The 70,012-nt window shown below is 51.2% G+C and overlaps 1 protein-coding gene and 2 long non-coding RNA genes across 4 annotated transcripts in view; 2 read left to right on the forward strand and 1 right to left on the reverse strand.

The window, feature by feature from the left end:
• Positions 1-3,007, forward strand: part of LOC121010884 (uncharacterized) — a 12,932-nt gene extending 9,925 nt beyond the window's left edge. Inside the window, exon 4 of the long non-coding RNA XR_005781402.1 lies at positions 2,769-3,007. This is a non-coding gene — a long non-coding RNA (uncharacterized LOC121010884). The remainder of the gene's footprint in view (positions 1-2,768) is intronic.
• An 18,015-nt stretch (positions 3,008-21,022) lies between these two features.
• On the forward strand, positions 21,023-54,108 carry TGFBI (transforming growth factor beta induced). Of its 2 annotated transcripts, XM_040444537.1 has the most exons (17): positions 21,024-21,202; positions 26,115-26,213; positions 36,243-36,307; positions 37,559-37,719; positions 38,056-38,220; positions 38,478-38,624; positions 40,662-40,803; positions 43,367-43,579; positions 44,426-44,563; positions 45,160-45,305; positions 46,281-46,417; positions 47,206-47,336; positions 49,769-49,893; positions 51,169-51,271; positions 51,851-51,930; positions 53,000-53,024; positions 53,449-54,108. In XM_040444537.1, the coding sequence occupies exons 1-17, from the start codon at positions 21,069-21,071 to the stop codon at positions 53,487-53,489; spliced, it is 2,052 nt and encodes a 683-aa protein (XP_040300471.1). In that variant the 5' UTR covers positions 21,024-21,068; the 3' UTR covers positions 53,490-54,108. The 2 variants fall into 2 exon arrangements, 1 of the variants encoding a protein (XP_040300471.1); XR_005781349.1 differs by lacking the exons at positions 53,000-53,024; positions 53,449-54,108 and having other exon boundaries at positions 21,023-21,202; positions 49,769-49,897.
• On the reverse strand, positions 35,644-39,851 carry LOC121010737 (uncharacterized). Its single transcript, XR_005781350.1, has 2 exons — positions 38,786-39,851; positions 35,644-37,313 (listed from the first exon to the last, which is right to left on the reverse strand). It is a non-coding gene; the product is annotated as an uncharacterized LOC121010737 (long non-coding RNA).
• Positions 54,109-70,012: the final 15,904 nt, after the last annotated feature.

A 70,012-nucleotide genomic window follows, 5' to 3' on the forward strand; every position in this document is an offset into this window, starting at 1 on the left:
ATTTCTCCACAACCACAATGTGCTATTACAATTGATATTCTCTCTTGCAACAGATTGATTTTTGTGCCCTCCTGGGTTGGTTGTGACGCATGCCAGATAAGGGACAGGCCTTCTTTGTGCAGATGGAGATAATAATATAGCTCTGACCTCTGCCCTCAACCACCTGCATCTTTTCATTTACCTCCCTTCCACGTATGATTGGCTAGGAAACCTTTATAAAGCCAGGACCAAGTGGCACAGTTTCAAGAAACACAGACCATCTATCTAAATTAATTTCAAAATAGCTCAAGTATTTTTATTCTTTACTCTTTGAAAATTCTGAAGGGAATCTAAGTACATGCTTCACAGCAATTCTCTACATTTTTACCTGACAGTTCACAGCTTCTCCAGCACAGATTTCTTCAAAATTCATACCCTTCCTGGGCACCTGGGTGGCTCAGTCAGTTGGGCATCTGACTCCTGATTTCAGCTCAGGTCATGATCCAAGGGTTATGGGATTGAGCCCCCTGTTGGGCCTCTCACTGAGTGTCAAGCCTGCTTAAGATTCTCTCTCTCTTTCTCTCTCCCCCCACCTTCTGCCCCTCTCCCCTGCTCGTGCTCTCTAAAAAAAAAGAAAAAGAAAAAAAATTCTTGCCCTTGCCAAAACACCTAACCCCACAGCCCGTGTGGCCTTTCTTCTTCATTTCTACTCTTCCTCTTAGTATTTAATTACCTAGATCTGTGCTGTCCAGAGTATGGTGGCCACTAGCCACGTATGGCTGTTAAGCACTTTAAGTGTGGCTGATCTGAAAGGAGATGTGCACTAAGTGCAAAAAACACACTGTATTTTGAAGGCTTGATATGAAATTTAAAAAGGAAATTTAAAATAACTGACTGATTTTTTATATTCATTCCAAGTTGAAATGATAATGTTTTAATATATTGAGTTAAATGAAATATGTAATTAAATTAACTTTACCTATTTCTTCTTGCTTTTTCTAAAATATATGTATATAATATATATATACATGTACATATATATGTATATATATATGGGATATATGTATATATACATGTATATATACATTTTTTTTTTTGAGAGAGAGAGAGAGAGCACGCAGGGGGAGGGCAGAGAGAAGGAGACATAGGACCCAAACCGGGCTCTGCGCTGACAACAGCGAGTCCAATGTGGGGCTCAAACTCACAAACCACAAGATCATGACCTGAGCCGAAGTGGGACCCTCAACTGACTGAGCCACCCAGGTGCCCCTCCTTTTGCTTTTTTAGTATGGCTAGTAGAAAATTTTAAGTGGCATATGTTGCTCATGTTATATTTCTTTTGCACAGTGCTGAGTCAGATCAATGAAGACTTCCCAGTTTTTTCCTTTTCCTCCTGCTTCTTCCTCTTTCCTTCCTGGTTCTGTCTTCCTTGACCTGATGTCTTGGTTTGAAAATACAAAAGTCCCACTAAGTGGTCTGGCAGAAAAGAAGCTCTCCCAGATGGGGGCATCAAAGGGCAAGGGCTCTAGATATAAATACATCAATCATTTGTTTTAAAATTTTTTAATGTTTATTTATTTTTTTTTTGAGAGAGAGACAGCATGAGTGGGGGAGGAGCAGAGAGAGAGACACACAGAATCCAAAGCAGGCTCCAGGCTCTGAGCTGTCAGCACGGGAGCCTGACGCAGGGATTGAGCTCATGAACCTCAAGATCGTGACATGAGCTGAAGTCAGACACTTAACCACCTGAGCCACCCAGCCACCCGATACATCAATCATTTTTGTCTCATCCCACGTATGTTAAATAGTATTTGCTTTACTTGAGGAAAGAAAGGACTTCACTATTGAAATCACCATCATAAAATTTACTACACAGAAAACATCAGATGGAGGAAAAACAGTAATTCTTTTTTCCTGAAACACTTACAAAGTCCACATCTTAATCTAGAGTTTAAATTATTTCATTCATGATTTAACTCCTCGCAAATGTCTGTTGTGTCTAGGCTCTGCCACGATTCTATACTTCTCAGTAGACACATTCATATTAAGACCATTAGCTCTTTTTTATTTAAAATTGGTAGGCAACACTTTCCTATTTTGTGTTTCTTCACTTGGATAAATGTCTAGTTCCCAGTCCATCATCACCAATAACTTAAGAACCATTTTATTCTTCACTCCAGGAGGCTGTCCCTAACCAGGAAAGCCAGGCTGCTGTGACTCACGCCTCGCATAAAATATGTCTGTTTGGGAAAACAGCCAGAACTATTGCTTGACCTTATGATAAGAGATAAAAAGTAGTTGTGAATACAACAGGAGGATTTGTTCTAAACTTTTAAATATTTTTATTTGATGATCTTTTAAATCTTTTTTTATTGAAATGCAGTGCACAATGACAGCTATCAAGAGACGTATTCCCACGTCTAAGTGTTCACATATGTGAAAAATAATTGGATGTGGGCTGAATAGATGCATTTGAAACAAATCATGGGTGAAGAACAAGAGACGATCTTTTACTTGATGATTATTCTCCCTGTGTTAATAAGAGAGTAATTTACCCTGGGTGGTTGCAGCCAAAGATTGGAAAGCTAACCAGTTAATGCTATCAGCCTGTGGTTTTGTTAAGTCAGGAATCGAACTTGGAAAATGGTTTCTTGGAATCTCCAGGGAACAGGGTGGGGCTGGAAAGCCGGAATCGCATGTCTTTGCCCATGAAGAGCACACATATATAATTTTAGGATTTATTAGTTAGTATTTACTAATACTTTGGTTTTGTACACTTAAAATTTCAGACAATTGCTTGTTCATGTTCACTGAGGAAGAGGAAGTCGAGTATTGTGTAATTAAACGGAATCAGGAGAATTTACGCTGATATTTGGTAAGCCATTTCCTCTTCTTACTACAAGTGTCTGATACATGCTTTTCCCGATAAGTAGCAGAACTGCTGTTCTCATCAGAAATTTCGGAGCTGAAATAGAAATCTCTGAGGGGCTGTTTGACTTTGAGGTGGCGTTTTTGTAAGGATTTTTTGGAAACAAGGGGCAGTTGCGAATTTAGATCTTTGAGGACTGTGCTATTACCTCTGACGAGATGAATGTTCAGGCATGTGCAAACAAGTCTCTTGGTGTTTGGCCCAGAAAGCTCGATTGTTTCCCCCTCTGGCCTGCACTTTCTGTGTGAGAGTGGACCCTTGCAGTAGAGCGGGAGTAGGACAGTGATCTGGAGATCTACACGCTTACCCAAAAGCCCAGCCAGCTTCTCCTGAGTCAGGATGAGGCCGACTGCACTCCTCAAGAAGTCCCAACGTAGAAGCAGCTTTCACAGGTCCCTTTCCCCACCCCTCCCCCTCTCTGCGGTGCTTGCCCTCAGCCAAATGCATGGCTGTGTGCTCCTAAGATCTCAGGACACCTCCCAGCAGCTTTTGCAACCTGTCCCAAGCCTAACACTAGAGCAAATCTTCTAAATGTGTAATATAAATTTGCCCTGGTCTAATCTGGGGACCCCGTGGGGGTGCTGCCTTAATACCACATGTCCAGGTGAGGTATGGAGAGACAGACTGATTTCTATCTCTGTTAAATATGCTCCCTCTTAATTGATGTGACTAAGGAAGGAACACCTTCTCAAATTTCTCTGGAGGCCTATGGTTTGGTGCTAAGAAGATACGGAGGCAGAAATTTGCGGCTCTTTACTAAATCCTGCCATACACCTGCAGCCTTGTCAGTATAAATTCTGATCTCAGAGGAAAAATGAACTTCAAATGTGACCCACACGGATGCATATCAGAACCCTGTCTAATAGATAGGCTGGCAGAGCCATAGAAGAAGTGGGTACCAAATCACCAAGTCAAAAAGATGACTACACCCCAGTGTTCATTACGGTATTATTTATAATAAATATGGAATATATAACAGATAGATATGGAAGCAGCCCAGGTGCCACTGATGGATGAGTGGCTAAAGGAAAGGGGAGGTGCACACACACACACACACACACACACACGGATGGAATATTATTCAGAAAGAAAGAAGGCACTGTTGCCGTTTGTGAGAACATGGATGGCCCTTAAGTACAGTATGCAAAGTGAAGTAAGTCAGACAGAGAAAGACAAACTACTGTTTGATATCATTTATATGTGGAATCAAGAGAGAACAGACTGGTGGTTGCCCGACTGGGCGGTAGGGGACAGGGGCAGGGGACAAAATGGGTGAAGGGGGTGGAAAGGTACAAACTTCCCATCATAAAGTCCCGAGGGTGTAATGTACAACATGGTGACGATAGTTAATAATACTGAATGGCAAATTTGAAAGTTGCTCAGAGAGTAGATCTTAAAAGTTCTCATCACAAGAAAAAATAATTATATATATGTATGGTGATGGATGTTGACTAGACTTACTAGGGTGATCATTTTTGCGAGATGCATCAAATCATTATGTTGGAGAAATAAAACTAATACAAGGTTATATGTAAATTATCCCTCCATTTAAAAAAAGGTGTGGGTGGGTGCCTGGTAAGGGCAGGAGGTGAAGGTGAAGAAGACCTCCCAACACTAAAGAAGCACCAGCTGGGGCCCCGGGTCCCTGGGGAGGAAGACACAGGTCTGCCCTGCTTAGAGGCACGTGGAGCAGTGATGGTGGGTGGAGCCCTCCTCCCGGCATCCTGTTTCTAGACATTAAATATCTGGTTCACTGCCTGAGCAAATCTCTGAATGCTTTTCATAGCGTGAAGGGAAAACAGAGGAGGAGTCCAAACCTAAATGCTAATGCAAGTCTCTGCATTAAAGAAACATTTATTATGGGTTTGAACCAAGGCCAGGCTCAGGCTGCCAGAGAGAGCTGGAAGGAGAGATTGGAGAGTGCTTCCTTTGAAGCTGGTGGTCAGATCTCTGCTGGCTGTGGTAGCGAACCTATCTTATCCCACCAAAGAGGAAGGCTATTATTTAGGAGGGAGGGGGCCCGCATTTGAAGTTCTGTATTAACATTATTACAAATGATAGAAAACTTTTTTTTTCCAGACAGCTTTTACATTGCAGAGACCAAAACAACTTGCCTAATGTGGGTTTTGCCCACTCCCCTTAGAGTAGTAATTTTAAAAGAGCTTTAATTTAATGAAACAAATTGCCATGCCAAATAGTCCCCAGTGGGGGTGGAGATGGTCTGCAGTGCTGAAGGGCTGTCAGCCCTGCCTGAAATTTCCAGGCTGTGGAGTTGTCCTGGGCCTGCCCGCCGCCTAGGGGTGCAGCTCTTCACGAGTAGCTCTGAGTGCCAAGCCAAAAGCCAGGATGAACAAGGATGAGCCGACCTTACTCTGCCCTCATGGCCGCTCTGAGCCTGAGGGGGCCAGGTGGGATGGGGAGAGAGGGCATCCAATGTGAATCCAAAGCAGAAAGTATGAAGGGCCATGTGAAAGTCTGATAGAATATTGCAGGGAGATCACCACCAGGCAGGGGGCATCAGGTGGAGAAGGCATATTTAGGATGCACTTCAAAAGATGGTCAGGATTTGGACAAGAAACAGAGTAGAAGACAGATGAAAAGAGGGCACATGGGGAAGTTGGAAGCATGCCTGGGGAAGGAGGAGAGTTTGGAGAAGAGGCTGAGAAGGGTAATCAGGGCCAGGTTGTGGAGGGTCTGGTGTGGGAGGGAACGGGCTGGGGGTCGCTGCAGTGGCCCAGGGGAGAGGAGCCGAGTCTGGCAGTGCTGTTGCAGGCGTGTCTGTGATAGTGACTGTCACCGGGCCCTGGGAGCTTAAAAACTGAGGCTGGGAGCACAGAACCTGAGTTCGGGCTTAAATGGTCTGAGTGAGGCCACGGGCATTAGGATTTGTGAAAAGCTGCCCATAGTCACTGATTCTAAGATGCTGTCAAGGTGAAGAACGAATCGTTTGCATTGTGATTCAGTGGGGTGGGACTTGTTTTCGAAGCTTGCGGTGATGCCAGTGATCCTGGTCCACGGGCCACTCTTGGAGTAGCAAGAGGGTCCTTAGGACTCGGCCACGCAGAGCACCTGCCTGCAGTTGAACCTTGCTGGGGAGGAAAAACGGAAAACATTTGACCTCTTCCATCTGGTATGCCCTGGGATGCTGGCGCTTGCTGAGGGAGGGCAGCCTCTTTCACTAGCAGTCGCTGTCCTTCAGGGACAAATGGGAACTCTAAGCTGAAGCACACATACTCCTAGGGCTAGAGGAAGACGTTTCAGGGGTTGAGCGAGCATGGGCAACTTTTGCTGGATCCATTTCCTCAGCTTCCACAGCTGGGCTCTCCCACAACAGATCCGCCGGAGGGCACCCTCCTCCATGCTGACCAGCCTACTCCTCCTCGCCTTCCCTCCCAGGCTCTTCCCTCACCCTTGGCAGAGGGAAGATTTCCCTCTCATAGGCCTTACCACGGACGGCATACTGTGGCCGGATGCAAAAGTCCCCACGATTCGTACCAGAGGGCAACGAGAAAATGCAGGCTCTCGCGATCAAAGCAAGAAATAGTTGACGGTGTTGCCCTTGGCTTCGTGAGCACAGAGCCTTCTCTGTCACTGCTAGAATCATATCTTGTAAGGGATTCTCAGGAGGGCCCGCAGCAATATGTTTATTTGAATTTAAAAGATGAAATCATTCTTTTCTGACCAGAAGTAAGTCAACTTTGCTTAATGTTGACAGTGAGGACTGACTTTGCAATTAGATCATACATTTATTTAGCCGTATGGACCAGTCCTTATTCCAAACACTTTACACAAATGCAGTGATTTAATCCTCTCAAAGGCCTTACTACTATTATTCCCAGTTGATACAGAAAATTGATGTACAAGAGGTTAAGTAACTTGTCCACAGTCACATGGCTGGTAAGGGTTGACATTTTCTATAAATTTCACGAACTCAATCTATAGTTCCAACATTTTGACAAAAATACAATGTGATGTCCATGTTCAAAGTACAGTACTCGGGCATCTTTGGCAGTTATTTAAACATATGGTAAAGATCTTTAACTATCGCCTTTAAAATTTGGCTCACTGACTATGCAGTCTTGGCCCAGTCCCACTTTTCTGAGGGTCAGCCCCTCGTCTGCAAAAAATGGAACAAGCATCTCTGCTCAGCAGGGTTGCTGAAAGAGCAAATGTGAGAGCCCAAGAAGTAGCCTGGCCCGTAGCCAGTTCTAGATGAATGGCAGATATTATTAACATGGTTGGCATCTGGAAAGCCATCTTGGCGTGTGGTAGGAGCTCCCTGAATGTAAGCGCCCGTCCACCTGATTAATGATCCCCAGATTTCATTCCCATGGCATAAAATGCCCTGTGGGGGGTGGTAGTGTGAGGCAGCTATGCATCCTCTTGTCTTCCTTGTCCAAATTTCCTCAAAGAAGACATCACAGTGCACTTCCTCCAGCATGCCCCCTCTGAGTGATAAAGCCTCACAATGACCTCTCTTTTTGTTGATCATTTGACTGGCTCACACTAGGTCTTCGTGAGCAGATCAATGAATCAGTGAATGAATGAATGCTGGGAATCGGGGAGAGGGAATGAGGCAGGCACTTCCTTGCCTTCACCAAACTTGCAGTCTAGATGTCACCAGACAATTGCAACACCGACAGATGCCAAAATAGTAGAAAAAGAGGGGCCAGCGCAAGCCCACGTAAGGGGCATCAAGGAAGGGAAGGCTTCCTGGAAGGAAGTGTTGTCTAAACTAAAATCAAATGGACAAGTAGAAGTCAGACAGCAGGAGCAGTGTGTTCATAGGCCTGGAGGTAAGAAAAGATCCACTGAGCTTTGAGAATAGGACTTAGTAAATTTGACCATGGATGAAGATTTCCTAGTCCTAAGCTTGATTTCTTGCCTTCTGTTGCCCCTCCCAGATGGTCAAAACACAAGGAGTTTTCTACATCTTTCGTATTCACCCTATATTTGCTCATTTCTTACCTCCTGGAGCACTGCATAGAACCCATTCTAGCCATGAAATGGGTTAACAGCACCCCATCTGCTGGTCCCTAGGACACACATCCCCAGGAAGCCATGCTCTGAAATATCTGTTCACACATCAAAATCGGGATTATGTGGGAGAACTTCACCTGCAAGGGGCATACAGACCCCGTGGCCTCAGAGCTGGGGCTTTGGGTCTATAGGGTGGATGAAATGTGTGGCTTGTCCCAGTCTGCCTTTCGATCCCAAGATCAGAGAAGAACACAGAGTCAGCAGCAGGGCAGGGAGAGCAGGATTGTCTGTTTATACTCTCTCTGTGACTGAAGGTCAGATCCTGTCACCAGCAGACAGACTAGCCTTTGTTGCTTCCCTGGAGTGGCCCTGGACACTCTCTCTCCCCCATACTTTCTAGGGCTTTCTGTTCCAGTCTGCAAAATTAACTCCTGCAAATGAAACAAGAAACAAGATCTGGACACTGCAAATCCACCAACCGAGATCAGATATGTCTTTTGAGGCATGAAAGCAAAGATTTTCTGTGATTTTTCAGAGCCTTCCCAGTTGCAAGATTTTCCTGGAAATCCACTAGAAACAATGAAATTCATTCTTATGGTTGGCTCCAGAGTGGTCAGTGATATCACCACACAGGCAAACACACTCCCTATCCGTCTGCTAGCGAAGGCTACATTTATGTCAAACTAATTTATGTGTTTCCAGTTTAAAAAATTCAGTTTATTTTCCCTGTGGTTGTGATGAGCAGGTTGGCTGACAAAGAAAAATCAGTAGAAGGAGACTTTCCCAAAGATCAGAAAAAGTAAAGCAGAATGTGAGAACACTTGGCTCTGTTGGCCTGACCAGTACATTGACCAAAGCCTGAGGTCTAGGGTGAAGTTCCCTGCACATGGAGACTTGGCCACTTGAACCATACTAGAGCCTGCCATTTTCTTTCTTTCTTTCTTTTTTTTAATAAAATTAAGTGTCAAGTTAGCTAACATACGGAGTATACAGTGTGTTATGGGCTTTGGGACTAGATTCCCCGTGATTTTTCACTTACATGCAACACCCAGTGCTCATCCCAACAAGTGGCCTCCTCGATGCCCATCACCCATTTTCCCTCCACCCCCCCCCCCATCAACCCTCAGTTTGTTCTCTGTACTTAAGAGTCTCCCATGGTTTGACTCCCTCTCAGTTTGTAACTATTTTTTTTCTTCCCTTCCCCCATGGTCTTCTGTTAAGTTTCTCAAATTCCACATACGAATAAGAACATAAGATATCTATCTTTCTCTGAATGACTTATTTCACTTAGCATATTACATTGTTGCAAATGGCAAGATTCCATTCTTTTTCATTTCTGAGTAGTATTCCATTACACACACACACACACACACACACACACACACACACACATATATGCGCGCACACACACACACACATATACACCACATCTTTATCCATTCATCAGTCACTGGATATTTGGGCTCTTTCCATAATTTGGCTAGTGTTAATAGTGCTGCTTTAAACATTGGTATACACATGCCCCTATGAATCACCACTCTCATATCCTTTGGATATAAATGCCTAGTAGTGAGCCTGCCGTTTTCTAAGAGCACTTCTTTTTGCTCCTAAAAGTAGTCCCAACTTTCTTTTACAAGACCTTTAACATGTGTGTTTTCCAGGATGTCTTTCCTGACCAATCTCACCTGGCTCTGGTCACTCCTTTGGGTTTTCTTTCATGGCTGTGTGCCCCACCTCGGGTTGTAAGCCCTGTGAAGTCAGGAACAAACCATTTCTTGACTGTCCTCTCTGCAGCTCTAGAGGAGCATTTTGTCAATGGGAGGGATGGGGTCCGAGGCTACCGACTCCACAGGTACCATTTCCTTACTGGCGGGATGTTTGAGCCCAAATCCAGCCCCTATATTCCTCCATCGCTTAGGACTCCTCTTGCAAATAGGCCGTTTTGCACAACTGCCTTTTCCAGGAGACACCTTGCACTGTGGTGCTTGTGTTTGGCTGCAGTTAACTCCAAGGCCTGTGCCAGCCACACACTCAACAAGGGCCATGCTTCCAGCCAAGTGAGTCCTCTGAAATGAAAACACAAACAGGCCATCCTGCCGGGACCGGTAGCCGCCTGCTGCTAGCTGGGGAGGAAGGACTTTCATTAGTTATTGTCACTGAGCTGGCACTGTGCCAATCCCCACATCTGGAAACAGTTATGAAGAAAGAAGAGGCATGAAAGCCTGGGCCTCATGACCCTGCAGTGTTCCTTTCTGCTGCTTTATTTATTAATTTGCTGGTTTGGAGTGATCAACTCAGGTCCCCAGTGTAAGTTACAGGAACCGAAGTTAAAAAGGGGCCACGACAGTCACAATACGCTCCGAAAACAGGCCAAGATCTTATTTATGGGGTCTTGGATGAACTTTACATCTAAATAAACATGTTTTGAAGTTGCATAGTGTGTTGGACTTTAATCACCAAGCCAAGCCTTTCTAAGCTCTGCCTCGAGCTTCATGCTCCTCCCCAACTTGGCAGGACTCTGCCACATAGGTCTCCAGGGCACACTAGGATTTGTGCTCATTGGATTTGTACATGCAGATAGAGCCTGCTGTTTGTGCACGTGCGTGCGCGCGCGCGCACACACACACACACACACACACACACACACAGGGACACACTTGTTACCTCCCCCGCCTGCCTCCTTTAAACTGTAAGTAACTGAAATGTTTCAGTGGAGGCTGACCTGTGTCTGCACGCACCAGTGCCATGTGCCGTTAGCTGCTGACAGTGCCCTGAAGATGAAATAGTCCACAAGGCCTAGGGGCCTGTTCCAGAGTGCTTATTGGTTCTAAAGTTTGGAAAGTGCTATATGGAAGATGGGCTTTTTGAAAAGGACCCAAATTCAAATGTTAGGATATTTAGATTTCTATACAATGGAAGGGTGGAGAAGGATGGTTTTAAATCGAATGATGAAGAAGGCATTTTCCTTGGCCATTAAGAGTGGATGCACAGAAAAGCAACTCTTCCAGGCTCTTGTAGGTCTCAGAAACTGTAAGGTGCTAACGAGAACCAGAAACCCAGACTAGCAGTATGTCTGTCTCTGGTACTAACTCTGTCTCTGGTTTGGGGTTTGATGAGTTGCAGTCTACCTTGCTGACTTGGCTTCCCTCCCAACCAGATGATGAATCACCTCTTCTGGGAAGAATCCCAAACCCCCTCCACTCCTCTCACCCTCGACCGACTAGCCAGCCACCATCCCCCTCTCGCCCCGTGTGGTTGGGTACTTTCCTTTGGAGCTCCTTTCTATGGAGCCATGTATTAAGCACTTATTTCATTGTATATACACCTGGCTCCCCCACCAGACTGAGTGCCTCATGGACGGGGAATGACTGAGTCATTTCTGCAACTGCCACAGGCAGCCCGTCGCTGAGCTCGTAGCATGATTTCTGTGAGTGTTTGTACAATCAGTCCAGAGCCACTTTGTGGAGCGAGACGGTTGACCCATGCATTGGCAGTAGCATTTTTTTTTTAATGACATAGAAAAGTAGGACTTACTCAAACTACAGTTCAACTGTGACTTCAGAAACGTGCTAATTAATCCGGACACATCTTTTCTACAGACTCTGGGGGTCATTTTAATTCTTTTGTTGTTCTGGGATTCTGTTGTATTAAATGTTAATCTAAGTGACTGTGCCGTTAATTTGAAGAATTCTCAAGGACAGATAATTGATGTTTGATCAGTAATTTAAAGAGGAATAAAAGGAAAGTTTGGGTTTTTGTTTAAATGAGACTTGCCGAAGTGTTGTCGTATGTGGGGTTGTGCCAGGCACCCCAAAGAATTATCTTTCACTTCTTATGTTACACACTTTTACGGTGCTTTAAGAGAAATGAGGGCTCAGAATACATAGTCCATCTGCAGTGTGAAATGTATTAGGAAAGAAAATGATCTGTCTTGCCAGCCAGAGAGTCAGACGGAGGTCATTGCTGGCGTACGGGAGGCTGCAAAGAGGGGTCTAGATAATTAAAGAGGAATGACGAGGCCTTGCCAGTGCTTGCTGCAGTATGTTTAAGAGTCCACATGTGCTGAGACCATAAGTTAGCTCTGGGAGCCTAGAGGCTACCTGATGGTAAATTGGGTGCAGGTGGGAATGTTCCCTTTGGGAGGTCCCAGGCCGTGGGGAGCCCAATGTCAGTGCTGCAAACTCCCTCAGGTGTCTGCGTAAGCCATGGGGAAAAGACGGGGATGTGCTTCCCCCAAATTCAAGAAAGCAATTCTCGTCTTGCCCATGCCAGCTGAGTAGCATTTTTATTTGTTCAACGCAAATTCTGGAGACTTCATCAGAGGACCCTGCAAGTGGCTAATCTGGAGGAGCAGCAAGTCACTGCTATGGGAGCAGGTGGGTAACCCCTTCCCCTGTATCTGGGAGGCACGGGCTCATCTAGATTCACCAAGCAGTAAATACAGATGGTTCTTTCTATAGGCTGGGAGTGGCCTAACGGTAAGGTTGTTGAGGGGTGCTAAATAATTCTAGTTGAGTCACTCAAAGGAACACAGATTTCATGGTGAAGATAAACGATGGTTCCACAGCTCAGTCCTCTGCCTCTCTGGGGTGGGAGGGAATGGCTCTGTGTCACCACTTTCCTCACCGAAGCTGCCTCATTCACCAGAAAGTTTGCTGGAGACTTGCAGGGGTTTGCTCAGTGAACATCTGTGCAAGCGAGAGAAAGTTCTAGAGCTTTCGAAAAGTGTCCAACTACACTGCCTGCCGAGGGGCATTCAACAGTGGTGTAGGCAGCGCGCTGCTAGGACCTGGTGGGCCATCTGTGCTCAAATGCTGACTCTTCCGCTTACAGCTTCATCACTTCTCTGGCAAGCTCCTTCACCTCTCCCAGCCTTGCCTTTCTAACATCTGTAAAACAGAAAAAATAACGATTCCCACCCCATAGGATTATGTTAAGGATGAAATGACTTAATGCACAGAAAGTACTTAAGACAGCACCTGCCGTTGGTCAGCTAGGAGTGGTGTGCAAACGGGTAAATAGTCTGTGTGTGCGCATACGTACAAGTATAGCCTGTGCACATGCGTGCACCTATGTGCCTTTCTCGGCTTCCCCATCGCTCTGAAGCTCACTGCCTTTCTAGAAACAGCCTCATCTAGGGGATCCCCAGGCTAAACCCTGCTTTTGCTGTCGTGGGAAGCAGCAGTCCAAGCCCCTTTCCGTGGCTCCTCTCATCACAGCATTTAGGCCCTCAAGACTTGGTGAAAGGTCAGGAGCCCCATGGGTGGAAGGCTGAGGAGGAAATGCTGGGGAAGGCTGGGAGTGGGAGGGAGCCGGCTCGGAGAGGCGGCTGGTGCTGACAGGTGGGCTCTGGGCCCAGCCTGACCGCTGCGTGAGGGGCGGGGCGGGTCCAGAGAAGTCAGCGTGTGTATCACAGAACGCTGAAATGGGGAGTAATTTTGCCTCCATTTCAGGGTAAAGGTGCTGATCTAGAGAACGGGCATGTTCCAAAGTGTGCCAACCAGCAGGCAAGATGTGTCTGTTATCTCTCAAGCTGTCTGGCCTGCACAAATCACCTTCTGTACCATGGATTCAAATGTCCTGAGGCCTTTTGGGAGAGGCAGGGTAGGGGCAGGATCAGAGCATTTCTTAGGCACTTTCAACATGGCTCTCAGGATGGCTGCTGTAGAGCCACATCTCTCGATGGCTGGAACCTCTTCCCCCTTCTTCTGATGGTCACACAGCTTGCGGCTGAGGAAGTGGAGGCTTTCGCTGCATTTTAGCACGCGGTGGGGGGTGGGGGGCAGTCAAAATCAGGATGTGACGTTGGGAGGGAAGGTGGGGAGGGGAGGCAGGACAAACATTTTTTTAAGCCCCTTGGTTTCTGCCCAACTCTGAGGGCCACTTAAATCAGAATTCTAGCTGTGTGGAGGAACCACCAGCTAAAGTGGTGTCTGTCTCCACTTACTCCAGACCCATCCGTTGCAATGGGTGGGGGTTGCACTAGAAGGGATTTAGGCTGGGCCTTCCAAAACACAGACAGCAATTACTGAGGCTGTAGCTGTTAACTGGGCTCCATGCGGAGCTATTCTGTTCTAAAGGAAGAGCATGTGTAAACACTTGGGCTAAGTGTCATGGCAGGCCTAAGGGCTAACATGGGAAAGGAGGGCCTCCCTCAAGTGGGAAGGCCAAGGAATGAAGACGAGAAGATAACACAGCAGCCCAGAAAGGTTACGGAATCTGCCTGAGGGCACACAGCTTCTCAGGATCAAAGGTGTTCTTACTTGAGTGGAGACCAGGAGGAGCCCAGTGCTCTGCACAGGGGAAGCAGAAGTGGGGCTGTGTGGGGTGTGGGCTGTGTGCTGTGTGCCTTGCCCCGCAGGAGCCAAGGCTGATGTCAGGATACGTGGGAGAGCAGGCTAGATCCATCAAAAAGAGGCATTCTGTAAGGAGCCTTAGCGGCCAGGCACAGCAAAAGAACGGCAATGCGTGGAAAGTAACTTTGGGTGTAGGGATTATGGATGGGATCAGTTTTATTCTATGATCTAGCCTTTTCGGTGTTTTCCGAGGTCTGTATAATCTGCATGCATTCTTTTTTTAACCAGAAAAAAAAAAATGTCCATTAAAATGAAAGAAAACAGACAGGGAAGTCTGGATTTTCTCTCATAAACAATAGAAGCCATTGGGCGTGTCCTAGGAGATCAGTGTTTCCCGAAAAGCGGTATTTGGGGAAGATAAGGCCGGCAGTGTAGGGAAAGGTGGATGGCGGCAGTGAGGGTAGGGTGTCAAGGAGACTGGCTGGGGACTGCCGCTGGTGAGAAGTGAGGCAGTGGGGTATTTGAGTGCTACCTGGGGGAGCAGAAACATCTGGAGAGGTGTGGAAAGAATGCTTGGAGGGTCTTGGTGACCGTTTGCACGTGGGGGGCAAGAAGAGGGAAGAGGCAAAACTTGCTGTGGGGTTTCCAACCCTGGGCAGTGCCCTTGGCAGGAATATGGAAGCCAAGGGGAGTCGGACGAAGGAGAGGAGTGGGACAGAGCAGCCATTGGGGCTTGCTGGAGTTTGGAATGCATGCCTTTGGGTGATGTCTATTTTTTTGAGGCCTTTGCCCTCCAAGCAGGAAAACTTGAGGGGAGTAGAGAAAAGGCATGGGTAAGCTTTGTGTCTCAAGTTCCCTACTGTGGGTATCACTCCTCGAAAGTATTTGAGGTCAGGCAACCTCAAAAGTGCCTGCAGATTCTTCTAGGAGATTTTATCTGAGCCAAATCAATGCAACTCTCGTGTGAAAAATCCATTTCCCTGGAAAATGAAGTTGGGTTCTAACCAACAAGCAGTAGCGTTTGGCAAGCCCTGATTAAGAAAGCCAGTGTTTGGAGAAGTTGTGACAACAGCCAGTCATTTAGGAAAGTAAACACTGGGGACCTCATGCCATTTTAGGGCTGTGACAGTTGGTTCTGTCCCCTTCAGATGTAGAGACTGACGCTGCAGGTTTAAGTGCTTGCTGTTACCAGCCTGTGGACCACCCAGGCCCCCTTTGCAGGCTTTGAAAAGCAAGAAGAATTGAAGGTGACCCCGACCAGACACAGTTTCCTTTCCCTGTTCATTGTGAAGACACTGAATATCTAACAACTGGACTTAGCAAAACAAAAGACAAACCACCTGCCAGTCACCAGGGTATCTTGACTGACATTCAGAAAGTCAGCTGGGCCTCAGTGCAGCAGCTGACCACTTTTCAACGTGGTCATGTCGCTGGTAAAAATTTTCGGGTGTCTTTCTCTTTGTCGATGTCTGTATTTCTTGAAGAGCTTTACATGAACTGAATCGTAGTTTAAACTCATCTGAGCTTTACCCGTTTAACCTAAAACGCCACTGGCCTGTGTTTCCCAGACTTTGACATGCACACAAATGACCTGGTGATCTGTTAAAATACAGTTTCTGACGGGGGGTGGGGGTGTCTAAGATTCTGCATGTGTTCCACACGTTCTCAGGGGCAAGGTTATGGTACGCCCTTGACAACCCAAATCCAAATTCCCCAAATGGCACTGCAGTAACCCCTCAATTTTAGTAGACAGGGCTGTTTCTTGCATTTGTCAGGGGGATAGAGAATTGCTGTGTGAAGTACTGTTCTAAATGCTGTGTGTTGTACAAAGAATGGAAGCTTTCCCCCACATGTGACTCATGTGTTCCTTTAAGTTGGATATCTCATGCCAAAGCTCATCCTTCTTTTTCCCCAGCAAGTCTTAGGGTGCTGAAGAGCTAATTCGCTACATGGCGGCAGCTTTTTTAGGCCGAGTGCCCTCTGGAAATTATTTTGGCCATGTCATCTGTCCCCACTGATGCACAGACATCACCAGGAACTCTGGGGAGGATGGCCAGAGGGAGGTATGAAGTGGACCAAGCTGCGAACACCAGTTCTCCCACCCACAGACCCCCAAACCAGTTTCTCTCGGTTTCCTTTGTGGGGAACTTGCTGGAACCACTAATTCGTCGTGATGTTTAAGGCGCGTCGTCAAGCACAACAGGGTTATTTTCAAAAACTGAACCGTTTTTGGTGATCTTACATGAGCCACAGAATGTGAAAGTAGTCATTTTTATAAAGTGCCTGAAAAAGCCTAGTAATTATTGTTCCAAACAAGCCGGTCTTTCTCTTCAGTTTGTCTGACATGGAAAGAAAAAGAAAATCCCTTCCAAGTGAGCGGTCTTTTAGTGAGCTGTGCTCGCCCTGGCTGGATCCAGGTCAGCGGGGATGGGGGACCCCTGCTTTTCTCTCCAGGTGCATCTTGTCCTGTGGTCCAAAAACACCCCTCCAAGCAGCTGTCTCTGGTGGGAGAGCATGTTTACAATCATGGCGCTCTGTGTTTTACAGTTTCCGAGAAGGGCAGTGGTGGGCAAGAACGGGATTTATTTTTTACTTACATCTAAACAGTCAATGAAATATTACTGTAATCTCTTACTGAGCTCATGGAAAAACTCAAGTCATCGAATGTTAGTTTTACAGATGAGGGAAGTTTTACAGCAACATTACCTGACTGGCTCCAAAGCCCGTAAATCTTGCTACAGGGAGAGTTAGGCTGGGAAAGCAGGGCTCCCGGGCTCTTACACACGAGATGCATCTTCCCTAAAACTGCGATGCAGCTAATGCTCCAGCCCCGGGGGAAATTTCAAGCCTGGGCTTGGATCTCTTTGAGTGCTTCCTGATGTCCTGTGCCGAGCAGTCATGTTGAAACAGAGAAACGTTCTGCTTGAAATTAATTAAAAGATCATTTTCACATGATCGCTTCTAGAGTTGTTAATCAGTGACCTCTATTATATAAAACAGTTACTGGGGAGAAGTAAGCAACTCATATGCATCGACCACTTGACTTGAGTTATATTATAATCTACCCTAAGTCCTATGGGGTAGTTTTGATGATCATCTCTATGAGATAAGTAGCAGTTGAAGCTCAGAGGAATTGACCAGCTTGCCCAAGGCCACACAGCTTATAAGGAGCTGGGATTTGAACTCAGGCCATCTGTCTCCAGAGCCTGTACTCAACAGCTTTGTTATACTGGTGTCATTACTCAGGCAAGGCTGGCTGTCTACATGGTGGATCCTGCGTGGGGACAAACGTGAACCAGTTGCAAACCTGAACCATCAAGCGAAATTGCCAAGGGCTGCTTCCTCCCTTTCCTTCCCAGAAACTTCCTGTCGTTTCTTACCCTACCCTTCTTGTCAAAGCCACCCCAAATTTACAAAGGAGTTATTTTACAGCAGCTCATACTCAGATGCCAATCCATGGAGGCTGCTGTGTGCTCAGACCTCAGCCCAGCCAATGCAGCCTTCCCAGCTGGTGATCTGAGAGGCCATCCATCTTGACTCAGTGAGTGGGGTCATTGCCAAAGATACCTCTCTCTTTGCTTGACCACTGGCTGAGCAGAAAGTCAGCAGATAGGATTTTTTGATGGGAAAATCACCAAAACAGTTCTTCCTATGCTGCTCTCTGGATTTTCTCCCAGAGGCTCCAGAAAGAAAAAAAAAAAAGAAGAAGAAGAAGAAAGAAAAAAGAAATGATAATAAGCACCACAATGAGGAAAGAATTCATAGATAAAGTGGAGCTAAATCCTAGGGGCCCAAACCCAGAACCTAGGGCAGCAGGAGAGACATTTTTCTCTCTCAGAAATTTGTTTTCAGGAAAGTGCATTCATTCCAGACTGAAGTGTGTATTTGATAGTGCTCCCCAGTGAGCAGAATGAGCCTCATCTGGACAGAGATAGGCAAAGGGAATATTTTCCCCAAAGTGGCAGAGGTCCCCAGCGCTGAGCCTGGCCCCCACAGCTAGCCAGCAGAGTGAATGTCCCAACCCTCCCTTCTGGGGAGGTGGGGAGGGGAGGAGACAAGGAGGGCATCAGGGAAGGTCAATGTCAGGACCACTCCAGATCACCTCCTGGTCTTCAGGGCAGAAGACACAAGTGGGGTTTCCCGGAAACTATAGCCTTCTGGTCTTTGGCTTCCTGAGTGCCAGCCAGAGGCTAGAAGCCGCTTACTGATAGGATCCAGCTGGAACTCTGTGCCCCAGCTGACAGTGGTGGTAGCTCTGTGAAATCCTCCTCTCCATTGGCCTCCCTTCAGGGTTTCTTCTCTGCCTGCCTCTCCACCTCTCAGATGGATCCTTCCACAAGCTCGGACCTGCTTCCTCACCTCCCTTCCCCTTGCTCTTCCTCCTTGTCTTTTCCAACGCAGGAGCTGCAGAGAGCTCACCTAGTCCACGGTTTGGCCACCACCTGCTGGTGTGCTGACTCAAATCTGCATCTCCAGGCCTCAGGATTCCCCTGGCCCCCCGCCCTGTGAGGGCAGGTCTGTACTGGGCCTCTCCATCTGGAAATGCAGGGGACCCAGAAGGCATGACGTGGACACACCCGGACTCATGGTTCACTCCCCACTGGTACCTCAGTGTGCCCTTCCCGGGGTGCTCATCATGTATCCAGTCATCCAAGCCTCAAGCCTTGGTTAACTCTGACCACCCCCCTCCCTCCCTTACCCTCCAGTGCCCACGGGGTTTCCAAGTCTAGTCAAGGCTACCCTGAAATCTCCCTGCAACCTGTCCTCCCCTCTCGACTCCCTCTGTTCCCCCAAGTCAGGCCCCCAATAGCTCTTCCTGCCCCTTCCCCAGGCCCTCAACTGCTCTGCTCCCCTCCTCTCCTTGCACCCCACACTCTGATGACCCCTTCTTCTCTTTCTTCTTCCTTTCCATCAGCATTCTAACATGTACAAGCCTCTCTTGATTTTGTCTTCACCTGACCTCCGTCCTGACTCTCCCCTTCCCTTCCCAGACAGGATTCTTGAGAAGAATCTTCTCTACTCCATACTCGTGTCACCACTCCAACCACCGCAGTCTGGCTTCAGCCATCCTGCTGCCCACAACCAGGTCCCCAGGGGCTCTCTGTAACACGGCAGGCTGAGTCTGTCATGTATACAGTAGTGCTGCTAACAGCCCCTCCTTGCGGGGCCCCCTCCCCAGTGTAGCTCCACACTCCCCATCTCCTGTCCCTCTGTCAGCCACACCACCTGCCTGGTGACTGCTCTGTGCCCTGGCTCCTCCCCATCATTGCCGTCACCCACCTGCTGCTTTGCCTGCCCTCCCCCAGAGTTCAGGGACTCCTGCAGCTTCAGCTTCATGCAGGCCCAGGGTGACGCCCACGTGGGAATCTCCACACCCCAGCCCCCCAGAGAGCCACATCCCACATCCAGCTGTCTGTGGGACCCTCCACCTGGATGAGTCACAAGCTCATCAACCTGAGAGGATCCAAAACCACTTACCCTCTCCTGGCAAACCTGCAACCCCGTCCGTGTCCCTTATTCTAAAAATGGTATCACCACCCACCTAGATGCCCATGCCAAGAGCACCTTAGTCATTGTGCCTCCTCCTTCTTCCCTTCTTACGTACAGCGTCCAAGTCCTGCTGAGTGTGTTACCTCCTCCACGGAACCCCTGGAGTTTGTCCGCCTCTCTGAATGCCCACCTCCACCACTATTGGTCCAGCTCTTACATGGTCCCCCTCCTAGTCACCTGACCTTCCCACCCCAGGCTCGCCCTGTTTTGCCTGGGCCTCTCCCAGCCTGTTCCTGACACTGATCATGTCACTTGCCTGCTTTTCCGTCACCTGCACGACTCTTAGTTTGGGTCTGGGTCCTGTGACGTGTCATCCCGCTTCCTCTCTCCTTGACCTCCCTGTTCCTGAATGCATGCCGTGGTTGCCTGGCTAACTCCTTTTCACCCTCAGGCCGAGGAACAGGTGTCACTTCCATAGAGCCAGGGGTCTCCTCCTGGCCCCCTAGGCCCCAGCTGCCACTCTCCATGGAACGGTATTGGCTCAGGGATCTCCAAACGGTGAGCTTTTTCAGAAAGAGCCTCGATCTCCTTTGCTAGCACGTCTCTGTCTCCCCAGGGCTACCAGTGCCAGGTAACTGGTGGGTGATTAATAGGTGTTTGGATGGATACTTAGCTCCCTCCCATGTGACTGCCTGCTTAGGCACTCTGCGCTGCTCCGGGCCAGGAATCTTGCCCCTTCTTCTATCTCTTCACAGCATCCATCTGGCGCGTGGTGCTGCAGAGACGTTTACTTAAAGAGAATGAGTGTGTACCAAGGCGAGGGACCCCACCCTTCTCCAGGGTTTCCAAGGGTAGCTTAGCGTCTAACAAAACCTGGCCCGTGTATTTTTAGCTTCTGGCAGTCATAAGGTTTACTCCTTATCTGTCTGCCAGTTAGCAAGCCCTGGGGTGAGTGCTCTTCCCGAAATGCAGAGGCCGAGTGTGATGGGAGTGCGGTGGGCATCAGCGGTGCCCGTCAGTCACCCCTCTCCCCCAGAGTTTTGTAGCCTCAGACCAGGGAGGGACCTCGGAGCTGGGCAAGCTGCGGGCCTGGAGGACAGAGACGTGTGAGGAACCCAGCACACCACCGCCCCGCCCGCCCCGCTGTCCCCGCTGTCCCCGCTGCCAGCCCCCCACACCCGCTGCGCGGCCGGATGACCCGTGGCCCCGGGGAGGGCGCAGCGGGGAGCGCGGGCCTGGGGCTGCGGGGGTGCCTCGCAGCGGGGGCGGCGGGTCGGAGGCGGGGGCGCCCGGCTTCCCCGCCCCTCGCGGCCGCTCCCTCCCGCTCGCCGCCTACTTAACCTGGCCCGCGGCGGCGGCGCTCTCACTTCCCGAGGTCCGCGTCCTCTCGCTCCATGGCGCTCCTCGTGCGGCTGCTGCCCCTCGCCCTGGCGCTGGCCCTGGGCCCCGCCGCCACCCTGGCGGGCCCCGCCAAGTCGCCCTACCAGCTGGTGCTGCAGCACAGCCGGCTCCGGGGCCGCCAACACGGGTAAGCCGGCCGCCGCGCCGGGGGTGGCCGCGGGACGGGCCGGGGGCGCAGGGGACAGAGCGCAAAAACGCCGAGCAGGCAGCACGGGGAGGCCGGAGGGACCGGCCCTGCACCGGGTGAGGGAAGGAGGTGGGGGACCTGGAGGGCATGCCCGTGGCACGGGCTTCGTAGAGGAAGGGGTGGGAGAACTGAGCGGCAACACCGGCCCTCAGGACAAGAGCACCGGATGACCGAGGCTTTCAGCTTCCTCTCCCAGGGGTGGGAAGGGGGAGTTGGTGGCCGTGCCCAGAATAACCGTGGAAAGGTGGCCAGGGCAGAGAGGAAGCCCACCCGCAGGGCACATGGTCCAGTGCAGCCAGGGCCTTGTCCAGAGAGCGCCTACATATGTGGCACTGGAGGGGCACAAGGTGGCACCGTCCAAAGCCCATGGGCTCCTGTTCACCTGGTCAGGCTCCACGCCCACCACCTGGCTCCAGGCAGTGCTCACCAGACACCCCAGGGGCCGAGCGGCACCTCCTCCCCTGCCAGATGAAGGGCGGAATTCCGTGGGCCTCACGCACGCTGTGTAGACTGGGAAACTGAGTCCAGAGAGGACTCATCCCTTTTCTCTAGTCCTGCCCTGGAGCCAACACTGGAATCTGCCTTAAAACATTAACTGGGATCATAAATGTGGCACATGATCCTCGCAGATATTCCTTTGCGACACTGACACTGGTGTGTTGGCTGAAGGAGGCAAACCCAGGCAGAGGGTCTGACCTGGTAAAGACACCAGCCCAGACCCAGGCAGGGACAGGTGATATTTCTACATCCCAGACTAGACCATCCCGCTTCACACTCACCCGGGCTTTGCCATAGCTTCCAGCCCGTCCCGTTGCACCAACTCTTTTTTCACAAGTAAGTAAAACCATACGTGGATAGAGTCATGCCACTGGGTCTGGCATTCGAACCCAGGTGGTGCCCTGGGCACATGACTGGGCAGACCTGTACTCAGGTCAAAACTCACTGTTGGGGGTGACCACAGGTGACTTCAGAGGCCTCACTATGCCTTGGCTCCCCACACTTAGGAGTGCTCCAGGGGTGGGTGCCGGCTACCGCCCACAGAGAGCAGTTGTCCTAGTCCCCTCTGCCTTGGGCTTACCTGGCCTTTCAGGTGCCCAGGGCTGCGGGGAGGGGGATTTCTACAGACTGGCAGGGTGAGCTGCGGCCTTAGTGCCCTCCTGGAAAGAGTAGAGCACGGGAGAATGTCCTGGGGTCTTTAGGGAAGGGGGAGAATCACCTTCGACTGTGGCTGTGTGTACAGAAGGGTGAGGGGGGCAGCTCAAAAAGTTGAGGGGGATCATAAGAGACATAAAAGTCAAAAAGTGTGCGACTGGCATCTTCATTGTCTCTGCCCAGCTCACCTTTCCCCTCTTGCCTTTCTTGCCAAAGAAGCACGTTCTGTTTGGGTGCCGCAGTCTGCGTGGGAGGTTTCTGTTCCTTCTGTATGTTAGCCACTAAGTCAGGAGAAGGTCCCGATAGCATGCCGAGCAGCGCTGTCCCCCAGAGTGGGATCTCCATGCATACCACAGTGAGGCTTCCCCAAAGGTGTTGTCAGGGCTCCACCAAGAGTCATCTCGATAGAGAAGCTCCTTCCCTTCAGAGCTCAGAAGAGACAATGACCAACTGAAAATTAGGAATTTTTTTTTTTTTAACAAGGCGAGTGCTCTTTGTTATGGATTTCAGATATTAGCTCAACTTCCTCTGCACCCCTCTTCCCCATGCCCCTGCAGGCCAATCCTGTTGTTTTGCTTCTTGGGGGTGCAAAGGAAGGCCTCTAGGAAGGCCTATGGAGATCGGGGATGGGCAGAATGGTCTGGGAAGTCACACACACACACCCTCCCCAGTAAAGTGGGGGTGTGCAGGCAGGTGAACTGTGACCAAACGCTTGCAGGCACGGTTGCATTTCCTGTGATCTAACTGTCCCTGAGAATTCAGAGGGACTGCCTGGCCTTGCACATAGGTGTGGCACCCTGTGCAAAATGGGTAACCCTGTTCAAGCCCCAACCCTTCATTCAAAGTGAGAAGTGGCGGAAAGGGAAGAAAAATCTGCTCTTTTCAGGCAATGCGGCATGCTCCAAGACGTGAAGGAGAACTAGGAAGTGTGCCTTGCCCACGGACAGCGTTTTATCACCCCACACCCCCATCTCCACCACAGCGCGGGAGATCTGTTGTTCGTGTTCCCATCTTACAGGTGGGGAAACTGCAGCTTAGTGGGATGGAGTGACTTAGTCCCAACACGGGAAGCTGTTTGGAGAGTAGAGACTGTGATGTCACCTCTTGACTCCCAGCTGCATCCATGTTGCTACAGGGAGGGGAAAAGAAATACGGACAGAGAAGTAGAAACGCACTTGCACTTCTGACTCCCAGCTTCCAAAACTGGACTGGATTTCCTGAAGCATTTGAGTTCCTTTTTTTTTTTTTTTTTAATGTTTATTTATTTTTGAGAGACAGAGCAGGAGTGGGGGAGGGGCAGAGAGCGAGAGGGAGACAGAATCTGAAGCAGGCTTCAGGCTCCAAGCTGTCAGCACAGAGCCCGATGTGGGGCTCGAACTCACACCAGGAGATCGTGACCTAAGCTGAAGTCGGACGCTTAACCGACTGAGCCACCCAGGTGCCCCAAGAAGCGCTTGATTTTCAAATCCGAGTTGAACAGCAGAACTGTTGTGCTGGAGGCAGAGGGCCCAGAAATGGCTAGGTCATTTCTATTAAACTTCAGCCTAGATTTCCTGTGTATACAGCCCACCCCTCCCCCCGCCGCTGTGAGTGGGAGCCACCCCCAGCCTCTGCTCCTGTCTCAAAGGGGCCGCGGCAGTGGAAACTCACTCCACAGAGGAATGTTAGAGCCACATCCACAAGAGACTCACTGAAGATTCGCCAGCCGCCTACAGAAAGTTGCAGGGAATTCATCGACAGTAATTGTTTCCTGCTTGGGCAGATAGAAGAACTTCTGAGGTTGTACAGCAATAAACGGTACCTAGGGCTGGAGTGTGGCCAGCGGGGACTCTCCAGGGGTTATTTGGGGACGGCTGTAACCTGTGAGTCCCAGGCGGCAAACAGAGGAGCAAGGTGGCTTCGGTTAGAATCCTCTGGAGGCTGTGGGCATCTGGTCAGACCCAGCTAGGACTCAGGGGACACGGGCTTACCTCCCTGCCAGCCTGTGATTTGCCGCCCCCCGATTTCCCTTGCCCTCTGCTTCTTATGCCGACTCACGAATATTTAGTGTGCCTCCTTGGCCCATGCACCTTTGCCTCCTAAGCCACAAGCTGGACAAAGAAGTGACCTCCATATGGTAGAAGAGAGAGGGCAGAGAAGCAAAAGGTCAGTGCGCCCTCCTACCTAATAACCCGATTCTGACTTTCTGAGAGCTGACCACGTTCCTGCAGCTGATATGATGGGGATGGTAGGTGTAGCTGTTGCTGCAGTACCCATGGCCTCCTGGCAGCAAGTGATGATTGCTAAGCACGTTTTTAAAGTAACAGAGGAGGTGATATATAAAAATGACACCTGAATCTCTCAGGACACAGAGGTTTTGTGGAAGCCCTCAGTCTCTTCGCTTTGTTTTCCTCCGACTTGTGGTTCAGCCGAGGAACTTCCTGCCTCAGGTCAGGGAGACCCCCTCCCAATTGTCTCCTGCTACACAGCCACAGCTAACTCCTTTCCCCTGTGGCTCCTAATGAAGATCCTGCCACTGCGTGGCCTGAGCATGGTTTGGGTCACGACTCCGTACATTGGTTAAAAGACACACCAACAAACCCCCCCAGCTCTGGGAAGGGGGGCTTCTCAGCAGAACCCTGGGCGTTGCACTGAGCTTTTCCAGCATTCCCGAGAACTCCTCCGAGTGGGTGGTCCCAGCAACAGTATCTTCGGCAAGGTCATTTCCAAGCTCTTGCTTCACCCTGACCCAGTGCTGGGCCCCATGTAGAACGTAAAAGCGAGAACAAGGCAGCGCACCTACCCTCAAGGGTCTTTGGGGGGGTAATTGGAGAGAAGAAAGATATGTACTCTGATCAGTTTTGGATTCTGTTTGGTACCAAGCATCAAACAAGGGCCGTATTTTGGGGTAGATTTGCACAGGAGAGGGTCACCTGGGACACTGGAGGGAGGCTTTCTGGGGACAGTGGACTGGGATACTTTTTGGGGACAGTGGACTCAGGCAGGGGCCTAACTAGTGAATGGCTGAGAGTCCATTGGGAGAGTGTTGCCTACCGAGGTCCTCACCTCAGCCAGCATAGTAGTGTTCAGAGCTAGGCTCCTGGCTTAGGGATGTGGAGCATGTCTGTGTGGAGCTGCCTAGGAGGTGCCGGGCTCAGACTTTGGCCTCCTCTCATGACAGAGGGGCTGGCTATGTGCACTGGGATGCCCAGTTAGAGCCTGTGGATATTGTGGCTCAGAGGGGGCTTGGGGGTGCAGAGAAGGGCTGGGGGCTCCTCTCAAAGCTGCCTGGCTTCACAAACGTACTACTTAGCTAGCTTCCTCAATCTGTAATGTGATCTAAAAATGTTAAGATGCTTTTATTTACACGGACCCACTACCTATGTCAAAGAAGGATACTTCCATGAAATTATGTCAGTGTGGGAGATACACTTTGACAGGGTTTAATTTGGTAGGAAACTTGCAGGGGAGCTCGAAATCAAGGGAGACAGTATCTGCCCCCGAGCCACCCCGCAGGTCCCAACACTGACATGACTGTGCCTTCTCCATATCTAGAACATTCTAATGACCCATTCTAAAACATTCCCATGACAATTCTAGAACATTCTAACAACGCATTCTAGAACATTCTAATGACCCTGGAAGGCCCACATGGCGGGAAGGACATGGTAGTTGGGTAGAGGTGCCGACCGCCCTGCTGACACCACTGCTTTTATTTCAGCCCCAACGTGTGTGCTGTGCAGAAGCTCATCGGCACCAACAAGAAGTACTTCACCAACTGTAAGCAGTGGTACCAGAGGAAGATCTGTGGCAAATCAACGTGAGTATCTGTAAGCACTTGAGACTGCCAGCCACCTCAGAGGGCACACTGCCCGTGAGCCAGTTGCAGGGCCCCTGGGCCAGGGCCGGCCTTCTGAAAGGTTAGGCTGCCTAAGGAGTCACGCATATGCATGTGCAAACGTGTCACACAGCTGTGTCCTGGGGAGGGGCGCTTTTAGGAGGCTGGCCAACTTTTTTTTTTTTAATTCTTTTTTTTTAATCTTTATTTTTGAGAGAGAGAGGGAAAAATGACAGTGCAAGCAGGGGAGGAACAGAGAGAGAGGGAAACCCAGAATTCGAAGCAGGCTCCAGGCTCTGAGCTGTCAGCACAGTGCCCGACGTGGGACTCGAACCCATGAACAGCGAGTTTGTGACCTGAGCTGAAGTCGGATGCTTAGCCGACTGAGCCACGCAGGTGCCCCAGGAGGCTGGCCAACTTTGGTTTGCATTTTTAAGGCTCCTGACAAGACTTGGATACATTCGTCAGGGCTGCTGTGGGATTATAAGCAGCATAAACCATGGTGTGTGTGTACATGTATGTGTGGGCATGCTTCTCAATACTCACCAAGTGGTACAGAGTCAGTAGAGATGCCACTGGCCTGTGTCTCTAGGTAAGAGAGCCCACTGGTGAACTTACACAGCACTCCTGCTCTGCAGTCATAAGGTAAGCACCCCCAAAAGCTGGATGCCTAGAAACATGCATGTTATGAGGCAGCAAACGTGTTAAAAACATAGGCTCAGGCTCCCTTGCTTCAGATGCTGGCTGTGCCACTTAGTTGGGCAGGCAGCTTCACCGTTGGAACCCTTAGTTGCCTCATCTGTCAAATGGGAACAACAAAGGACTGCCTTACAGGATCATCATTAGGATTGAATGAAGGAATGCATTTAAGGCTGAATAAGGTGCCTTGCATATAGTAAATGCTCAGTAAATGCTACCTGCTGTTATTTGCAGATCTAGGCCATGCAGACAGTGGTGAGAGTGCCAATGGGGTGTGGACCAGTGTGGTTACAACAGGGCTTTTCAGTGCCTCTGTCAGCATCCAGGGAGGTGGCATTCGCCCCAATTGTGCTGCCTGGTGGAAACAGGGTGGCATGCATGTCCCAACAGAATTCCTGGGAGGCTTAATCTGTTTTGGCACCAACAGTCAACCGATCTCAAAGCTGGCTCTCTGCTACAGACAGGAAGAAGTGCTATGAGAAACCTCCTGGGCCACTTTTGAGGGCCTGACCTTCCTCTTGTCTGCATACTAGGAGGATTAAGAGCTTCTAAGCCACTCTCTTGAACTCTTTCCCATGTTAGGGAATTTTAAATGTATTGCTTGGGACATTGCTTTTGAGTAGACGTCTCCTTCAGCTTCATAACCTGCAAAGGAAGGGAAAATGCTCTTTCCTGAAAATGTACATAGAAAAGAAATATCCCAGCCTGTGACCCTGACTGCTTTAGGCAATTATCAATCCTGGTATGAATCAGGAGAAATTAGGGCTCATGGCAGAGCAGGGGAGAGATGGCAGCTCCTGGGAGCTTGTCAAGAGCAGATCCATGACAGCTGGCTCTCGCTTGACCACACCCAGCCTCAAAGGTAAGGGCTGAGTGAACTAAGAGGACGTCCCTCCTGGGTTCAGTTGAGTAAACACCCAGCAGTGTTTGCTGCCTTGGACAAAAAGAGATTAATGCAAATTCTATACCATCCCTCCTTCCATGGTATCCTTCCATGGTGTTTGTTACACAAACAACAAAAAAGTCTTTACTACTGTTTGATTTTTCTCATGTGTGCGTGTTATCTACTCGATGTAACAGTGAATTAATTACTTAATTAAGCATAGAGGTAGGCCGCACATAACTGCTTCTTGGAAGGTGACCAAAGACCTGTACCAAGCAAATAGCCCTTCTACATCTCGGAACCCTGGGTTTCAAGAGTTGCACACTTTTGTTAGTCCTGGTTTCCCTAAAGATGAGACCCACCTGTAATGTCAAGCTGGCCTCGGAGTGGCGTTGGCTGTGGTATTTTGTTCAGCCTTGTGTAGAAGCATTTGCCTGACCAGTTAACTGTAGCTGGGTAACGTTCCTCAGCAGTTCCTGGCTGATACCCCTGTCAACGATGAGTCATAACCTTGGCTTATTGGCTCTCAGTACCTACACCCTTCTCATCTATGTGACAGGACAGGGCATAGGCTGCATAGCTGTGTGTTGGCAAATGTTCTCGATGGCCCATTCTTCCCTCGGGGAAGGTCTGGCTTTAAGAGGGTGGTGATGTGGTAGCACAGCAACCTTACGCCAATGAGCACAGGGGAAGCCTGGGGTAGATAGGGAATGGGCAGCTAGGCTGTGGGGGGGAAAGTGAGGTGTAGCGTGGGGTCACGCGGCACCCCATGCCCAGCCCCAGCCGTTGACCCGGTCCTGCAGAGGCAGAAGAGATTGCGTGCGCATTCAACTCTTCCATGTGGCCTTTGCTTTGGGCGACTTCAAAAACAGGAAATGAGGATAGGAAACCATGAGTTGATATAAAACTTCATGATCCGGGACAAGAGGGTCCCTTCCTGGAACATCACATGCAACATTGGAGGAGCTGACCTGGAAGAGGTCCAGAGGCCTCAGGCAGGGAAAGGGGAGGCAGTAGAACGCGTCCCCATTCTCAGAGACTGAGAAGGAGCAGCCTTGTGGTTCACATGTGTACATGGACCGAAACCCGAGAGAGAGCTACCATCTGACCCCCAGGAATTCAGTGCCAGAGGTGGCCACAAAGGGAGGGGCAGAGGGCTGTGTTGGCTGGAGCTGACAAGGGGTCCCTCCAGCCAAAATGGGTCCCTTGGTGCATTTGTTTGGGTGAAGACGAGAGTGGGAAATGGGGAACATAGTTGTGGTTGGAGCAGAGAGGACTGTCTCAGCATGGGGCCGACTTGGGCAGTGAGAATTTTTAGGGAAGAGGCTGGAGCAGAGGTGTGTGTTGGGGTGAAAGGAAGCCAAGCGTCTCGGGGAAGGAGGCAGCCCAGGTCACCAAGGGGCCCAAGTCTGGAGGAAGAGTTTAAATTTGAAAGCAGACAAGTGGCACTAAACCCAGGGCCTCGGGGTGAAGACTTTGCAGTGTCCAGTCATACAGAGACCCGGGACCCTGAAGCCACTTGTTGGATGCTTGGAGGCCCTGGATTCCAACTCCATGGAGGAAGGAAGGGGACTGGCCACACACTGTCCTCCAGTCAAAGGACAGGACATTGTCAGACGGAGGTTTTGCTGCATTTCCAAAAAGAGAAAAACCTGAGTCTTTGGTGCTGTTCGTCTAGCCTGCCATATGGATTTTATTACAGGAAGTGGTTACCAGTGGGCCCCTATTTAGCGACTTGAGTGAATTTTATTACTTGGAAATTCACATGAGCTTTTATTTCAGGTCCTAAAGAGCACCAGCACGATACAATAGCTAATCAAGCAAAGAGGGTTTGCGGGGAGACGGCATCCCATTCCCTGATTTCAGGCCCCGGTCTGATCAGTCACTGTAAAAACTTTATATGCAGCAGCTTGAGCAATGCTGCAGGAAACGGTGGTCAGGAAACCTCGCCGCCTCTCAACAGGCCTCCTTTGTGCGAGCCCCAGGAGAGGGAGGCCTGCTTAACGGCCAAGTCAGGTCAGAGTTGACATCACGGGGACGTAGCAGTCATCGTTGGAGCACAGGCATCATAAACGTGGCACAGGCAGGGCCGGCAGGGGAGCCGGCAGTTAAGAGTGGTAGCTGTCCATTCTAAGAGTCTTGAAGTTATTTTGTGAGTAACACATCTCACGAGCTCAGCAGCCGGTTCCGCGAAGCCAAGATGAGCTGGCGGGGCACACCCCTTTCTCTGGGAGCAGCGTTGCTTTGCCCAGGGGCTGAAGTATGAATACTTCTTCAGCACTGTGTTAAGGCTGCAGCACCCAAGGCAGCGGGGGTATGGCCGAGCCTTTCCGTCAGCGGGCAGAGCCATTTCCAGTAGGTCTCACGTTGTCAGGGCACCCAGGGGCATCTGCAGGGAAGCTGAACAAGAGCCCTCCTGTTCCTCCCCGTCCTGTATCCCACAGCCTTGGTCCCATGAGGAAAAAAGAAGAGGATGGTCCAAGGATGCCAGGCTGTCCCCGGGCCCACAGCGGCACTTCCTTCCTTGTTTGATGTTCCTTGTGTAGCCACCTGGGATAAACCACTTCAAAATAACTGAGATCGGACGTAGAGCAAACACCGGGGGTTCACCGGACATGTTGGCCGTATACGTTTTCCTGAAGGTTCTCTCCCACTCTGTAAATTCCAAGGAGGCAGGTTAGCTGCCAGGGAATTTTGCTTGGGTGAGAATTTACATGAATCCATGTACCATCTGGGGTAATGTCCTGTGGTAGGTGAATAACACCCCCCTAAAGACGTCCACCTCCTAATCCCTGAACCTATAACAGTGTTACCTGACCAGGAAAAAGAGAGCCTTTGCCAACATGATTAAGTGAAGGATCTTGAGAGGGGGAGATTATCCCGGGTTATCTGGTGAGCTCAGTATAATCGTAAGGGTCCTTTTAAGAGGGAGGCAGGAGGGCAGAGTCAGAGAAGGAGATGGTGCAATTAAAAGTGAGGTTCGCGGGGCGCCTGGGTGGCTCAGTCGGTTGAGCGTCCGACTTCAGCTTAGGTCACGATCTCACGGCTCGTGAGTTCGAGCCCCGCGTCAGGCTCTGGGCTGATGGCTCACAGCCTGGAGCCTGCTTCCGATTCTGTGTCTCCCTCTCTCTCTTCCCCTCCCCCATTCATGCTCTGTCTCTCTCTGTCTCAAAAATAAATAAAAAAAAAAACATTAAAAAAAAAAGTGAGGTTCGGGTGATGGGACTACAAGCCAAGAAGTGCACGCAGCTTTTCCAGATGCTGGAAAAGACAGATTCCCCCCTAGAGCGTCTAAAAGGAATGCAGCCTTTGGTTGTAGCCTCATAAGGCCACTTTCTGGCTCTAACATCCAGAATTGTAAGACAATAAATGTGTGTTGTTGTGAGTCACTAAGTGTGGGATTATTTATTACTGCAACAATGGGTAGCTGATGCAGGCCCTGTCTGTTAAGTGCTATAGATGTGTGATGGGGGATCCGTCTATCACGATGTGATTTGATCAGTGGCCACCTGGGTGGCTTAGTTGGTTGAGAGTCAGACTCTTGATTTCGGCTCAGGTTCTGATCTCAAGGTTTGTGAAATTGAGCCCCACGTCAGGCTCTGTGCTGACAGCTCGGAGCCTGGAGCTTGCTTTGGATTCTGTATCTTCTCTCTTTTTGCCCCTACCCCTGCTTGCAGTGTGCCTCTCTCTTTCTCAAAAATAAACAAACATTAAAAAAAAAAATTTAAAGGTGCTGTCTTCCTCATGAACCAAGCTGGACGCTGGTTAGTGATGGGGCCTTTGATGGTGGACAGTAGGTTAAACAATCCCTTTTCATGGGGGAGCTCACAATTTTGATTTTGTACTGGGGGCTCAAGAAAGCTCAGCTGAGTTTCCAAGCCAGGAGGACAGGAAAGGAACCACTCCACATGGGCAGTCTGTTGGAGGGGGTGGCGGGGGAGGGACAACTGATGTCTAGACCATACCGGGCTGTGTTTGCTCTGTGATTCTGCTTGGAAATCATGACACGTTGAGCAGTTTACCTTCTGTCTCAGGCTGCGTTCCTTGCTCCGCCTACTTCCAGAGTCTGCTTAGTCCCTAGATGTTCACAGCCGTGACAGCCGGCCAGAAGTGTGCAGTGCACTTGGAGAGAGTGATTGTTTTAACTTATTATATTAACTGCTCGGAAAATGACTTTGGGGAGAGAAGTACCAATGCTTCTGTCTATCTGATCATGAGTAACTCTGGAGGGGAATGGCAGAGAGCCTCCCAACTGTCTCTATTCTTAGACCTTGGACCGATGCTGCCTTTGCCTTCCTCCTTTAAATGCCCCTCTAAATTGGGCACCTTTCCTCACCTTCTTCCTCAAATTGTTCTGCTGACCAGGGAAGCTGGAAGGAGAATATTAGTGTCTCACGGTCCTAGAGGATGTTCTTTTTCTGATCTCAGGTCTTTACTTACTGGACTGTGTTAGGTCAAGGAAAAGCCAGGAGCCTCTCTTGAGAACAGCTTTCGCTGATGAGATTTGATTCAGAGACCAGTAGATGGTCCTCCCTGCACAGGGAGGCCAAGAAACTAGGGAGACACAGATGGAGGCCCCCACAGTGTCCGTCTTTCCTGTGTTCATCTTGGAGAGACGGCATCAGCTGCACGAGCCTGTGAGGGTCCCCAGCCATGTCTTCCCACGTGTGTTCTCCCCGGGGCCAGAGCCCAAGGAGGACGCACGCTGGGCTGACGACAGACACTGCTCGTCCAGGAGCTCGGTGGGCTGTCTTCTCAGTCTGCAACTTCCAGCTGCCCTCTGCTTCTCTGGGGCCACACGGACCTGTCCTGGGAAGAGCTGGTATTGTGGGGTAGGGTTGGGAGTAGAGAAGTTGCCAGCCGAGGCAGTGTCTCGGCCCAGGAGGCTGTCAGGCTGGGGGTGAGGGGCATGGCCCGTGCCTGCGCACCTAGGGAGTGCCAAGGATGCCAGACTGTGGCAGCAGGAGTTGGGGGAGACCAGCAGGGTGAGAGGATGAGGAGAGAGCTTCCTGGCAGAGCCACACTCAGTTAATCAGGAAAAAGCCTTCGGCTGGCGGACTGAGCTCTGCTGGGGGTGACCCACGTCCAGCCGATGTGGGACGCGGCCGCAGAGAGCCCACATGGCAAGGCACGGTGGGAAGGATGCTGATGAGGGTAGGCTCTGGCCACATCAGAGAGAGCCCCTGGGTCCCCTTCATGTCAGATCGGTCTGCTTTCCCCCAATCTGTATGTTGCCAAAAGCAATGGAGAAGGGATTAGACTCCATAAAATCCCAGGGGAGTCCTAGGTCTGCTCCTATCCAGCTGTGATCTTTTTTTTTGTTTTTAACATTTATTTATTTTTGAGAGAGAGAGAGCATACGTGCTAGTGGGGGAGGGGCAGAGAGAGATGGAAGGAGAGGATCCCAAGCAGGCTCCAGGCTCTCAGCACGGAGCCCAAGGTACGACTTGAATCCACAAACCGTGAGATCATGACCTGAAGTGGAAACCGAGAGTCAGAAGCGTAACCTACCAAGCCACCCAAGCGCCCCCTAGCCAGCTGTGATCTTAAGACACCCTTTTGCCCCTGAACACTCTTGCAGCTCTCTGGTTCCATCCTAAGTATCCTTCTCCATGCTGACACTTTCCTGCTTAAGTAGGTCTCACCTCCCAGACGCTTAACCCCGCCTGTTTCTCCCCAATGCAACCCACTCCCCCCACACATGCCCGTGTATACGCGGCCACAGAAACTAGTGAGTGCACACTTGAGTTGCTTTTCTCTGTCCTCCGTGAAATCCCGGTGAGGCGCCTGAGCTGTGGAGCTCTGTCTTGTTTTTTTGAGATGGAACTCAAAAGGTTCCATCTGGATACCCTGAGAGAATCCATTGGCCAGCACAGCTGGGGGCTCCCGGGTGTGGAGTGTGCAGCACCCATGTGCACAGAGGCCCCCCAGGATGAGGAGAGCTTTGAGGAGAAGGCCCATCCTCCAGCTGTGCTACTCTGATTTCATGGAGTGCCACCCAAGCACTTTTGGAAAGAAGCTAAGCTTTGGCGGACCTGACCTTAATCCCACCTCTCCAGCCCCAGCCACAGAGCCCTGGCGTTTATCAGAGGAGCCCTGGGATCCTGCGTATGGGTGTCCCGTGGACCTATGGGCCCAAGGCTTGGAGCTCTTCCCAGACTTATCTGGGAGAAGCCAGTGGACACTCTCCTTCAAAAGACAACTTCTCTGCCCCCTACAATACTCCCAGGGACTAGGACCATGAGTGTGAGATTGGAATGAACCTTGGATATCATCTAGTTTAACCTCACCCCATTTCGTAGATGAGGCAACTGAGACCCCGAGAGAGAAGTGGACTTTCGAGGTCACAAGCCAGGTCTCCTAGCTCTAGTACTGTTTCCATGACACCACACTGCCTTTAGAATCAGTGGCATACCTTTGCACATCAGTCAAATCTTACTTTCGTTGCAGAAGATGACTTCAGTTTCTGAAAATAAAATTGTAGGTTGGTCGACATGAGTCCTGAGACTATTTAGCCCTTACAAGCAGAACTCTTATGGGTTTAGGGATAAGAGGTTAGAAGGGAGCAGGATGAGGGAAAGGCTGGAGAGGAGGAGGATGGGGTGGGCAGGAGGATGGAGGGAGCCGGGCAAAGAGGAATATGCGTGGCTCGTCACTCCTTAGCCATTTCCCAGAGGACTGACTCATTTCTGGCAAAGCGATTCCTGTAGCTCCCTGGCTGCCTGAGAATCCTAGTCGGTCTGTCTCTGAAACACCCCCTGGACGACAGATGAACCTGGCTTCGTCTTCTCATGACTCACCAGGGCTTCCCTGAGCTGACTCCTGTTGAATTAATAAGAGCAGAATGTCCTGGGCTCACGGAGAGCAGCCTCCCCAACTCCCAAGCCCCCATTTCTCCCCTGTCTGCCCGCCTGTCTTTGAACGAGGTTATTGAACATCCTATGAGAGCCCCGTGGTGAGCACCTATGTGTCAAAACCCGAGTTCAAGTCTGAATTGTCTCCTGTCCCGAAGGGACAAGAAAGGAAGGGGCAGGGCATAGCTGCTCACATCTGGTTACAAGGCTGCCAGAGAGGACTGTGTTCACTGCCAGTGCAGGAGTGGTCTTCGAGAAAACTTGGGGATTTGATCAGAAGCAAGTCTTTCCTAGGTGTAAGCTTTTAGAACACTTACTTCCTTGTGATATTTCTTGGAATTCTCAGTCTTTTTGGTTCCCCAGGACATGCGGTTAGCTGAAGCTGTGTGTTTCAGACCTCCAGAAGACAGCAACTGTCCCATAATATACTGGCCAGAATTGGGAGAAGGGAAGTTTTTCTGCCAAATGATTTCAAAGTTTAAAACTGTATACTGCCAGGGGCGCCTGGATGGCTCAGTCAATTGAGCATCTGACTCTTGATTTTGGCTCAGGTCATGATCCCACGGTCGTGACACCTGCTGAGCATGGACCCTGCTTGGAATTCTTTCTCTCTCTTTCTGTCTTTGACCCTCCCCTGCTTGCTCTCTCTCTATCTTTCTCACTCTATCTCCAAACAACAACAACAACAACAATAACACACACACACACACACACACACACACACACACCCCACAAATTGTATACTGCCAGTCTTGTTTTCATCCAGGTACCAAAGAACCTTGCAAACTGGTGATATCAATGATGTTGTCCTGGAAGGACGATAGGATGAATTGGTTGAGGGATGAGGGTGAGTGGGGGACCCTTTGCTATGTAATCCTTTGTATATTTTCAATTTGAAACCATATAAATATGTTTATTGATTAAAACTTTGTTTTTATTTTAAAGAAATGAAAAAAAGAGCTTTGTTTTTACTTTAACTTTAAAAGTGTTAGAGTTTGATTGTAAAGACAGAAAAACTTGATGATCATCTCTACACTGTCCTTCCGGGTCCTCGAATTGGAGAGCAAATGACTGTGAGAGACTGAATCCCATGACTGTTGGAAGATACACACGTACATTTTACAGATAAGGAAACGGAGTCAGGAGATGGGACTGGCAAAGGAGGTCCCAGTCGGTTAGTGGCAGACTCAGCCAGGACACGTTTGGGGCTCCCCTTCCTCCTCCCTGCTGTCCCAAGAACGCTAACGAGGGGGTTTGCCGTGAGTTATGCTGGAGATAAGTTCCTAGTGGGGCTCTTTTCTAATCCTGCTGTTGAAAAGGCCACCACAGTCCCCTCTGGATTGCTGGAGCGATGGCGACCATTAGGAACATTCTACAAAGCTGAGGAAGAGTGACAAGGTCTTTGTTCCAAAAGGCACAAATAGGACTGAGAATGAATGATCTCCTCCAAGACGGTGCAGTGTTGTACCATCGTTTGCCTTCCTCTGCCTGTGGACGCCCTTCCTGGAGTGAGGACTGATGACAGCCAGGAGCAGGGGAGCCCTGCCTTCCCCTCATGTGTGTGTTTCATTGCAGAGTCATCAGCTATGAGTGCTGCCCTGGGTACGAGAAGGTGCCAGGAGAGAAGGGCTGTCCTGCCGGTGAGTAAGCCAGGCCTGGCCCGTTGGTACAAATGGAGGGAGATGGGGAGGGAGGAACACCCATGTGAGAGGCAGCAGTGTCCACGGCGGAGGGGAGGGTGGCGCGGGTCTGACGCACAAGGCTGCACGGACATGCCCCCCACGTGCTCTCTGGTTCTGGGCTCCGTGCGAGGGCCAGAGCATGGAAGCTGGGAACACGGAGCTTCCCGCCCTGCTCCTTCCTATGCAAGCTGACCTCCTCACGGGGCTAGTGGAACAGACTCCAATTCCAGCCTGCCTGCGCTGGCCTCCCAGCCATGGGCTGCTGGCCTTGTTGTCTCTGGCTAGGAGTGATTTCTGATCAGCTCTGCCAGAGAGCCAGGCTGGAGCACGAAGCCACCCCTCCTCCCTCTGTCAGAACTTGGCTCATCACAGTCCAACAAGAAGAGCGGTAGACCAGGCAGGATCACCCAGAAATGGCATAGGGAACCACCAATGGCCAAAGACTGTGTGGCCCCTGTCTTTTATCAGCTATCAGGCATATCCCCAGGGGCTGTGCAGAGTGGGAGTTTTAACTATGAAATACTTGCTGTCGATTCGTTGAGCATGTGAGACGGAGTTAAAAGGAAGGGGCACTTTGGTTGGTACCAAGGTCTCGAGGTCATGGTTGGCGTGGCGGGAGGCTCAGGTGGAAAGCAAGTGGGAAATAGGCAGTGGAGAAAGGAGAATGGCCTCAGAGAGGAGCTCAGCCTCTGAGCCTTCCCTCGCGCCCTTTGAAATGGATGGTGAGCTCACTGTGGGAGGGGAAGGCCCCTTGTGGGACATAACATTTTATTGCTTGTAAGTATACAAAGAACCTTGAAGGTCTGTAACGCTCTTTCATTCTAGTAGAGGCTATTAGGAACCCGGTTGGGACAACTAGATGAATCAGAAGGCCTGGTGTGTAAATAAGGATATCTATTTCCGACGTCCATTCCTGCCGGTACTCTCTAAATGTCTGGGAACAGAAGCTTCATCTTGCGTATGGCTAAAAGATGAAAAATTACCAATTAGTTGAGTCCGAGTAGGGAGGCGTTTGACCTACGGAGCCGCTGTAAGAAGCGTGTGATACACGAGACGAGCTTGAGGCACATTGAGACACAGTGGACGTGTCTGGGCTTTCCCGCACACTTGTCCCGCAGCTGTACCCACGCTCTCTGCAGCCCAGGGAGGGGGCCGTCTGCCTGGGGTGGGCCCCACAGCCTGTGCCTCCTCTGTCCTCTGCCCCCACAGCCCTACCTCTCTCAAACCTTTACGAGACCCTGGGAGTCGTCGGCTCGACCACCACCCAGCTGTACACAGACCGCACAGAGAAGCTGAGGCCCGAGATGGAAGGGCCAGGCAGCTTCACCATCTTCGCCCCCAGCAACGAGGCCTGGGCTTCCTTGCCAGCTGTGAGATGCCTGCCTTACTTCCCAGAGGGGGGTGCTTGTGGGCATGAAGGATGAGGCTCTTTAGTGCTTTCCCACTGTTTCAGGAAACGTCTTCCTTGAGCCCTCAGAGAAAGCCAGGGAACCCGAGTTAGAATACACCTCACCAGGTTGCCTCCAGTGCCCCATCTGTCCAACTGAGCTCAGCAGACTGACTTTGGTGCTCATGGAGGAGAGGTCCTTGGCAGAATGGAGGCGTGGGGCCATTGGGGTTTCAGAAGCGCCTTTCCCAGGGTAACGAGAACCTCCCCCCTTGAACATGTGGTCTGCAGCTAAGTGCAACTCCGGCCTTCCTTCTAGGAAGTGCTGGACTCCCTGGTGAGCAACGTCAACATCGAGCTCCTCAATGCCCTTCGCTACCACATGGTGAACAGACGAGTCCTGACGGATGAGCTGAAACACGGCATGGCCCTCACCTCCATGTACCAGAATTCGGACATCCAGATCCACCACTATCCCAATGGGGTAGGGAGTCCCCAGCTACACTTCCCTGTGTCCACACCAAGCCTGCCCCTGGTCCGCATGTGGGGCTGGTTTCTGGGGTTTTGTCCTGCAGGTGAGATTGGCTGGAGGTAATCCCTGCCTCCTGTGCCTGCGTCTCCTCAGGCCCTCTGGGTCCACGGTTGTGGAACCCGCCTTCTGCACTGCGTTTTCCCTTCCTGGGGCTTCAGGCCTGTGCCTCCGATATGTCAACCACTCCTCCTCATTTCTTCTCTGGGCAGATCGTGACCGTCAACTGTGCCCGGCTGCTGAAAGCCGACCACCACGCAACCAATGGTGTGGTGCACCTCATCGATAAGGTCATCTCCACCGTCACCAACAACATTCAGCAGATCATCGAGATCGAGGACACCTTCGAGACCCTTCGGGTGAGGGACTGCCCTGGGAGGGGAGCCGACCTGGGGACACACCACCTCCCCAAAGGGCCTTCTTGTGTGGGAGAAACAGAGGATGTCTCCATGTTCATGAGCATTTAGGGGACATGGAACAAGCTCCTCTAAGTGCCCACGAACAGGAAGGGTCCACTTACCAGAAGCTCGGCTTGACCACAATGAAACATCATAATCCTCTGCTGGAAAAAAATGTCTCTGCCCGTCTTCTCCTTTGTCAAGCTTTCCTTTCGTGACTCCCCTGGAAAGTTCCGTGGTCTCCAGCTGCAGCGGGGCAGGTGGCTTGAGCCCGAGGCTGCCTGGGCACGCACTGTGGGTTCCAGAGGGGAGAGGGCCCTTCCTCCCAGGCAGTGGCTCCCATACGTGGGACTAGAATAATGTCAGGCTGCCTGATCTTCTGGAACACATGTTCCTACCATGGGGCCCTGCTGCAGCCATACCCGTGTCTCCTTTGAACCCAGACCGGCAGTGAGGCCACCAATGTGGACATGGGAGGCTGGGTTTGACTTCTGGCCTGGCTTCTGACCTGGCCACCGAGTACTGTTCCTTCTGCCCTTCCCAGCAGGCATTTGTCTTACAACTGGAGTGGCAAGCAGGCATTGCTCTTGGCAGTGGCTGCTGAGAGGAAGTGAACACAGGCTGCCCCGTCAGGGGTTTTGCCCTGATTCAAGGAGAACTTCCTGACCACAAAGGACACCAAGGGGGGTGGGGTAGTTCCTCCCCTGGAGATCTCCAACACAGAGAGACAAACACCCTGGGGCTGGGCTGCCTCTGAGGGGGCCTCAGGAAGTAGCTCTGCAGGAGACTCTGCTCTCCAAACTTTCCCCCTGCTTTCCTTCTGGGTCACTCCAAGGGCAGGGGTCTGCAAGGGAATGATGTCCCTACAAAGTTGGGGGCACATCTTTTGATTAACCGTAGTTGACCCCGCTGAGTAACCTCCTCTTATTGTTTAGGTTTGGCAAATATTCCTTCTTTCCTTCTTCCTCTTTGGATCCCCCTAACGCCTATCCTTCCTCCCACTAACCCGTACTTAGTAACACCTGCTACTTCCCATGTATTGTTCCGTGTGCCAGGGGTATACAGGTGAACAAGATGGACCAATTTGTGTCCTCTGTGGCACTTCTTATTTTTTCCTGGGGAGACAGACAAGATGCACACGAGGTAGCCATGGATTGTGCTGGGCATTGTAAAGTCAGTGAGTAGGGAGCAGAGGAGGCCAGTTGACGCTGGATGGTCAGGGAAGGTCTCTCTGGAAGAGGTGACTTTTGAGCTGAGGACTAGAGGATGAGAACGGCCAGTTAAACAAAGCACAGGGGCAAGAGCACGGTCAGCAGAGGGGAACAGGTCGAGCAAGGAGGGGGCCAGCAGGGCCAGAATGAAGACAAGTACGCCGACAGAGCGTGAGGCGGGAGCAGCCGGGCCACCCGGGGCCGGTCCTGCGGGGCCGCAGACCGGGCACAGGAGTGTGTCCTCATCCCGAGAGCACAGGGAGGCGCTTGATGCTTTTGCAAGATATTCTGGCTGCTCTGTAGACGCAGGTGATGGGACCCTCCCACTCCTGGAGCTCACCCAGGTAGTATAGCTAGTAGTTCTTTATACAACGTGAGGACAGCAAGCCCTACGAGTATGGCGACAGACCCCTTCTCAGTTGCAGAGTGGGGGTGGGCATGGGGCGATCGGGGGTTGGCTACCTAGAGAAATGACATTTCGGTCAAGTCCCAAAGAAGGAATAGGGGTCAGAGAAGCAAAGAAAGAAGGAAGGGCAGAGGGAATGGTGGGGCCAAAGCGTGGGGGTGGGAAGGACAAAGCCACGTGAAGTCACTGAGAGCTGGCCGGAGGGGTAGGAGCTCATCAAAGCTCAGAGAGGTAAGCTTTGGTTTGGCTCTCCATCTCATCTTGGGCTTCTACAAAAGCCTGAGGCCCTTTGAGGCAAGACTGGTGACACCGTGTGTGCCTCTTGCCTGCGGAGCATCCCAGAACCTTTAGGGAAACCTCCATCCTCTCCCATTCCCATAGGCCGCCGTGGCCGCCTCTGGGCTCAACACACTGCTTGAAGGTGATGGCCAGTTCACGCTGTTGGCCCCAACCAATGAGGCCTTCGAGAAGATCCCTGCTGAAACCTTGAACCGGATCCTGGGTGACCCAGAGGCCCTAAGAGGTGAGCACCCCTCGGCTCCTGCTGCCCCCTCACCGGAGCAGCAAGACTGAGCCTAAGGCCTGCTCTTGTCCAAGACAGACATGTGGCCTGATGTCCTGTCACAGGACAGACATGCCACCTGACATCCTGTCTCATTGCTCCCAGCTGGCTCCATCTCTGCCGAAGCCAGAGCAGAGCCATGGTTGGAGGGGCGAATACAGAATCCAGCCACCTTTGTCTAATGACACAGTTGGGCTGAGGAGCAAGGCAGAGTTGGAGGTCCAAAGCAGGCCCTGGCCAGACTCAGAAAGAGCTAAAGGCCTGAACGATCAAAACCAGAGCAGGGCATCCAAGCAGGCAGCAGCTTGGAGGTGTGGGGAGGAGATGGCAGGCCCTGGCATCCTGGAAATGAACCCATCGTGCTGACCCTTGAATTCTTCCTATGTCTGGCCAGGGGCCTCATGGATAATCAAAAATTACAATTAAATTCAGTTACGGTCAACTTCATAGCAGAGTCCCTCAGTGCTTCCTCAGTGGGTTGCTTAGCTAGGGGTACATTGATTATTGGAAGGACCATGCACGTGAGAGAAGGAAGGGGAGGGGAGGCCCGGCCCTCCCTGCCCCCTGCCACTGCCTCCTTCAGCTCCACGAGTGCTGAGCCGCTCCTGCTGACCGCGAATCTCCTGCAGAGAGGAGTTGGTCCCAGGTCCCCTGTGGACCCCAACCCCACTTAGTCATCCCAGCTATAATCCAGGGGTGGCATCATTTCTTTTGAATCTATTTAAACACACCTTTGAAATCTACAATCTACAATACCTACTGCATTTCAGACACCCTGTAAACGTAAAATGTTCTCCTTGCAGCCACGCAGGGACAGGCGAGGGCACATTTCTGAGAGCACAGATGGGGATCTGTTGTGTCCAGATGTTGTGGCGCCTCTGTGCCTGGCATGTGGCAGGAACTGGGGCCACACAAGGGAACATGGTACAGACTTGCCTTCAAGGAAGTTTAAGCCTAGCTGGACTTAAAGACAGGCCGTGGGTTCTGAAGACAGGCCGTGGTGACAGAGATGCCCCCACCCTCATGGGCACCTGCAGCCCGAGGCATCCCAAAGCTTCCTGGAGGAGCTGAGACTTGGGTCCGTCTCAGCACACTGAACTTGCCATTCAGAGCCATGCTTCCCGTAACACCTGTTTTGTGCAGAGCACATTTGCAACTTTGTAGATATCAGAATTCCTGATGAGAAGAAAAAGGCACTAATTTTTCCCTTTTGCACATCTGCCTTTTCCTGCTCAGTAACCCATTTGCTCTAAGCAAGAGCCCTCTGCACAGGGCTCTGGCTGGCGGGCTTGAAGGCGGAGGGACAGGAGTGCAGCCGGACAGGCTCTGTTGTTTCTAGTGGGTTGGCAGACAAGCGAGAGGCCCGGGCTGGCGTGCCTTGTTGGAAGACTGGCTTCCAGCCCTCGCCCTGCTCTCCCTCCAAGTGGCCCTAGTGGGTCACCCCACCCTGCCTTCAGTTTCCTTCCCTGAGAAGCTAAATCCCGAGGCCTCTTTCCCACAGCGACCCAGCTGTCCTTTCTCTCCCGCCGGCTGAAGGGCGTCAGCACTGGCTTTCAAGGCCCCCAACGCCCCTGCAGCAGCCCTGTGACTCTGCAGGTCCTCAGGGCTTCCTCCTGTCCGTGACTGTGCGGTTTTGGTTCTCACACTCGGCACAGATTGAGACGCGCCTCTGTGGCGAGAACATAAGACAAAGGGCCCTGAGTGGCCATCTGGGAACTTGTTTTGCGTGGCTGGGGTCATGCGCTCCCCCCCCCCCCCCACGGCCCCTTGCAGCTTCCTCAGGGCCCCCAACTTCTGCCCTGTCCCTGAAGGGCTCTTGGACAAGTAAATAAAGGATTCTATTTATGATTTATGGGTGGGGTGAATGCAGTGGCAAAGACCGTGTCTTTTTGGTCACTATCCCCAGCCCCTAAGCAAGGTCCTGGCAACTAGGAGACCCTTGGGTAAAATGAACAAAAACAGATAAAATGAGCAAATACTCCCAGAATTCTCATTTGCTGTAGTTTCCATCTTTGCCTCCCACATTTTACATTTTCTAAAGGTCTGTTGATAAAAAGTCCCAGGGTGAACTCACTTTAAGGTTCAGGTACTAGTAAGAGAATTCCCCTTAGATTCAGGTACAAATGAGCCAGTCATTAACACATGTTGGGCATTCACTGTTGCCCAGCACCGTGCTGGGTACTTCACGTTCAGGGCTCACACCGCCCCCAGGAGAGGAATGCCAAATCATCTCCCTTGAGGAGGAAACTGAGGCTCACAGAGGTTCAGTGACTTGTCTGGGGCCCCAACCGCTGGTGAGTGGCCGAGCTGGGATTCAGACTCAGGCAGTCTGCCCGCGGAGCTGGGCTCGACTCGGGGCAGCAGCAGGAGCAGGGGAGGACCCGGGCTTGTGTGGTGCCCCAGCCTCATCTGAAGGGTAGCGTCAGAGAGAACAGAATCGGTACAGCCATGGAGGCTGCGTGCTGGCCTCTGATATCAGCCTGGATCCAGCACCGACTCAACCTGTGTCCTGTTCGACCCCCAGACCTGCTGAACAACCACATCCTGAAGTCAGCCATGTGTGCCGAAGCCATCGTCGCAGGGATGTCCGTGGAGACCCTGGAGGGCACTACGCTGGAGGTGGGCTGCAGCGGTGACATGCTCACCATCAACGGGAAGGCCATCATCTCCAACAAAGACATCCTGGCCACCAATGGTGTGATCCACTACATCGATGAGCTGCTCATCCCAGACTCAGGTGAGCCAGGCCTCCTAGGCTATGGCCCTTCCAGGCCTCCTGTCCCCTTTGGCATCCAGGGTGGAGACACTTGGGGAATGTAGGGATCTGGGGGAGCCATTTCCTTGCCTGCACGCAGCTCACAGCCTCTCAGGAGAAAGGGCCTGGGCCCCTGTTGGGTTGCAGCCGGGACTGAAGCATCTTGAGCTGCCGGCCTAGGAGTCCAGGCGTTTCCTTGGAGGCAGTGGAGGAAGCTCAAGGGAGGTTGGAGGGAGCTGGGGAGGGAGCCGCTCGATCACAGAAGAAGCCTTTCAGAAGATCTGCCTGCACAGAAGGCCATTTGCTGACCTCAGAGCATGTGCCTTCTCAATGATGCCCAAGCATCCCAGAGTCGCTGACCCTGGGAGAAATGACTGAATGGACTTTGGCTTGGGTTTCATTCAGCATGCTAGCTAGCCCCATTCTGGACTTCGAGGGAGGTCGGTTGCTCAGGAGTGAAGCAATTTCACAGGAAAGAAACCAAACCAGAAGAAGACTTTGTACGGGTGTGGTTGCTGGCATTATCTACTGCTCAGAAGCCATGACACGGATGGTGCTGCCCTGCTGCAGGCATTAGCTGGTGCCCTGACCAAGGGTGGGGACAGAGGCCAGCCCCTGCTCGCCTGCACCTCCCCTCACTCCCCTGCCCAGTGAGACCTGGGCGACCAGTGCCCTGATGACACGAGCCCGCTGCGCCCCAGCAGTGCCGAGAGGGCTGTTGACTCGCGGGATGACATTCCTGCTGGTGTGTGTCACGCTCTGGGGTGGACGGATGATAAATGAAAACAGCACTTCTAACTTTTGAACCTACGTTCTCCTTCCTTGCAGCCAAGACGCTGTTTGAGTTGGCTGCAGAGTCGGACGTTTCCACAGCTGTTGACCTTTTCAGACAAGCTGGCCTCGGCACTCATCTCTCCGGAAATGAGCGGGTGACCCTCCTGGCCCCCCTGAATTCCGTGTTCAAAGGTAACATGGCGACAGCAGCCCCAGGAGTTTGTCTCTGGGGTAGCTGGCCCCCCCCCCCCCCAGCACCACCACTGTCACCTCTTGCAGCCTCCTCCCTGATTGCCAGCACCCTGCAGAATGTTAGCACTCCCACCCAGCTCAACAGAAACCTCGGAGGCTCTGGCACATCATTTGGCAGAGCAGAGAATGCATTTTGGGGATCTGGTCCCCAGAATTCAAAAGTTCACATCTGGCCGGAGAGCAGAGCACTCTCATGCCTTTTTATGTACAGAATCAATCGCCCATGTGATCATCAGAAGGTCAGAGTGAGGATACAGCTGAGCTGTGGTCATGGGGAAGGCGGAGGAGGGGGCCAAATGGTGTCCATGCCTTCCCCTCCCTCCACGGGCAAATCTCCAAACACCCTCGATTATCTAGAGCTTTTTGTTTGGTTAATTTGCAGAAGATGGCAGATGTTAAGGAATTTGGCAGCCTTACTGCATTTCTCAATCTCCCGTTTCCAAACTTCAGGAGGGTTGGCCTTCTCACTACATTTGTCTCTCATTCTCTTCCTTTCTGGAGCCTGCCTCTGGACCTACGCACACCTTCCCTTACAGATGGAACCCCTAACATTGATGCGCGCACAAAGAATTTGCTTCTCAATCACTTGATTAAAGAGCAGCTGGCCTCCAAGTATCTGTACCATGGACAGACCCTCAACACTCTAGGTGGCAAAAAACTGAGAGTTTTTGTTTATCGCAATGTAAGTTCTGGTTCCCCAATAGTCCTCTTTCTTTGTCTCAGGTCTAAGAAATGGAAGCTGTATTAGTGGTAAAAGAACATATAGGTCTATGTCTATGTCTATGTATGTGTGTATATACGTATATATTGTATATGTATGTGTGTATATATATACATACCTATTATATGTGTGTGTATATATATATACACATAAAATCTCAATAAACAGAAGCTTGCCTGAGTTTGTGTGTGTATATATATATATATATATATATATATATACTGATTTCTAATAAGGAAGGAAGGAATTTCTGGAAAGTATCTTATTTGAAAGGATCAAAATGGGAAACTGTAGAAGGATTAGAATCTCTTTTGCTGGCGGCCTTTGGGAATAAACCACACAGAGGTCTCAGCTGTCTGGGTAGGCAGCCGTCAGCCTTAAGCTCAGAGTGATGAACAGGGGAGGAGGAATGGAGGTTTTAAATCCTTGGCTTATGTGAACAGAAGCCCCCTTAACTGAATGAGCACAGCCCTTCCTGGTCCAAAAGGCTCTTTTCTCTCTTCTCCAGTCTCTTTTCTGTCTTCAAACCCAACAAAATATCAAACAGGAAGCACACCACAATGCAGTCCTTCCTTGGAACCATCCAGTACCATTGACTAAAGATGGTTGTCATCTGTTACATAGATGAGTCAATAGACCCGATCTATGGATTTGACCACTGTTGATGGACACCACGTGTGATGGGATATTCTCATTAGGGGACCTCTCTATATCTTTATTGGGGCCCAATAGCCATTTTTCCTCAACACAGTTTTTATTTTTATTTTTTCTCTTCTGGAGAAAATGCAACATTTTATCCTAGTCTTAATGACCCACACCAGTGTATATCCATTGATCTTTGCGGATGAAGCCATCGGCAGGCCCATGTCCTGACCAAATTGTGAGGCCCCCATGTGGGAGGATAACGTGCCCTTTCTCTGCTCCTCTTTTGCACAGAGCCTGTGCATCGAGAACAGCTGCATTGCTGCCCATGACAAGAGGGGCAGGTATGGGACACTCTTCACCATGGACCGAATGCTAACCCCCCCAATGGGGACCGTCATGGATGTCCTAAAGGGGGACAATCGCTTCAGGTAACCAGCTTCTCCCAAGTGGTCATGCTGGGGCAGGACGTTGGGTCTCAGCTATCTGTCAAGCTCCCCACTTCCTCGGGGATTCAGTTAACGCTGACGGTGCACTGGTCACCTTCCAGGCTGGGGATCTGGGAAGGGTGAAGGTCAGACTGGAAGCTTATGTTGATAAAAAGGGTTATTTCTGGGAATGTGATCCTCACATCCTTGGGAACGGGGAGGGGGTGACATTTTTATACTGAAGTCCGAGGAAGACATCATATTCTCTTTTTAACGTCCCAGGTAAGTGGAGAGCACCTGGTTTTGAGTGTGGGATGAATGTCGCTCTGAACGATATCCACTCATGGCGCCCGGAGACTCCCAGCTGCTCCTTCTCAGGCTCCCTGTGTTGCTTTGCTTTCTTGCTCCTGTCTCTCCTTTTCTGACTTGTTCACTTACCACAGGGTGCTCTGACACCGGAGTCTGGGAGACTAGCCAGGCACTCCCCTGAATCGTATCCCCAGGGCCTGGTGGCTCGGCCAGTCTGTGGGTTGGCCATGCTGCCAGCCTCTCCCTTCCTCCTTCCCTCTCTGGCCTCTGACTTCCGGCCATTTGACTGAGCTTAGCATTTATGGAGAGAAGATGCAGACTGGAATCTTCCCTCTTTGTGTACGAGAGCCGGGAGTGAAAACCAGCCAGGGGTGTGAATTCCAGTGCTGGGCCCCACCTACCCACAGTGGGGAGGAATCTGGGAAAGTGACCGCCCCTCTCCCCACCACAGGCAGGTGACATTTTCTCTGCTGTCTCCACAGCATGCTGGTGGCCGCCATCCAGTCTGCAGGGCTGACAGAGATGCTCAACAGGGAAGGTGTCTACACGGTCTTTGCTCCTACAAATGAAGCCTTCCAGGCCATGCCACCGGGAGAGCGCAACAAACTCCTGGGTAAAGACCAACTGAAGTACATTTTCCATGGTTTCTCAAGTGACCGTATCGGTCAGGGGACCTGCAGGAAACAGGTGGCACGTTACAGAGGGTTTCACTGGAAGGAACTTAGTGAGGAGACTGTTTGTAAAACTATGGGCAGGAGGAAGGGACCAGCAAAGGGTGATGACACCCAGGCCTGGGGTTGGGGGTGATGACATCCAGGCCTGGGGGTGGAGGAGGGGACAGGGAGAACCAGAGCTTCAGAGGAGGGACACAGGACAGCAGCCAGAGCCACACGCAGCTGCTGGCAGAACCAGGGCAGGGGGGCCAGGACTACCTTAGCCTCGTTCTCTTCCCGCATGCCCGTTGCCGTGGGCCTCCTATCAGCTGTGAGTTGGGGGGGACACGGGGCAAGGGAGCCTGGACAATGTGCTTCACAGCCATCAGCCTCCCTGGGAACCATACAAGGCAGAGAAGAGTGGAAAGGCATTGAGTGGGTAACAGCCAGCCTGGTCACTGAGACATGTCAGCCACTGAGGACAGCGATAATGAAGCCATTTACCTTCATGAGACGTCCCTCGGGATAAAAGCTTTACCAACAAGCTATTCCTGGCCCTGAGAAATTTAGTTGAGGATGTTTCAGAGGTGATCCTCGCAGTTCAGAGCTTGGGCTCTGGGATTAACTCAAAGCTGCTTCCCATCCTGGCTCGGACATTCACCAGCTGAGTGACCTCTAGCAAGTTGCTTAACCTCTCTGAGCTTCAGTTTTCCCATTAGAAAAATGAGAGCACCTTGCTGTGTGTTGTGCAGAATAAATGTGCTGCTGGGCGCTGGGCACGCGTCCTCCCTCGGTAATGGCTACGATGAGGAGGGGGTGGGGTGGGGGTGCAGTGTTGAGCTTGCCCTTGACACACACACCTCACAAAAAGGTGAGCCTCGGGGGGGGGGGGGGGAGAGGGAGGAGGAAGAGGAGGAAGGACCTTGGCCAGACCTTGGGGACCACATCATAGACACCTTCCTTCCTGCTCTGGAGCAGGAGAATAGGAAATTCAGGTTGCAGGCAGCCCCGAGCTGAACTTGTGTTCTGTTTAAGATTCTTTATTGCCTGGTAAACGCCTGTCTCTTTGATGCTGACGTATGTTCCCGAGAAGAGGGGAGAAGTTCCTTCTGAACATAAACTTGTTCCATCCTCTCTGTGTCCGGCAGGACTGCAATATTCCCCAGTGGCCTCGGTCCTGCTCGGCCTCCCTCGCGTGTTCGGTCGTGCAGGAGCAGGGACGGGGTGGGATGTTGGTGTGCCCAAGGCTGCCCACACACACCTTCCGCCAGGTCCGTGGGCAGGAATAGCCCCCAGCCCTCCTGGGAGACAGAGACGGAAGGCCGTCCAGGTGTAAGAGGTCAATCCAGGTGTTAAATGTCTCGGAAGAAAGAAGCCTCTCGCACCCCCGGGGGCCGGCTGGGCGCAGCAGCTCCCGGCAGTATTTTCGTGGAATGGGAATCCGTGGCAGCCAGGCTGTGGGTGTTTGGAAATTACTTGGTACCTGGTGTCTCCATCCCACGGGCACTGATGTGGATTTGTCAGTAACCAAGTGAACTCTCCAAGATGCTTTAAAACTTCCCCCGTTCTCAGTTTCGAGATGCTGGAAATAGCCATCCACAGGCCCTGGGGAAATCTAGCCACTGGGCTGGGACTGTGAGTGTCGGGGCGGCCGTGATGGAGAGGAGAGGGCAGCTGGCGGCTTCAGGCATTGCCTCCCACACTTAATTTGGAAAATGCCTGTGCACCTTTATGAGCAATCGGATGCTCTCCCCAGTTGGTGGAGGAGCTGATGTGGGCTGGAAGGAATGTTGAGACGTGACGGGAGGGGCGCCGTGGAGGGAATGCCCCCCTCAGCCCTGACCTCATCGGCTCCTCAGCACCCCCGCACACTGCAGCTGTTGACTCTTTTAAGTTCTCCCTTCAGGAAACAGCGGCCGCAGAATATGCATTTGAGGGCAGAACGTGTAAATATTTCACTACTGTGTTATAACCATCGGGAGCCATGCTGATGATGAAATGTCCCAGATGCCGGGGCTGGAAAGGTTCCTAGCTTTCCAAGCAAATATTTAGCTCATGGAAAAATGAGCCATACTCATAGAGGAGTATGGATTAACTCCTTCTCGGCATCACAGAGAGCTGTCGCTTAGCCCATCAGCCCCCTGACTGCCGAGGCAGATGCAGGGCCGCAGACGTGGGCCTTTTTCCCCTGAGCCTTAGGCAGGTTGGGGGGGGGGGGGGGGGGGTCCGAGGGGTGAGCACACGGCAGGTGCTCAAGGAGTGCTCGTTACCTGTTCAGGGAGTTCTCCATCTCGGGCTTCACCACTCGCATCCCCTCTGGGCCCTCCTTGACCACGCCAGTGACCAGCCTTGGAATGAACTCTGCTCTCCCTTCTTTCCCATGAACCTGCAGGCAATGCTAAAGAGCTTGCCAACATCCTGAAATACCACATTGGCGATGAGATCCTGGTCAGCGGAGGCATCGGATCCCTGGTGCGGCTGAAGTCTCTCCAGGGGGACAAGCTGGAAGTCAGCTCAGTGAGTGTGTTTCAGAACCAAACAGCCGGCCGGGCACCGTCACTGGGGTTCCAGGGCTTCTCTTGCCCCTGGGCCAGCCTTAGACACACACACAGTCTTGAAGATGCACCTTGAATCTCTGAGTGCATTCTGTCCAAAGAAAGAAAAGAGAAAAGGGTTTTCAGGGAAATGAGGCGAGACTGTGGCGGCCCACAAATAAGAACTCGTGGATTTGCTCAGGAATCAAGCATCCGACTGGCCTCTGGGAGAGAACATTAGATCTTCCTCCCCTTAAAGAGACGATAGGCAATTACTTACGCGTCTTGAGGGATCAGTCCCCCCGGCCCCTTCCCGCCCCATCCCTTCCAGTCTGGGGCTCACTGAGCTGTACCACGTGCCAGACCATCCCAAGAGCCCTTTCCTTCAGATGCTTGGTCTGCAAGCTTTCCCTTGCTCTGCACTTTGATAACACACATTCCGCTCTGAAGCTGCCTCAGGGGGTTCTTACCTTGAAGAGAGAGAACAGATAGCTGGCCCCGCTCCGTGAAGCTGCCCGTGGCCTCCCTGGCTGCACCTGGCAAGGTCACTGGGCTTCCCCATGGAGGGACCGCTCTTCCAGTATGTGGCTGGCTCGGCCTCTGCTGCCTGCTCCTCTCTCCCGACCTTCCGCCATCCCTTTGCATATCACTTTCCCCATGAGGAAGCATGGCGAGGGGTAGGAATGTGATGAGTAGTTGACTTCTGCAGGTCACCTGAGAATCTCCCAGCTCCTCGTTTGGGGTGTTGGGATGCCGTCACAGGCTTCTGTTCTTCCTTCCCCCTTGGGATGACACCTGAGGTTCAGGAAGGACAGAGAGAGACACCCGGGTGCTCTTTCTATGGGAGAGGTAAGGCACTGAGGATGAGTGGAAGGAAGGAGCCCTGCACCAGAACTGGAGGCCCAGCTTCTGTTCCCAGCCATCCCACCCGCTTAGCTTAAAGGAGGCACCTGGCCTCTCTTGAATCTCTGTTTCTCTTCTGCTAAGTGAGACGATGACATCTGTGTCTTTACCACATGTCACTGTGAGGACCAAGTGACTAGCACGGAAGGGTGTTTTGTAAATTACACCGGGCTGAGGCACACAAGGGATCAGAAAGAGTCCGCCCGACTGAAGGTGTGGCTGGCAGGGACCGTTCCATTCACCAGGTGTCCCTCACACTTAGCACAGGCTCTGGCATCCAGAACTGCTCAGTGAGCACTTGCTGAAAGTATGGTACCTACGGTCTATGTTCAACAGTGGTCTCTTTTTCTCCCAGAAAAACAATGTAGTGAATGTCAATAAGGAGCCTGTTGCTGAAGCTGACATCATGGCCACAAATGGCGTGGTCTATGCCATCTCTAGTGTCCTGCAGCCTCCAGGTAAGGCCCTCAAGTATCCCATGGCCCCGCAGTCTGCGGCTGATTCTTCTCCACACAGCAGCTGGTACTCGACAGGAAAACTGTTCAAAGCAAAGATTAGTGTGCAACGTGCCCACAGAGGGTCCGTGGCCAGCATCGCTGTGGCTGATCCAAAAGTGAATTAGGCACTGTTGGTTTCAAACGCGCTACCCCAGAAACTCAAGCCAGATTTCTTTTTGTTGAATTGCCTGGCTGTCTTCGCCCCACTCAGACACAGACACAGACGCGGCTTTCTCACACGTGGATGCTGGGAACGTGGTTCCAAGCACGCTTCTTACATCTCGCCTCATGGGAGCTCTCTTTACCTCCAGCAAAGTTGAACTTGAGTCCAGCCTCTGTCTGCACTGTGCATTCACCTTTCTTGGAGCTCTCTCCCCATGGGCCAGATTCCATCCACTGTCAGTTATGAAAAATTTTAAAGGAAAAATTCATTGGCGAATGTGAGGCAGGAAACCCAACAGTGCCCCTCAGTCACGGTCGCTATGAATGCCGTGCTAATAGTTTTGCTCTCACCAAAGTTGCCTTTTCTTTCATCGCCAGCCATCAGACCTCAGGAACGAGGGGATGAACTTGCAGACTCTGCACTTGAAATCTTCAAACAGGCGTCTGCATATTCCAGGGTAAGACGCGGCTAGGTTTGCCTGTGGCCTCAGCACCCTTGGTGCCTCTGCTTGGGCCCCTGGTGGGGGAGGGCCCTCTGGGTCCCTGTCTTCCTTGGCTGCCCTCCCAGGGCTCCCGTGAAACTTCTCCTCACTCCCATTCAGGAATCCTTAGCACTGGCCTGTGTGGAGTTCAGAGAAAAGAACCCAGGCAGCCCCTGTATCCTTTGTGGGCCAAGACCCAGGCCTATAAACCAAGGCCTCTGAACCTCATTCTATGGGGAAGCCCATAGAATGCTGGTGAAAACAGATAAAGCTCTAGAATCCATCTACCCAACTAGGGCAACCCATCCCGAATCAGCCTTACAGTGTGGCCTCTAAGTCACCCTCTGGTTTCCATGATGTGGCCCATCTTGGGTGATGCTGGGGCTCTTCAGGGTAGTGGTGAGGATTCTGGATACAGGGCAAGTGTATGTGTGAAACCTCCCTTCCTTGCTCCAGCTTCCCTTTCCTCGCAGAGCCTCTGTGATTCTTCCTGGGCTTCTGTTCCTGCTCCCCAGCTTGCCCAGGGCCTCCTAGAAGCCCCACTCAGGCTCCTTTGCTGCTTCGAGTGAGGTGGAGCCCCTTGGGAATATGGGCACCTTACAGAAGACAAGAGGGTGCGGCTGGAGGTGGTTCTTACCCCAGAGACCCACCCAGAGCTGGAATACGTCCTCTGCTTTTGGACAGAGAGGTCTCCTCAGTGCCCCTTGAGAAGGGTTCTTGGCTCTGAGCTTCTACTCCTCAGGGCCATCCCCTGTGCCGTCCCAGCTCCCCTAGGCTTTGGTCTCTGTGGAAGTCAGGTTTTGTGGTCTCCCAGGAATATCCACCCCAGACTCTAGTTGGTTGGGGCTTACACTTCACTTGGGGCTGCTGAGACTGACTGAGGGGCTCCCTGGGGCCCAGCGGCTACACATTCCCATTCCTCTCCCTGGCATTTTTTGTGAGTAGTGTGGCAGGGGGCAAAACCATCGCTGTGAACACATGCAGGGACAGCCTTCACTGGAAAACTTGACACTTTGTGCGTTTTTTTGTTTGTTTGTTTTTTTAGGCCGCCCGGACCTCTGTGAAACTAGGTAAGTCTGGCCTGGATTTGAAGTCCTTGTATACTAACTAGTTTGGGCCTTTCCCCCAAGCAGGCCCAAACATGCCATCTGCTGTATATATAGATAAGAACGTCATGGTGCAATAAAACCAGCCTGGCCTTTGGGGTCAGACGCAGAACACCCACTTCCCTTCTCCATATGATGGAGATAATAAGAGTACCAACATTTTAGGCTTGCTGCGAGTTTTTGGCTTTGGGAACCCAGCTGGCAGACGGAGAAAATCCCAGTTCAGAACATTGTTGAGTGAGACAGCAAGGCTCACCAACCAAAAAGCACCCGGGATGTGCGGGAGAGAGTGGCGGAAGGGGCCGCCGGCCATGCGCTTGTGACTCTGACGGTGTCTTGACAGACAGGGGCAGTTTGCACATCTCACCTTGAAACTTGTCTCTTCCAGCTCCTGTCTATCAGCGGCTATTAGAGAGGATGAAGCATTAGTGCAGAAGATGTAGGAAGAACGCACTTCGGCAGCTCCCTGCCACTTTCTCTGAGTTTACCAAAGAGACTGAATGTTTTTGAAACCAAATATCACACACACTTCAGTGCATCTGGGCGGCACCATAATGAGATCTGAGCCCTGGGTGGGTGGAGGGAGGAGAGAAAGAGATGTGCTTTAAATTGTTTTCCCCCCACACGCGGCTGGTAACCTACTCCATGCAGAGACCTGGATGTCACTGCCTGAGAGTTGCTTCCAAAAAGGCCCTGTCCCAAACGTGGAATTTCCTGCCCATGCCAAGTGCTCTGGAAAAGGGAGCTGAGGTTTTGTGGAGCTCACAAGACACGAATCACACGCTCCAGCATCCTGGTGGGGGGGGGGGGGGGTCGCCCCGGCGTGGTCTCTGTAAAGCTCTTTAGCAACTGGAGAAATGGCATCATTATAAGCTATGAGATGGAACTGCTCTGTCCAGCGCGTCTCGTGCCTGCACGTGGTTTGGACACTTCTTTGTGGCCCTGTCCAGGTAGGAAAGAGAGGGCAGGTGGAACACGCAGAGCCCAGGATTTCCCAGGTGTGGCAGAGCCATCGTGTGTTGGTGAAAATAAAACCAAAGGAACATGTGCCTGTGTGGACGGGACCTGTGTGCTGGTCTGGGTATTCACGAGGGATAGGTTCCTGTTTCTCGCGGTTCGCGGGTCCTTCTTACCGGGGCTCCACCCGCAAGCAGCTGCAGTGGCCCTGAAAGGAGCGCTGAGGGGACCGTTTGTGGGCCGTGCTGAGTCTTTGCTGAACTTTTTTCCTTTTCAGTCTCCACAGGCCCTGGGGGGCTGAATCCTCAGTCTTCGCTTTCCTCCCCAAGTGCCCATCTCCCTTGCAGCCTCGTGAGCCCCGCCTTCGGGTTGGACTTTTGAATGCTCAGCGTTCTGCCCTGTGAAGAACTTACAGGCACAGTCCCATTATACAGATGAGGAGACCAAGGTTCCGGAAAGGGAGAGCCACTGGCAACACAGAAAATAGCTGAGTTGGGACTGCCTCCCAAGCCTTCTGCCTCCCAGAGACGAGGCAGGGGAGCCGTTCAAGGTTTTCTAGACCCAGACCCCCTGTGCGGACCCACACACAAATTCCTGCCCCTGCTCCTTTTGTCTTCTCCATTTTGAAATATCCTCAGCACACATAGGCTAGTGCAACCGGGGCGTCACCACTCCCTGCCTATGTGGCCTTCACCTCTCAGGGCCTCTGTTTCATCATCTGTACCAGGGGGATGACCGTATCATCTCCTTCCTGGGTCCATCATGAGGAAGAGATGAGATGATCCTGGTAAAACGCTTAGCACAGCATCAGGTATCCTTACTCCCGTCCTGGTGCCGGGGATTGCTCAGGATCAGTGCAGCTGAGAGCCCTTCTCTGGTTCTGTCTCGAAGGCAGCCCACTTACTCGGAGCAGGGGATCAGTGCTGCCTCCCACACTCTGCCAGGGCTGTCTGGCTCCAGCAGGCAGAGCTCATTCCACTTCCAGGACCCCGAGACCCAAGGACGGTGCGTCCGTAGAGCCACTGCTGGCAATAGAGCCCCTGCCCCACAGCCTGGGGAAAGACATACGTTACCTCTCACACCTTAAGGTCACTCATCCATCGCCCCGAGGCGCTTCTCAGTGGCTCCACAAGTAGCTGTGTTAGGCTCTGTTTTCATGAAGCTTCCCTGCTCCTGGGGAAGCGAATTGTGAATCTGCTAGTGGCACTACCCCCTGAGCTTCTGTGACAGATGACGGAGAATCTGAGGAAGTAGGGGTGGAGGAAGGGATGCCAGGGAGCTCCCGGAAGTGGGAGGAGTGAGAGCAGGTTCAGGAGCTAGCCTGGGGGCGAAGGGCTCTCGGGGAGAGGGTGCCCTGAAAGGTGACATCTAGCCCCTTCTGCGGGCTGGTGCTGTTCCCACAGCTCTGCCCTGCTCACCTGCCCCCAGGGGCTGCTGGTGATGGCTAGCTCTTGCGGAACATGCTGCAGCCATACCTCACTTAAGCACCCGAAATGCACACCCCAGAGCTTCCAAGAAAACACCAGAACCAAAGAAGTGGTTGGTGTAACTTTTAAAGATCCCAACACAAGTTCCTTAAAAATGCCCTGTGTCCCTGCGATCCCTGCCCTGCCTCCACCCCAGCCTCCCCAACTAGGGGCTCCATTCTTTCAGCTGCCTGTGTCCTCCTTGTGACTGAGCATCACACACAGCCTGGCCCTGCCTTCCCCTCCTGGGCAAAGAGGGTCAAGCTCCCTTTTTTGGGTCCTCAACAACCCGACCCCCGCCTGTGTTTTTCCTGGAGACCCTGGCTAAACATTCGGTGCTCCCATCTGGGAATGGATGCCCAGGGCTGGGGGAGCGGCCCCTGGATGTTTGGCGGGGTGGGCGACTGCTGGAGGGAGGTGTGTGCCTGCCCTGTGTCCCCTTCCAACAGAAGGCCAGAGGCAGCCCAAGCCTGGGCCGGCCCTGACCACTGAGCCCCAATGAAGAAAAGGAAGGAGAGGGAGAAGGAAAGGGCTCCGCTTGGCTCCCTTCTCTCTCTGCTTCAGCCACTGGGTGGCTGCCAATGCCTCCGGGGTAGAGAGGACCACAGAGACCCTGAGCAGGGCCGTGCCTTTCCCACACAGGGCCGCCTGGCTCTGGGGCCAGAGGAGGGAACCCTGCACTGGGCCATGCACTAAATGCCTTATCTTTCCTAGTCTTTACAGTCTTATAAAATAAGCATGTATGAGTAGTTTTCATTTTACTGCTGTGGAAATGGGAGCTTAAAGAGGACGTCTGCCAGATGGCAGACCGGGCAGAGGCTGGAACATAAACCTGGCCCACGTGGCTCCAGACCGCACCCTCTCAAGCACTCTGCCCTCTCGGCCCCACTCACACCGGGGTGTCTGGCCAAGTAGGACATGGTTCTGGGGGGCTGGAAAGGGTGTGACGCCCCCACCCCTTCTGAGAAGCCCCAGAAAGCCTGGTCTCTGTTTGCACAACTTAGACCGTAGCTTGTTTCTGTGCTGCTGGTGGCCAGGAGGGGGTCAGCAACAGCTGCGGGTGCCCGGGCCACAGGGATGTCAGGAAAGAAGAGAGGAAGGGGATTTCGCATGCAGGGAAAATGCCTTTGTGCTTGAAGCCATATTCAGTGTCATGGTCTGAGAGGAGCTGCCCGGAATACTGTGCTCAGAAATCTTTCCAAAGCCGGGAGAGAAAGCCATGGAATGAGGGATGGGCCCAGTGCCCTTTGCAGACAAGTCAAATGAGGCCATCTCTGGCCATCCCAGGCTGGCGAGGACAGAAACGCATCCCCTCCGTGGGATCCTGTGGCCAAATGCCGGACTGAAGCAGTTTGGGGAAGTACACACACTCACAAATGCTCACACATTCGTATGCATGTGCTCTCACATGGTCACACGCCTGCACACACTCATTTTCACATGGTCACACACCTGCACATGCATGCACACTCACACACTCGCACAGTAACTACCCCCCCCCCCGCGCGCGCGCACCCTTCCACAGGCCTGAAAGGCCCCAGACAGAGCCTGGGGTGCAGGTAACTGGCGGTGGCAAGGGGACTCTGGGACCTGGGAGAGGAAGGGGAGCAGCAGGGTCCCACTTCCCCCCCCCAGGAACCTCTGGCTGTGGCCTCAGGCCTGTTGGCGGCAGGCCGCACACGTCTGAAGCCTGATGATCAGTTAAGTATTTTTTCACGTGCGTATCTTCTTTGGAGAAATATCTACTCAAGTCTGTGCCCATTTTTGAGTTAGGTTGTTGGCTTTGTGAATGTTATAGGAGTTCTTTACATACTCTGGATATATTTTATTTCGTAAAATATATGACTTGCAAATACCTTCTCCCATTCTGTGGGTTGCCTTTTTACTCTGTTGATATTGCCCTTTGATGAATGGGAGTTTTTCATTTTGATTAAGCCCAGTGTATCTGTTTTACTTTTGTTCCCTATGCTTTTGGTGTCATACCCAAGAAATCATTGCCAAATGCAATGTTGTGAAGTTTCGCCCTATGTTTCTTCTAAGAGTTTTATCGTTTTAGCTTTTATGTTTAGATCTCTGTCCCATTTTGAGTTGTGGGGTCAGGGTCTAACTTCATTTCATGCAGACCCCAGTTTTCTCAGTAACATTTCTTGGCAAGACTGTCCCTTTCCTGTTGAATGCTCTTGGCACCACCTTTGCAAATCATTTGGCCATATCTGCAAGGTTTTATGTCTGGGATCTGTTTTCTATTGGCCTATATGTTGATTTTTATGTCAAAACCACACTGTTTTGAATACTGTAGCTTTGTAGTGAATTTTGAAGTCAAGAACGTGAGTTGTCCGACTTTGTTCTTTTTCAGGAGTATTTTGCCCAAGCAGAGTCCCCTGAGATCCCAAATGCATTTTAGGATGGATGTTTCTATTTCTGCAAAACAAAAACAAAAAAAAACATTATTGGGACCTTGGTAGAGATTTCACTGAAAATGTAGATCACTTTGGGTAGTATTGACACATTTACAGGATTAAGTCTTCTGGCCCATGGACCCAGGATATCTTCCATTTATTTTTGTTTTCTTCAATTTCTTTCCATAATGTTTTACACTTTTCAGTGTGTAAATCCTTCATAGAACCTGGGTTAAATTCATACCTGGGTGTTTAATTTTTTGATGCTATTGGAAATGGCATTGTCTTCTTGATTTTCCAGTTTGTGTTTAAAGGATTGCTTTGGCTTCAGGGTGGAGGGAGGGAGTAGAAAGAAGCTGGGAAGCCAGTCAGGAGATTGATACAGTCATGTGGTCAAGGGACGGCGCAGGACCAGGGTGGTGGCACTAGAAACGGGAGGACATGGAAGGATGAGATCTATTGTGGAGGTGCAACAAATAGGACTTGGAACTGGGTTGGAGGAGTGGTGTGAAACAAGAGGAGAATTCAAAAGTGCTAATGTTTCCACCTTGAACATCCGGCTGAAAGGTGGTGCCAGTTTTTTCTAAAATGCAGAATGAGGGAGAAGCTGTCGAGAGAAGAAAACTAATCGCTCTACTTTGGATGTTTGAAGCTGGGGAAGCCAGTTCAACATCCGGCTCAGGTGTCAAAGAGGTTTTTCGATATCCGAGCCTAGAGCTCAGGGAAGAGGTCAGGACCGAGTTGCGGTGTTTGGGAGTCATGACACTTAAGGGTTGTTCACAAACGGTGCCTGGGTGAGATCACACAGGTCAAGAAGAGTGCCTTGGGTTTCTGTAGCATCCAGAGGCCTGGCCGAGGCAGAGAAAGCTGCAGAGGGACCTGAAAACTTGTGTGTGGAGCCCTGGATGCCAAGGGAGGAGAACCTTTCCAGAAGGATAGAGTGTCAGCTGTGTTAAGTTACTGGTATGCCCATGGGATTTGGCCACATGAATGCCCTCAGTAGCCTTGGCAAGAACATGGTCAGTGGAGGCAAGAGGACTGCATCTGGAGTGGGAGGGCACAAAGGTGAGACGGATACGTTTTGTGGTCTGAGTGTGTGAATAGATGCCCTTTTCAGGGAACAAGAGCCCCGGAGGCGGGGGAAAAAACCTGGACATTGTCCATTCGTTCAGCCTCCTCATTCATGTCTGGCTCAGAAGCCCCTTCCGCCATCCCCCATGCATCCATTATCATAGACTTCATCACTTATTTGGAGTAGTTTTCCACTTCCTTTCTGCCTCCCCCTCCTAAAGAGTGAGCTGCTCTCAGGTAGGGACTCTGTCCCAGCACCCGGCATGGGGCCCGGCTCGCGGTAAGGGCTCAGTAGGAACTACCCCAAAGCCTGGTTTCCAGACAGGCAATAGCTCCTTTCTTCAACAAGGTGGGCTCAGGCCCCTTTTCTTCTCTGAAAAGGAAGAGGAGTCTTCCCAGATACGGGGGATGTCCTCTGGAGGCTGTTACGCATGTGGATGGGAGGAAGCATGAATCCAGGGCTCTCCTGAGGTCTCTCCCAAGAAAGCAGAGGGTGGCCTGCTCTGCTCTGCTCTGCTTCAGTCCACTTTGGCTAAGAGGCCTCCCCCTCACTCAGAGGGGGACACCCGTGGGCCAGCAGGCCCCAGGTGGAGGAGGACGTCTGGCCCAGACGGCAGACATACGGCTGGGTAATCACGCCATCGAGCAGGTGACTTCATCTTGAGCGGGTGACCTGACCCTCTAACCCCTCTGGGGAGGAAGTTTCATGCTTAGGTAGTTTTCACCGTGTGCAGGATCCTCTCCCTCCAGTTCTATTGAAGGAAGAAGGTCTGCGATTGGGAAGCAGCAGAGACAGAGGGAAAAGACTTTGGATTAAATATCCTCATTTGGGCGGAAATGAGTTTTTGAGGGAACAGATGGAAAAACCACTCTCTTCTCTGTCAGTTGGGGCCAGTACGTCCCTATGGCTTCCTGGCAACAGCCCATAAATAATTCGAGCTCAAGGAAGCCATCTGCATGCAGGGACTTTTCCCTGATGACAGTGCTCAGTCGGGCTCCCAGAGGTGGAGAATGAGGCAAACAGACCTGGGGGTGGCGTCGCCACACTGTGGTCGGTCGAGGAGGGGAGTGACCCGAGGCTAGCGTGCGCGCGTGCGTGCGCGCGCGCACACACACACACACACACACACACACACTCCTGTATCCTCAGTTCTTCCAGCACACAGGCACAGGAGCTCAGAACATATCTGAGAGCAAAGCAAGAACAGCCTCTGACCTGCCAGGATGCAGCCTCAAATCCCAGTTCTACTGTGACAGGAAACACCACCAATCAGACCCCGTCGACTTCCAGCCTAGAGCAGGGCTTCCTCACCCTCCTTGAGCCCGGAGCTCCTGATGCAAGCTGGGACCCTCTCCCAGGGACACGGGCGCCTATGCTCAGTTTGAATGACCGCTGGCCCTTGAGCCCCGCCCTAAGCACATTTCCTACTGGCTGGAATTCTCTAGCACTGCGAGCTTCTTGGCACCAAGTTCTCTGCGTCCCCAGCATCCCACTTGGACACACAATGTTCACCAATAAAGATAGCATATATTTATAAAAGAAATATAAAACATTTATATAAAATATAAAATATACACCAGTAAATATAAAATGTGGGCCATCCCACAGCAGCCTGGTTTCTGAGCCTGTGACAGTGCACACGGGCTGTCCGTCAGAGGCACAGGGGTAGCCGGACAGCAAGGGACTTGAGAGAGCCCTCACCAGGCGTGATGGGGAAAGGCCTTCTGGGGTCTCATGGTGTGGCCCACCCACCGGTGCAGATGGAAATGGTGAGAAGCCCCGCGGCTGTCAGGAGTGTGAGAAGACTTTTCCTCAGAACTCAGAACGTTTTTAACATGAGAGAATCCACCCCGATGGGAACCCCTGTGCCCTTGAGTGACGGGGAAGCACCACTATGTGGGGTTTATAGTTTATATCCTTGTGTCGACTCGACCACAAGGACACCCCATACAGAAAGTCAGTCTGGGAAGGTGGTTCTCAATAGCCTACACCTTTTTTGGAAATCATGGAATTTATACCAGTAAGTGATTGAAATAAAAGCCCTTCAGTCATCTTTCTAACCACCTTTTAGCTTGAGAAAAATCTTATTTGTGAACTTAGTTTTATTTCCTAATGCATCTATCATATTCGTGTTCATGTTTAAATTTGATTTGAATTTGATTTACTTTTAGACAACAATTCAGGGTCTCTCTTTTTAATGTTTATTTATTTATTTTTGAGAGAGACAGTGTGAGCATAAGTGGGGGGGGGGGGAGGGTGGGCAGAGAGAGAGGGAAACAGAATCCAAAGCAGACTCCAGGCTCTGAGCTGTCAGCACAAAGCCCGACGCGGGGCTCGAACCCACAAGCCATGAGATTATGATCTGAGCTGAGGTCGGATGGTTAACTGACTGAGCCACCCAGGCACCCCCAAAATTCAAGGTTTTGATGAATAATGTCACCTCCAATCTTTTATCCCCCTGCCAGAAATTCAACAGTTACTTCCTCCCCTATTATGTTGTTTTGTCTTCTCAGAGATACTTTTGATTTTTATTCATATCGGCTGTATCTCAGGACCATGTTTTCTCATCTTCTGTTCCTTTCATCTACCTAGCTGTGCTGGCACCTGTACCACACCCATCAACTGGTGTTAATTTAACATCTTTTAACACCTTGGAGTCAGATTTCTTTGCTTTTGAAGGTAACTTTTTTTCTTTTTGTGAAATTAACACTTTCTCCTTGTAAAAGTTTCAGAAAATACAGAGAAGCGGGGGGAAAAAAAAAGTAAAAATCATCTATACCTCTATCAACGAGGGACAACCTTGGTCAAATTATTGGAGCAGGTTCTGCCAGATTTTGTTTTTGAGGCAAATGTGAGCATATGTAACAGCTCATAATCTCCCTTAATTGTGCTAAAATAAATTATTCACAAGTCTCAAAATAAAAACAAAACAGGTGTCGTGGTAGACGCAATTTTGGAGGGGGCCTCCATGACCTTGGCTCTCTAGTGTTACTCCTTTGTTGGCAAAAGGGAGATGATCCAGGTGGGTCCAATCTAATCACACAGCTATTGAAAAGCCGAGTTTTCGCCAGCTACGGGTAGGAGAGGACGTTAGGCAGACGTGGTGTTTTAGGAAGGCTGGAGGCAGAGTTGTTCTTTGAATTCAGAGATGGTCAAGTGGAGAACAAAGCAGGCGGTGTTCTTTTAAAGGCGGTACCCTTTAACAGTGAGGGTAGCCCCCCTGAAAGCTAGCAAGGAAATAGGGACTTAGAACCTACTACCCCAAAGAACTCGGCTTGACCACCCACCTAAAGGAGTTTGGAAATGGATCTTACTCCAGAACTTCCAGGTAAGAGCCGCTCCTCTCCCCCCCACCGCCATACTGTCAGCCTAGGGGATGCTGAGCAGAGAACCCACTCAGAGCACTCATGGAACTGGGCAACAGTTAGTGGTGTTTTAAGCCACTACGTTTGTGGTAACTTCTTACACGGCAGTAGAAACTAATGTAGGTATTTAAACTAGTGAATGATTAAAAAGGAAAACACATTTATCGTTCTAACTGTATTTTCAATATTAGGAAAATCACTTTGGGGAATAATCTTGTGGATTTAGTTTCATTTCTTTCTACTCGGCATCTGCAGCGGCCTCTCGATTGCTCTGGTTCCAGGGAAAGCCTGTGTCAAGATGGGGTCTCTGGGGCTGGGATTCAGGGCCAGGCCGTGTGAGGCCCCACTGCGCACCCACTCCACGAAGCGGAGTGATTCCCTGCCCGTAAAGCTCTCCCAGATTCACAAGAGACTTGTTTTGAGCTGGGGGTGCTCCTAGGCACACCCCTGGTGGGCTAGCTCACCCCCAGGGCATCCACACAGTGTATCTGACAAATTAGGAGCCTGTGAGCATTCAGAGGGCCTCCTGGGAACAAGTCCCCACCTTTGCATTTTAACACACGGAAAAGCCTGCAAGTTGTTATTCTATAGCCGCCAAGGGTGGCCTTAGGACTGACCCGTGAGAGAGAAATTGAATCACAAAGACTCTGGGGCTCCACCAATCTCACCCTCTGGTGCCTATTGTAATAAACCAAGACCTCTCTTACTGAAAGCCTAGCTTTGTGAAGCCTTATGCTCCCTATATTACACTCACCTTCTCTTTCATTATTGTTTTCATTTATAGAGGGAGAAGCTGAGGGTCCAAGAGATTGTGTAATGTACCCAAGGAGGCACTGTTAATGATTAAGTGGGGATTCTGATCCCGCTCTGACTCTAGACTCTTGTCACCATTCACTACCTTGGGTAGCCACGGGGAAGGACTGCCTCAGCAACAACCCAGAGCAGTGTTTTTTATCCTGCTGCATGTTAGAGTCTTGAGCAACCTTCTAAAACCCCTAGGCCTGGACTTCAACAGATATTTGGACATGAATGGTTTTAAGGGAACCTGTGCCTCAATAGTTGAGAAACTCTCCTGGTGGTTTTAAGGTGAAGAACCGAGGTTCTTCGCCAGTGTTATGCAAAAGATCCTTACTAGGGCCCTCCTTACATACGCAGATGCCTGGGCCTCCCTGGGAGACTGGTTCAGCTGGGGTGGGGTAAAGACCAAGAATTAGCATATTTCACACCCAGCCGTGTGTGCTAAACAGCCGTCCGTGCTATTTAAACTTGGTAAAAATGAAGATTCCAATTCATAAGTCTGAGAAGGAACCTCAGAGTCTGCATTTTAAACAAGTTTCCAGCTGACATGAATGGTACTGGTCCAGGGGCTACATTTGAAGTGGCCAATGTCCCAGCAGACTTAGAAGTACCCTAGACCAATGTTTCTCAAAGTGTAGTCTGGGGACCAGCAGCATGGTGAGCAAACTTAACAGAAAGGGAAACTGGGGCCCCCACCTCAGCCTTACTGGATTAGAAATTCAGGGGGTGGAGTCAGCATTTTGGATAAACCTTCCAGGTAATTCTGATGTGGGGTACGTTTTGAGAACCACTGAGAAATCGGCCATATCTGGGATAGCAGCTCAGGGTGGTAGAGAAGGGGTGTCTGTACTCTTCGTTGTTTCTGCTTTGGGCTCCAAAGGCAAAGCTTTGTTTCCCCAGGAGGACAAGTCAGTGGAACAGGAAGCAGGCAAGGCTTCCAGCAGCCACACTGGAACCAGCAAAAATTCCCTAGTTTCCTGACAAGGTCTGGGGCAGCCAGGTAGATATTGTGAGGCAAATATGGAAAACTGAACATTCTTGAAGGATGCAGCACAGTTAGGTCGAGTTTTTTCTCAGTGCATCAGTTTCTGGAGCCTAAATACCCTTTTCTGGAAGGCAGTGGGATTTCCCTGGCCTGAGGAAATAAAGCGAGCTCTTCTGTGAAAGGAGAGGCTGGGATTATTTCTCACTTTGAACATTGATTCAGTCTTTCTTTGAGTAAGTACATATTGAATGCCTGGTGTATACCAAGCCCTCTGCTAGGAGGCAGGGTGAGAAATGGCAGAAACATTTATTGTGTACCCCATCCCACCAACCCCCTGCCTACCCCAGAGGCAGGTGCCAGGATCCTCTCCCCTACAGGTCACCGGGTACCCTTTATAGGGACACATTCCTACATTCTGGGAACAGCTAGCTTGTAAACAGGGGCCTTAGGGGGCATTCTGATGGGTTCCCTTTTTCTAAAAGTAGAGCATGAAATAATAGGTATGCCTCTCTGAGCTGGAACCTTGCGTCCTGAAGAGACAAGGGCTCAGGGCTAAAGGCGAAGGAGCAGGAAGTACAAGAGCCTGGGACTGATGGGGGCCCAGTGGCCTCTTCTGTCCAGGAGAACAAGTCCAGCCCTCCAGCTCCCTATTCCCTGAGCTGGGCAGTCACATGAGACCCCCTTCAAAGTCCACCTGTTCTGCCTGGCCCCGCCCAGAGGTTTTTTACATAGCAGGACACCACCTGTAGGTCTCTTGATAGCTAAGGGCTGAGAGCTCCTCACAGAAGAGAGAAGCCGTGTTTTAGGGATGCTGTGACAAGTCTGCAGCAGTGAGCCTCAAGGGCCAGCCAGCCGTGGAGGGCAGAGCAGAGGAGCACGCGGTCTCCACTTCACCCTCTGCCAAATACATAAATATGTGGATGTTTCACCCTGCAGTGTGGTTCCCCCCCTCCACCCCGCCATACCTGCCCCAGCTGTTGGATTAAGGATCTGGGTGTCTCCAGCCATCCTCCCCAGATTCAGGTTCAGGGATCCCAGGGAGCTCCTGTCACATCTCTCTGCCCCTCTGGAACATCCAGCTTCTGTATCCTTCTAAGAAGACCCCAACAGCTTTGAGCATTTCCTTGCTTTTTTTCATAGACCATTAGCGGGTGACCCTGCCATGTGGAGGGTGAACTGGAGGGTGCTAAGACCAAGCAGGGAGCCCAGCTGGCTGCTGTCACGGAGTCTAGGTGAAAGGTGATGGAGTCAGGATGTTTGGGGACCAGGTTGCAGTGGCAATGATAAGTGATGGAATTAAAGATTTATTTTACAAAGTAAAATCATTAGGACTTGTTCATTAATGGCTTGAATGGGGGGGCGGGGGGCGGGGGGGAATGACGAAGACCAAAAGACAGCATCCAAGTGGGTCGTGCTGCCATTTCCTGATGGGAAGGAGCGAGGAACATGTTTGGGTGGGTAGAGGGAGGGAATCAAGAGTCTGGGTTAATCAAGTTTGAAATGTCAGAGATCTATCAGGTAAGCAATTGGATATTAAAATGTGAAGGTCAAAAAAAACCCTGGGCTTGAGATCTGCGTTTGGAAATCATCTGCAGCCTGGGAATTTAATGCCTGAGGGTTGAGTAAGGTTACAGGGGGAGGGAAGAGGGCTGGATAGTCGCAGAAAAGATGGGAGAGCCATGGGGCCTTCAACCCTTGGGAGTCCAGAGAACAAGAGTCCGCAGAGGAGACCAGGAAAGACAGGCCAGGAAGGCAGGTGGGAAAAGGGGACCAGTGGTGTCAGGAGACTTAGAGCAGCAAGTGTGGCTGAAGTTGGTGGGACAGAATAAGGCTGGGAAAGGGAATTGACATTTGCCCTTAGCCTGAGGGGACCTCAGCGGGAGAGAAAAGCTCTTAACCCAGTGAGCGGAGAAAAGAATTGAAGGCTGAGAAAATGGAGACAGAGGTGCTTTGCCAAGAAGGGGCAAAGACAGGCCGGGAAGGGCGGCGCGCCGAGGGGGGGGGTGTTGTCAGGAGAGGACATGGGTTAGAAGGAACCTCTTTGTTGGTGTAGGTCTTAGTTTTGTTTTTGGAGGGTTGGACCATGCTAAGGCCAGTTTGTAGGACCATGGGAAGAACCCAGTAGAGGGGGAGAGGTCGGTGATGTGGGAGGAGGTTAGGGGAATCCGGGTCGATTGTGATGGACCCATGCTCCTTTTTCTGCGCCGGGAAGGTTCCTCCCAGATGCTGGTGCTTGCTGGTGGGGCTGGGGCTGCTTGCTGCTCGCTGCTCCCTGCTCCCAGTCCCCTTTGAGGATCTCGTGCCTATCCGGTAGGGAGCAGAGGGGGTGCGCCCGGGACCTCTGCCTCCCCGCCCCCCACCACAGTGTCGGAGGAAGGGGAGGCAAGCCCCTGGAGGCGGGGTGCAGAGGCAACAGGGCTGAGCGAGGAGGCGGAACAGGGCGCCTGCAAAGACTCGGAAACATGCAAAGACTTAGAAGTGTGGTTTGCACAATGCATGTAGCCTGTCCAGAGTTAAGGGGGCTGGATAGCAGGCAGGACCACTGGTTGCCTGTCGCGGAAGGGCTGCAGTGTTGAGACCAGGGCTCAGAACTGTAGCCCAAGAGCACAATCATGTCAGGATCCCCTGCCCCACGCACAGTCTCAGCCTCCTGGGGCTTGTAGGGATTTTGTGGGGAACCAAGGGTCACCCCCACCCCAACTGGACCTCTCCGCAGGGAATTTGGGCTGCGAGTATCTAACGCCCTCAAATGTGCCGTAACTGGATCTGACCTTGAAAGGGCTGGATGCCCTGGGTACAGCAGGGGTCAAAGATGCTGCCCTCCTCATGCAGTTTATATTTCTAGAAAGACCCCTCACATTAAACAAAATCCCATAAAATGTCTAGGATTTGGGCAAGCGTTATGAGGAAACCAGTAAGGTACCGGGGTGGGGGGTGTAGATAAAAGGAGAGATTGCCTTTTGATTGGGAGGGAGGCATGCGTAGGGACGGCCCATGTGAGTAAGACAGCGACAGGGGGATTCTAGGACTTAAAAGCAAAATCTGGGGTAAGATAGGAGGGGGAGGTCTCGGCTGTGGTTGAGCCAGCAGGTCCTTGGAGAGCTTGGTATACGCGAACAAAATAGTCTGGAAGGGTAAAATAACAAAAAATGGCAGTAATTGTTATTAAAGTTCCGGAGGCTCTCTAAAACTTGAAATGAAATCCATGATCCACACTACACAGTTTGGTTCTTGCCCCTTGACTCTCTTGTCTGGCATTTACCCCCCCCCCCCCCCACCTCGCCCCGTTGCAGGTATCTGACTGGTCAGCCTGTCATACAGAACTAGTCTGAGTCTGGGCCCAGAAGTGACCCTATTCATAATCTCCTTCAGGCTATCAAAGCTACACCAATATATATTATCAACAGATAAGTAACGGGGCAAAATGAAGACTGAAAGAACATAATCTAAAATTCTCAAAAAGAAGGAATTAATACAGAGAATTTGAGGACAAAAGGGTCAGAAAGCACCCGCGGGTCTCGAACCCCAACGAGAGGGTTGGAAGGTTGAGTAACCACATGCGAAGTAACCGCTTGAGCTAAAGCCGACCCGAGCGCCAGGGTGCAATTTCAACCTCTCAACTGCAGTGGTGTGGAGTGACGTCTAGGGGCAGGGCTGCATTTCTCCACGCCCCCAGAGCTGCTGGCCTCGCCCAGTCCTGCCTGTTCCCCGGGAGCTTGTCCTGTTCTCTTGGCCCTCCCCTTCCCGCAGAGCTGAGGGAGGGGATGAGAATCAGGGGGGAGGGGATGGGTTTGCAGATCAAGGGCTATGAGAAGCAGCCAGCACTTGGAGAAGTCCTCCCCCGCTAGAAACTTGTCAAGGTGTCCTTGAGCAGGCCCGGGGAGCCCAAGTCTCAGTAAAATCTCCCCCTACAGCCTGTGATCTTGCCTAGGGCTAAGAGACAAGCTCATTTCATCTCTATGCCAGGCCCTTGAGCTGGCCCCTAGTGACGGAGCTCGTGATGTGCAAATGCTTTTGGGATGGGGCGTGAGTGAACTAATGAAGGATTATCCGGCTTCTGGACCCCAAGGTTCAGCCCAGAATTGAGCTCGGAGGCTCAAAACTTGAAAGCCTCAGGGCACCTGGGTGGCTTGGTCCGTTGGGCAGCCGACTTCTGCTCAGGTCATGATCTCACGGTCTGTGAGTTTCGAGCCCCATGTCGGGCTCTGTGCTGACAGCTCGAAGCCTGGAGCCTGCTTCGGATTCTGTGTCTCCCTCTCTCTCTGCCCCTCCTCTGCTCATACTCTGTCTCTCTCAAAAATGAATAAACAATAAAAAATAAAAAAAAAAAAAACTTAAAAGCCTCATAGCTCATAAGAAAGTCCTCTCTCGGGGCGCCTGGGTGGCGCAGTCGGTTAAGCGTCTGACTTCAGCCAGGTCACGATCTCGCGGTCCGGGAGTTCGAGCCCCGCGTCAGGCTCTGGGCTGATGGCTCAGAGCCTGGAGCCTGTTTCCGATTCTGTGTCTCCCTCTCTCTCTGCCCCTCCCCCGCTCATGCTCTGTCTCTCTCTGTCCCAAAAATAAATAAACGTTGGAAAAAAAAAATTTAAAAAAAAAAAAAAAAAAGAAAGTCCTCTCTCAGGGATAAAGTAGGGCTAAGTGTCCTTCCTTTTTCCCATCCCGTGGCTGGTCTCCACTTCTTTCCTATTGGAGGATTCAGGAGCTGGATAGAGACCTGACATATACAAGTGTTAAAAAAGGGACTCAAACCTCAAGCATAATAACATACCCGTTTAGAGCATACAGCACCATGAAAAGCTCCGGGTTAAGCTGTCTCATTTATACCCTAATTGGTAATGTTGCCCCATTTTGCAGACAAACAGACTCAGAGTTTAAGAAACTGAAACAGTAAGAAATGGAAAAGTGGCACAACTACTCAGTGACAGAACCACAGTGTGAACTCTAAGAAAAGGGGAAGACTTGCCTGTAAGGGTCTGTCTGCCGGTCTTACTTTAAAATGTTTCCAACATCTGGTAAGCTCCACCAGACAGATAAACCATTTTATTCTTTCCCATTTCCCTGTGCCTGGCACAGTGTGGGGGCCACAGTAGATAATCTATAAACATGAGTGAGTGAGCAACAGGAAGAGTTGGACAGCTTTGTTCTAGAAACTGGCCTAGAAACTCGAGGCTCAAATGTTTGATTAATTGGTTTTTAAAAACATGTTGTGTGGAACAAAAACCGCACGAGCAGTTAAAGCCAGTACAGGTAATAAAAGCTAATTTTAGGTATTCATCCTGATCCTTCCCTATTTTTTTTTTTTTTTTTTAATTTTTAGACCGAAAAGTGTGTGTGTGACATGGTGAGGGAGGGAGGAGCAGAGGCGAGGGAGAGACAGGATCTCAAGCAGGCTCCATGGGCCCACGGAGATCGTGACCTGAACCGAAATGAAGGGTCGGATGCTTAACTGACTGAGCCACCCAGGCAACCCCAGTTACAGCTTTTTTTTTAGTGAGTTGGCTGTGCCTCCTTCCTAGTCCTCTTTCTTTTTTTTATTTTTTATTTTTTTTTCAACGTTTATTTATTTTTGGGACAGAGAGAGACAGAGCATGAACGGGGGAGGGGCAGAGAGAGAGGGAGACACAGAATCGGAAACAGGCTCCAGGCTCCGAGCCATCAGCCCAGGGCCTGACGTGGGGCTCGAACTCACGGACCGTGAGATCGTGACCTGGCTGAAGTCGGACGCTCAACCGACTGCGCCACCCAGGCGCCCCTCTAGTCCTCTTTCTATAAATTTACATAGGAAGGTAAAATTTAAATAAAAATAGCTTCATTTTGCTTGTGTCTCTGTTTTGTTGGATAGGATGGGACTCCAGTGACCCGGCTTTGTGGGAAACTCAATTGTGTCTGGGAAACGATCCCACAACAGTG

Source organism: Herpailurus yagouaroundi, unplaced genomic scaffold (assembly GCF_014898765.1).
Source record: "Herpailurus yagouaroundi ecotype Mexico unplaced genomic scaffold, PumYag 192, whole genome shotgun sequence".
Lineage (NCBI taxonomy): Eukaryota > Metazoa > Chordata > Mammalia > Carnivora > Felidae > Herpailurus > Herpailurus yagouaroundi.

Coding starts and splice junctions, on each gene's coding strand:
- TGFBI (XM_040444537.1), top strand. CDS start 21,069: ATGGCGCTCCTCGTGCGGCTGCTGCCCCTCGCCCTGGCGCTGGCCCTG. Junction 36,308..37,558: donor AGAGAAGGGCTGTCCTGCCG/GTGAGTAAGCCA, acceptor CTGCCCCCACAG/CCCTACCTCTCTCAAACCTT. Junction 53,025..53,448: donor CCGGACCTCTGTGAAACTAG/GTAAGTCTGGCC, acceptor TGTCTCTTCCAG/CTCCTGTCTATCAGCGGCTA.